Source organism: Chrysemys picta, chromosome 10, assembly GCF_011386835.1.
Source record: "Chrysemys picta bellii isolate R12L10 chromosome 10, ASM1138683v2, whole genome shotgun sequence".
Taxonomy (NCBI): domain Eukaryota; kingdom Metazoa; phylum Chordata; order Testudines; family Emydidae; genus Chrysemys; species Chrysemys picta.
This window is the reverse complement of record NC_088800.1, coordinates 71,527,193-71,599,281: the sequence shown is the minus strand read 5'-3', so window position 1 is coordinate 71,599,281 and position 72,089 is coordinate 71,527,193. Positions and strand designations below refer to the sequence as shown.

Genomic DNA, 72,089 nt, shown 5'->3' with positions numbered 1-72,089 from the left:
GAGATCAGTGGATAATCTCATGTTGGAGTGGTCTCAATATAACCAAGAGGGTGTGAGGACTCTTCATCTTTGGAAAGCACTTCCTTCCTTGGACTGCCAGAGCCTAGATTTGTTAACTTTCTGGGCATATTCCAACACCTACCTTTTCTCTCAGGTATTTTGAATAATAGGTGACATGGCTGTGATTTGGGAAGGTTCTTAAGCATGTGCTTCTCTTGAAGTACGAGAGTAGATTTTCTAAAGTGCTCCCTGAGAGGCAATTTGCTTTTTTAAAGGGACACATACAGGCAATACATAAATATTATTTATTAATTATAATTAATTATATTATATTATAAACACTATATTGCTAGTTTCCTTGCCTGTGTTATTTTAGAAGAACAGCTTCTGGTACCATGCTTAAGGTTGAGCTGAGTTTTGCATTTAAAGTGGGATTCAACCACTTTGGTACATATGAAGCGTACAGCATATCATCCTACACATTCCAGTACTTGCTCTTTGAATACAGAATGAATTTTCTGAGAATATACAAGTAAATCCATTAATTACTTTGGGTTTAAATTAATTTTAAAACGGGCCCTTTAAGAAATTTGGCAGCTTGTAACACACCCCTTTTGTCCCAAAGTATCTCAGTCATGGAGTAATGCACACTTTTAAAACTTCCTATTCAGTTAAACCTCACTGAAATCTCATGCTCTGACTATATTTGAAGGATTATTTTTGGATAAATGGTAATTTTCCCCTTGTTATTCTCCATAACTGAAAGTTCCTTCTTCAGCAGGGACTGATGAATAATGTTCTTCTGCAGACAATAAGTCCATGAAGAACTGCCTTCTTTCAAAATGGCTGCCATCTCCTGTTGTTGTCAATGAGAGTGAGGTTAATGCAGCCCTTAAGCAAAGATGCCCTCTTTCAAAACTGCTCCCAGCAATCATTTTATTATTTCTCTGTGTGACAGGGTGCGGGCCATGAAGTGCTTAATCAGCCCCCTGCCGCGCCAGTCCCAATCAAGGAGAATGGATTGGGGCTGGCTGAATAGCCATGCTTGCTTGGCAACTAGAAACACTTGCCACCCTAATTAGCCAGGGGCTATAAAGGCAGGGACGAAGGAAGCCGGGGAGGGATGGAGAGAAAGGTCAGAGGCTGAGAGGGATTGGTGGTGCTGGTCTGTTCCTGGTGAAGTCTGGCTGTAAAACCCTGTACATAGATAATAAGCTGGTGGTGGGAAAGAACTATAAATAAAATACACGGGTGATTGCATCGATCTGAGGTGTCCTTGATTGGTTTTGTGACGGCAGCAGGGGCAGAAGCAAGAGGGGTCCAGCTGTGCCTCTCTACATTCCACCTATAGTGACACCATGAGGGGAAAAACCTAATATGTCTTCAAAAATCAGTTTAAATTAATATAGGTTTATAAATGTATCTATATCTGAGGTACTTCAGTGTTCTCCATCATCATCGTATCTGAGCACCTCACATTCTTCCATGTATTTTTCCTCCCAACATCCCTGTGAGGTAGGGAAAGTGAGATTATCTCCCTTTTACAGATAGGCACCAGAGGATAACTAACTCACCCAAGACCACACAGAAGGGAATTGAACCCAGGTCTTGCCTAAATCCTAGGCTACTTCCTCAAGCACTGCGCCAGCCTTCCTATCAACATAGTGCTAGGTGCCTTAGATGCATTAACTTTAACCTTAACATGGTTTAATTTCTTTTAAGTTTAACCTTAACTCTGAATTTCCTGAGTTTCAAATGTTTGTTTTGGGGGTAATTACAACATTGCTGTAAAGTTTTTCCTCTTAAGTTGCTGATACGTACTTAATCTTAACTTTAGTTTAATGTAGTTTTTATCTGGGTAAACAAGATCTTGAATTATTAAAATGGAACGAATGTTAAAAAAAAATCTTTTAGTATTTGATGTGTATGCTGTTTGTTTACTTTTTACATTTCCCTCATCCTGAACAATGAAAATTCACTGATCGTTTTCACTTTTGTTTCTAATCTCTTATACTTCATGAGTCTTGCACACAAGCACAAGGCTATCATGCTGGTTGCAAACACTACTGATTAATGATGTTATTTAAAAAAAAAGTTTTCACATTACTTTTTTTTTTTTTTCTTAGAAACTCATAAATTTCTACTGCTGTTAGGTGTGTAAAAGCTTATTTTTACAAAATCTAGATTGGATTTTACCTGATGGCATTCCTTTATTTCCCCATATAATTTAGATCAGCTATTTTGCCTTTAATATCTTCTTTTATAAGTAGCCTGGAAATATGTTTTATGCTCATGAAAAGAGTTATAAAATCTTTTCACTTTTTCCATTCTGGATAAAGAAAAATCGCTCCTATCAGTAACAGTCACAATAGCATAGCTGTTAACTTGGATTCACCTCCTGTATTTCTACTCCAAGAGCACTAGCATTTGTATAAAGATTGGGCAAGGAAAATATGCCACCACCAGTTGGGTATCACATCTAAATGCAAACAAAATAATTTGATTTGCATGTACAATACACCTATACCTCTTCTTCCCCTTTTTGTTTACTGCTTTGCAAATGGGGAACTACTGAAAATCCCAAACCTAATAGAAACTGGCAGCCTGCCAAAATCATAGACTCTTTTGTCCTACAGCATTTCCCACTATTCCACATCTTCCTCTCCAGGGCAACCTGGTGTAAAGGGGACAGTGACATCACTATGACCCTCTACAGAGATAGGAAAAGATGAATAATCAGACATGTCATTCCAAACAAAGTTGTCATAACATGGCTTAATTTTCCTCCCCACTGCATTTCATGCAGACCAGACTAGAAAGTTTCACATAGTTTAAAAAAATGTTTCTTGATGTCACCACTACAACCCTAATGAACTCAAATTTGTTGCACTGGGTACAGGTCAGGGAAGAATTTGGCACACATTTTTTATCACTGATGTACAAGTAGAGTCGCACCCCAACCGTTTTTACAATAAGCCAAATTCCTGTCAGGTGTAACACTATTGAAACCTTTGGGCTTGAAGTAGAAATGTAAAACTGACAGCTCTTCTCCAAAATTTTCCAGGGATGCAGGTTTGGGGTTTAAACTCCTGGATTCAAATCTATTCCTACAACTCTGGATCTGATCCAAGACCATGGGGACCTGTTCTTCAGGTCTGATTCACATAAGGCCGCAGATAACAAAAATTTCATGGGAGGTTGGCACTGTCAAAACTGAACCTTTTGACTTAGTTTGCATCAGGACTATCCCCAGGACCCTAGCCTAAACCTAATACAGATTTTTAAATTTACCCTCGTCTATCCATGTCTAGTTTATTTTCATTTAGTTTTACCCTATTATTTCACACAGACACATGGTATAATTGGCTGCTCTATAATTTATACTGTTATTCATAGAAGCATTAATAGTTTACTTTAATTCTTCAGAAGCACAGCATGTCTGAATTACATTAATGTTTTATTTATTTCTGTTTACCTATGTATCTGGTTATCTAGTTGGATTTGAGTATTACAATGACATGAACGACAAAGATGAAAAAAATTAGGCCTTTTCAGCCCTGCAACAGGAGCCTACTTGAAACATGAACCTCACTCTCTATCTCCATGGATGAGCCCACTGCGGAGGTACAAAGGAGAGGGCTTTTTTCCAGACAGTTTCCAAAGAGCACCAACCAATCCTCCTAACCAGAATATCAATATGTGACCTGTTGCATGGGGGAGGAAAGGGGTTTAGAACATAATAGCTCTTTCCTGAAGGCACACTAGCATTTTTCAGGCCTCTTGTTGCCTAGGCTATTAATTTCAGTCTCCCAACGGGTTTACACCTACCTAACAAGGACTCTGTTGTATGCACATTTAAGTTGGCAATAAATCCAAATACTAGTTGTGCAGGGCCATGAAGAGCTTACACTGATTAATGGTGCCTGTAATATTTCCAGAAGTCATAACAACTTTATCTTCATCACCAAATCTAAACAAAGCCTCTTATATTTTTGGAGTTCTTGAAAGCAAACGAGATCCTGGGTTTGTTTGTTCTTTTAATCATCACTTTAAATTCCATCATCTTTATGGTGATGAAAAATGACATCGAAAACTTAAACAAGAAAGATAGTTTGATGGGTTGAAAAGGAGTGTAATGCAAATTAACATATTTAAAAAATCAAAACAGCTTCCTCATTTATTACAAAGTGACTTGGATAATTAAGCAAAACTTTGGAAATTTCTGGGTTGATTCAATTTTATCCTGACACAGCAAAAGCATTAAGGAAATCCAGGCTTCTGACACATTATATAGTGCAGGTAGCTCACAAAGAATATATAGACTTTCAAGCACTGAATCAAAGTTAATTGGACTAAATATATAAGAAACATGAAAAACAGCAGTGTTTCGGAAGGCTTCTGGACCTGATCCTGAATTCCTTGCATGCCCAATAGACTCAAGTGAATGTGTGATTATCCTATAAGTGATTTTCAAACTTCTGTACTGGTGAACCTTTTCACATAGAAAGCCTCTCAGTGTAACCCCTTCTTATAAATTAAAAACACTTTTTATACATTTAATAAATGCTGGAGGCAAAGCGGGGTTTGGGGTGGAGGCTGACAGCTCGCGACCCCCCATGTAAGAACCTTGTGACCCCCTGAGGTGTCCTGACCCCCAGTTTGAGAACCCCTGTCCTATATCCTCTTCTCACCAAATCATATTCAAATTGACTATGTGGACCAAATTCATCTTGGATGTAACTCTACTGACTTAAACGTAGTCACACCAACAATGACTTCGGGTCCTGCTACATACAGCACTATGGATAGAGATCTCTGAGATGAGCACAAGGAAGAAAGTATAATCAATGTTGATAGATATCCATCCAAAAACATCATTTATATCAGCATTGATACATATTTATTAAAGAACCTGAGGAATTTTCCTTACCAGGCCATAGTTGCTAAGCTTACAGTTAATGTTGCTCAAATTAATATTGTATCAATACAAAAGAATAAAAACAATGGGAATCACAGTACAGATATGGCACACATGACACTTATACACCTCATCTCCCAACAACCACTCAGACTTCCTCCCTTCCATTCAAAACCAAACATGCTATCTTCATCCCAACCACTGGACACTTTCAACAAATATTCTATCAGGGCCAGTCAAATTTTCCTATATCTTGATGACATTTTTCATTGGAAACTTGATTTTTGATGGGTAAGAAAAAACATAAAAACCTTTTCAATGACAATTTTCATTGAACATTTTGGGGTTATTGCCCAGCCACAGAGCTGGTTGAAAATTTTCAGCAGTCGAAACATTTTGATGAAATTTTGAAGAGCAAGTAAAGAAATGTAAAAACAAATCCTGTTTTTTTTAACTAGCTTTTCAGCTGGTTCTGTTCTCGCCCATGGCATTTGTACATGCATTATAAAACCAAGTCCCCTTTCCTTGCTCTCCAACTATTACAACACATTTTCACAATCTCCTGTAATAGAATATCATCTGTTATTCCCACATATATCACCATCATAAACTTATAGTAATCCTTACAGGTACTCCTGGGCACTACTAAATCAATAAATACGTTAATTAAGTAATTAAATAAATAAAAGAAATGGGTGAGAAAGAAAATCCCAAGACTCAGACAGCATCACACTTTCTTCATGAAAATAATTGTATTTTTAAAATCTAAAATACTACAGCACCACATTGTGATTAACATGCAGGTATATTGTGCCTTTCAATAGATTTATTTGTGAACCTTCTCCTTTGTTTTCCTAATATACTGTGATATTTCTTGTTACAGAAGTCCTCACAGTATAAGGTATATAGTGAACAAATGAATACCAAAGAGAGCTGTTTACCAAGAAATATACAGCACCTTGTACAAGGACTCCATAATTATTGCAGTTAATATTACACATTCCCTTTCCCAGTGGAATATTCAAGTACAAAGAACTGTGGGTAGCAAGATAATTACACTGCCAGCAAGTGAGTAGTTATCTCTTGTTTGACACTACATAAATTATTTTGGTCTCTATTTCAAGAATAATGATAAAAAGGTTTGTCATAAGAATAAGCCTAAAATGGTACATCACCAGTAACAGCAAGAAATTTGAAAATACTTTAGTTAGCCTGGCATACCAGATTAACCCCCACTCCAAATACTAGTTGTGCAGGGCCATGGAGAGCTTACACTGATTAGTGGTACCTATGACATTTCCAGAAGTCATAACCACTTTATACCAAATAAACCTCTACCTTGATATAACGCTGTCCTTGGGAGCCAAAAAATCTTACCGTGTTATAGGTGAAACTGCATTATATTGAACTTGCTTTGATCCACTGGAGTGCGCAGCCCTCCCCCCACCCCGCCCCCAAGTGCACTGTTTTACCGTGTTATATCCGAATTTGTGTTATATCGGGTAGCATTATATCGAGGTAGAGGTGTACCAATATCAAAATCTGAGGTAGAGCCACGTGATTTATGGAAAGGATGAAATCTTCAATATCCCTGCCATTAAAAGACCTCAGAGTGTGGTGAGCCAGCTAGGACCAATTTCTGATACCCTTCATCACACTGAGTTGCACCTTACTCCATGAGTGATCCCACTGAAATCAATACACTGCTGATGTAGTAAGGCACTACTCAAAGAAAGGGTATCACACTCTGATCTTTACCATTTGTATTGCAGTAGCCTAGGATAGCCAGTCATGGACCAGGGCCCCATTGTGCTAGGTGCTGTACAAACACATAGGATGCACAGGGAGCATGTTTCACTACTGAGTTATTCCCTTGTTGCAACTCCATTGATTTCAACATAAAACCGGAGTGATGCAGGGCACTCTGTGTGTGTGTGTCTGTGTCTGTGTGCGCGCGCGCGCAAACTCTGATAGGGTGCATTAACACACACATGTTGAAAATCAAAAATTAAAATAGTTGAGGTTGAAAGTGTGGGGGGGATTAAAACTTCATGAAATCATTAATTGCAGAAAAATGCTCTTCTATAGAAAACTAATAGTGTCTAGAAAAACAAAATCTGAGCATCACACTTAAAGGACCTTCCCTTTTGCAAAAATATAGCTCACTCTGTATGCAAAGCAATGGAGTGTTATCTATAGCAGCAACTCCTAAACAATTTATGGGTTAGAGAATAACAGGCTGCCAAGTGCCAAGAGCAGGCGCCCAGTGATTTATGGTGTTGGAAGGGGGCTCATTTTTTTTCTTTACCACTAGAGTCCCATAGGGGATTTATATATGATGACCTAAATTGCAAATGAACAAAGGCATCTTTGTACGGAACATATATGCTTAAGGACTGGGGTGGCACCTTGCAATCCAGTCTAAATAAGGGGTGGTCAATAGCTGAGCTATCTCAGGAGCAGAGATCAGACAGAATCTGAGAGTCACAATCCAGTCCCTGTATCTATCTTCTCCAATAGTAAGCAAGCTACACAAGGCCTTTTGCTGAAGCAAGTTACTTCTTCCTCTGCCCAGATCTAGCTGTGCAGCTAGCCCACTCCTTCCCATCGATGCAGGAGGGGGACGAGTGGCCCAGCAACAGTTTCTCTCCCTCTGATGCACGATCTGGCAATGTGGGTAATCTGTGTAGGGAAGCAAGATGACTCCTTATACCCTATTGCTACCTTGCATGGATACACAGCTGGGCTCTCAGTTGAGCCCTAAGGGATGTTCCAGGCTGTATGCCAGCTGTCCCCAAGGAGTCCATCAACTCTTCTTTTACAGCTCAGCCACATGGCCATTAAATACACCCAGCCCCCACTTCTTGTGACACTCCTCAATATAATTTTCTTCTTCTTCTTTCAACTCTGTAACAGAAGAGAAAGTTTCCCCTTTTAATTCTCTCTAAAGGGAATTTTGATTTAAGAAAAGAAAAGAAGAAAGCTTTTCCCTCTCCTTTAGAAGAGAATAACACTGTTACCCATTTCCACCCAGGAAACTAGCCAAAAATTCAAGGTCTTGTAGGTTGTCTCAGTTAGGAGGAGAAATTGGTGAGTCAGGTGGTTCTATGATGCAGTCTTGTTTATTTACAATGAATGTACAAAGCCCTGTTTTCCTGAACACAGGACGAACCAAACAACAGGAGACACTGTCCTTGCTCACAGGTCCAATCCTCTTTCAGCCAGCAGCACAAACCAAAACCTATCTTCAGGCTTCTCCAAGGGCCACATGACATGTTTCCAGGCTGCATCTGCTCGGCTTGCTTTCTGCTTCTCTCCGGGCTTGGCTACATGGTGGGGTAAAGCGCCCTATGGGCGTGTGATTTCTAAAGCACACCAACATGTTGCTCATTAATTGGTCCGTGTAGACCCCAGTGGCATACTTGAATGCAGTGCTGGTTCAAACAGCACCACATTAGAGTGCCCAAAGAAACCTTTAGTGCGCACCAGCAGGGTCTACGTGGATGAACTAATGCGCAGCATGTCAATGTGTTTTAAAAATCACACCCCTGTGGTGTTCACTGCAGCTCTGGGTAGACAAGTCCTCAGTCCCTCTCTCTGGGCCATGTCTCCTGCTTCTCTTACACTCACACCCCCTCTGATCAAACAATACCCAGCAAAGCCCTCCACCCACACGGTACTAATTTGGGGGTGGGTTGGTGGGAGCTACTGTAAAGGAGCCTGTCTCCCAGGCAACGGCGCTCACCCACCAGCCTCAACAATGCTTCATCCAACCACAGAGCTTGTGACATAGCCTGGTTTCCTTCTAGTCATCTGAGCCATGTCCATGTGCATTATAGGAGGGCAGCAATTGCAATATCTAATACTGTATGATGTATTTCAGTGCAGGATAAAGTAGCTACCGCAGGCAGACCAGCCAATTGGTCTGTCAACAATACTAATAGCCTCCTGGTGTCAACATTACAGTTGCCAATGCACAGTTGTAGAGCACTTGCAATTCTCATTGATTCCTATGAGAGTTTTCAGCAGATACTCAGCACCTGTCAGGGGTCAGCTGGCTATTACTTTGTACTGAAATTCACCACAGAGCTAATGATGTTGGTTTCTATTTTTTTTTTTTTAAACCCAGTTACTATTGATCATTTTTTACCTATACACCTGTGCTGGGCTACAGCTGCGCTTGTGGTTTTATATACAGCCTAAGGTAGTGCTGTGACTGTGCCAGCACTGAACTTTGAATTGCTATGTCATTCATTGGTTTCAATGGCTCTTCTTTATCGTTTCTATCCGTCCCCCCCTACACTATAGTACTGCTGCTCGGACACCGTGCATCTCGAAGCTCAGCTGCAGGGTTAGTCTTTTGGGTCATTTGCTAAATCTACAACTACAGAGTGCTATAAACAAGACCATAAAACAGAACACTTTATACTTTGAGAGTCAGAATAAATAACAAGTAAACGATTATCTTTTTGCTGCATTCAACTGGCGGGAGTTGGCCTTGTTTGATTGTACCTTGAACACCACTGGTTTGATCGGGAACGTGGAATCTCCTGCGACAAAAGAAAGTTTCAGGCTTAGACAAATGTTTTCTGAAAGGTTCTGAATTGCATGATGCACTGTACATTTTGATTTAATCCTATTCTGAGTTACAGAACAGGCTTCTCCCTAGAGGCATGAGCAATGACCAACAACCGGGAGGCTTTGAGTTCTATTCTCAATATTTTCACTGACTTATTTTAATAATACTCTGAGGGTAGGGTTTTCCAAAGTACACAGCACTGACCTAATTCTGCTCCCATTGAAGCAATTGAAATTTTAGCCTTCAGGGGGAGCCAGGTTAGGCCAGCCCTGGGCATTTCTGAAAATCCCATCCTGCATTTGAAGGTCGTGATTCAGGATAGCCCCCAAACACATGCCTAACTCTAAGTCAGTGGGACTCAAGCATGTGCTTACATGCTTCCTTCAATAACAATGTTTTCCTCCACACTACCCTATTGTGAGGCAATGATTGGTAAAACCACTCAGGGAAAGGAATTCAAAGGAGCTGAAAATCTTGTCAATCCTCCCTCAGATCTTGTGGGGTTTTTGTTGTACCCATTAACTTTTTCATGTTTAATAAATAAGACTGATTTTTTAAAAATGTATTTTCTCAGCCCTGGAAATTGGATTTTCCCTCTAGCTCAGACATGGCAGCTTTTTTTAACTCCTCTGCAAGAGCATGTAATTTTGGGGGATAATTTCAAGCATGTTTCATTATTTCACTATGGGGGATACCTTTGGAGGATGACCACTAAATTAATTGTGTTTATTTGTGCATAAAATAAAAATAAAATTAGAGTCAAAGCAGCATTATCTACATGATGGTTTCTGAAAACCTTTATTTATTATTTGTATTACTGTAGGATCTAGGAGCCCTACTCATAGACCACTGTGCAAGGCACTGTACAAACACCAATTTAAAACATGGTCCCTGTCCCATATATAGGTCCCTGTCCCATCATGGGCTGCATTCTCTGGAACATTAAGCCTGTTTTGTGATGTTTCCCCTGGTGCAAGGCAGACTTAAAAATGGCAGGGTGGATCTTACCATTCAAGGCTTCTCTCTTCTCGGGTATAAGATCATTGGGTAGTATGTGATGCCCATACCATCAGTGCAATGCTCTTGATTGCCAACATGGGGGAGTGTCCAAGGAAAGGGGTTATGGCCAAGTTGCCCTTATAGGATGAATCTAGAGCTCACAAGCACTAGAACTAGGGGAGCTTAATGGTAGTTCAAAACCACCTCTGCTAAACCTGCGGGGCTTCAACAAATGTTCTTTCTGCAGTGCAGCCAGGATCTGGGCCAATATCTGGCTAAACTAAGGTTCAGAAAACCTGAAAGGTGGAATTCCAAATTCCCATAAAGAACACAGGTCTCGAAGGGTTTCATCTGATTATACTTTAGAAAAAACAAAACCCTGATAGCTTAAAGATTTCTGATCTCACTGAGATATGAGCAGTAATCCAAATGTGAGCAGAGTTCTAGGGGAAGAGGTCCAATGTTGGGTGTTTCATAGTTACTCACAGTGGCCAAATGCAGACAGGGTGTAAGTGAGTGCAACTGCACTGACTTAAAATATTTCCAGTATCTGAATTGGTGATGACTAAATCTAATTCATCCCCCTGAAAAAAAAATTCTCTTGAAAATACAATATATATTTCAATGTCTCTTTCATATAACCCCCAAAGTATCATTTTAATAACTCCTAGGTGTTTAATTCCTATTGTCTCTCTTTTTATTTTATCAAGCCCGGACCAACACAAAACCAATCCATTCACAGCCACTGGCAGCCCTAAGAAAAACAACAGCAAAATCTTTGTTAAAGATTGAGCTATCATCCATATAATCCCCATGCTGTTCCACTGGACTAGGTCTAATGAGACACGCACAGTAAGATGAGGGCTTTTCAAATTATTTGGAAGAACATTCTCAAGCAAAAACATATTTATTTGTTCCAGCCCTGAGGCAAAATGCCATTTTGGTGTTTAAATAATGACAACCAATTTACAAGATACTTGTAATCTCAAACCAGTTGCCCCCAAGCTATTTAAAAAAAATTGCACACTATTCAGCAGAATGTGCGTGGCATGCAGAAGCAGTAAGACAACTGCAGCGCAGAGAGAAAATGGAGAATTGGACCAACAGACTTTATGATATTAATTGACAAGCAGATGTAAATCAAGACAAAGGGGATTGAAAAGTACATTTCAAATTAAAACATTTCTCTTCAGTCCTGCCTGTCTTCAGACCTGTAAACTTTATTCCATGGCTTCCTGATACTATCTTCTTGATCCAATTTTTTCCTTTGGAGCTGAAACTTGCAGATTGCAGCTGTTTGAGCAAACTCGTCTCTTTTGAAATGCATTTCTTCTTCCTAGGCTTGGTCTACACTACAGACTTATGTCGGTATAACTGTCTCACTCAGGGGTGTGAAAAATCCATACCCTGAGCAACGCTGTTATACTCACCTAGCCCCAGGTGTAGACAGCGCTATGTTGACAGGAGGGCTTCTTGCATCAACATAGCTACTGCCTCTCAGGGGGGTGGAGTACCTACACTGATGGGAGAAACTCTTCATCGGCATAGGTAGCGTCTTCACTAAGTGCTACAGTGGTGCTGCTGCTGCACTGTATGTGTAGACAAGCCCTGAGTAATATGGGGTGTATGTTTAAGAAAGAGATGGGCCTGAAATGGAACAAGACATCTAAATCATCTTTGTATTTTGGAGCAGCTTGCATCTGAATTGTGCAGCTCAGCTCCACTCTGATTTATATTTATTATTACTAATTATATTCATTACAGCAGTGCCTAGGTGCCAACCATTAATGAGGCCCCATTGTGCTAGCTGTTGTACAAACACAAACCAGTAGACAGTCTCTGACCTAAAGAGTTTACAATCTAAACAGAGAAGGCAGATATAGGGTATCCTTTACATTGCCATAGAGGATGCTTAGGCCTCTAATCTTCTACACACACACACCCGCCACATGCCTAGGTATGCTAATCCTGTTTCAGTGTGCAACGGCTGGACTAGATGACCTCTTGAAATGCCTTCCAGCCCTACATTTCTGTGATTGTATGAAACTCACCTTGGCACCAGGGGAGTTATGCACTTGTTCTGTCTCTTATGAAAAGTTCAAGAGGATTTAATGAAGAGTGATCACCTCTCTATAGAATTTTAAAACCAACTAATAGAATTCTATAGCTGGGATATAATTCTCTATTAAATTCTATAGGTTTCTGAGTAATTTCTGTAGAACCTCATTGCTTTCATGCCAACTACATTGTATAGGACTTTTACATAAAGGATGAGAAAGAGAGAATAAATGTTTTGTGTTGCCTCTTGTGACAATTTTGGAGAATCTGCTTATGTACAACTTATGAGTTCTGTCTGATGTTATGAAGTTGTTATGAAATTGTTGTACTATGGAATGCCTCCATATGGATGTGGAATTACTGCCAAATGAGGGACAACAGTCAGTTGTTAAACCTCTAGCTGTTGTAGAGAGGCTCCATGATTCTGAAAAGATGTCATGAGCAGCAGGGGAAGGACCCTGGACACCCAAGGGGACTCTTCTCATGCCCAAAGAACTCTCCAGCGTGGTGAGGAAACTGAGGCAGGAAAATACATAGAGGTGTGTTTACTATTTTGTCTAGAGCTGCGTATCTCTCATGCTAAGTAAAACGCTATTGAGTTTAGAACCCTGCACAAAGTCTATTGGTGGGTCTGTTTGCTTTCACCGTCACGTGCCCCTGAAGAGCTGAACTATAAACCCAGAGTGCCCACATGGCTGGAGTTCTGCTTGAGCTTGAGCTACAGGGGAGCTTGAGGGTTCAGCACTTGTTCCAGAGGCTAGGCAGTTTGACTGTGGGTCCCAGCTCTCAGGAGGAGATGCCAGACAGAGGCTCTGCACCCTGAGTGTGTTCCTAAAGATCCCAGGCAGCAACAGTGCCTGGACTGTGCTCAGACTCCGGAGGCTTAAAGAATAGCCTGGTGAGTGTCCAGGCAGAGGGGACCTCTAACAGGGCTGTGTGCGTGACATCTCTAAAAACAAGATCTAGTGAAAAGAATACTTAGGGATCAGGTGAATTGTAACTTTACTGTACATAAAATCTTATTTTTTACTAACTTCCGTTTCTCATCGATGCTTAAATCAATTCTGTCCCTTACTCTTGCTGTACATTTAATCTTTAACCAGTTTGCAATTTCTTAATTTCTTTGAAACCGGATACTTTGTTTTCTTCTTTTCTGGTTGCAATTGGTCAGTGTGAGGTTTTCAATTTCAAAATACCCTGGTACTGTGTATATCAATCCATTTCCCCAATATGTCATACAACAGTGACATGGTACATCTGACATTTTATCTACCTACCTATCCACCTGGCAACAACAATAAATAACTATTTATTTATTTATACAGATTTATTTATTTATGTATGTATTTATACATAATGGACCTGATTCTGACCTCACTTATCCTGCTGAAAATCAGGAGTAACAACTGAATTCAGGGGAGTTATCTCATATACTCAGTGAAAACAAGGGGAGAATCAAGACTACTGATTCCTTTGGGTTTCACAGCTTCCAAATAGCACTAGCTAATAGTGCATTGAACAAATCAAGTTAGTTAGTCCAAGGTAGTTTGTTCTATCTACTCCAGAGGTAACATGCAAAATATTACCCTCAACTTTCACTCTTGGTATTTAAAACAAAACCAAAAGACGCAACTGTAGGGTCCCTTTTGGTGATAAATTAGCACAGCTGGATACAATCAGTTTAATGCAATTTTAATGTGATAAATTGCTAAAGTGATTGGATTCAATGAGATGTAAACTATTAGACTCAATAAGTACACAGAGATCATTTCACCTTGCACTTGTGCTCACCGGAATTAAACATAATGTCTCTTTGTTACTCCGGTTAACTAGAGAAGACATATAATTAATCATAGAGATAGCGGAGAGAAAGATTTGGAATCTTGCTCTGATCTAACTGAACAAGCCACTAGAATATTTTCTCCTTCTTTGGTAGCTCATATTCTTAGCTTTCTTTTAAGAAATCTCTTTCCAGTCAACTGGCAGCATCTAGGGACCTTTAGTACTGGTATGTCCATCACTTTCAAATGAATATTGATTTTCCTTATTTTAACAAACAGAGACATAGGGTCAAGGGAAGTCTGTGTTAATGTAACATGGGCTATCTGACTCTTCTGCCTGTGACAACACTAATTTAGACTCCCTTTTACCCAGTTACTGATAGGAAAATTACCCCAGCCCTTTACACAGCGCTTCTGAATTTGACCTTTAGAATATGTCCATTGTCCTGGCATCCATGCTTTTGCAGGTGCTTCGAAAGCTGAGGATGTGGAATGTCTAAGGCACCACAAGTGGCAATATGCAGACTAGACCGTGTTCTTTCTAAGTTTGTATAATAGCATGGTATCTAACTTGTCATGCCACAGAAGCGTTGAGGCATTTCTTTTGCAGTAAGCCATTTAAAACTCTTGAGCGTGATCCTCAGCCAGTGCAAATTGCTCTAGCTCCACTGACTGAAGCTCCACTGACTTCGGTTTACACCAGCTGAACATCTAGTCCCTTGGGCTTGATTCTGCTACCACAGAAATCAATGGAAAAACTCCCATTGACTTAAGCAGGATACGCCCTTTTAACGTTGACCCCCTTTTTAGCGGTGGAAATTGCTTCTGTGCTGCTGCAAGAATAAGCTTCTAACCATTCCTTCATTTTTAAAGGATTTTGTAGGATTTATTCTATGTTGAACATGGAAATTAGAACTAAAATTCCCATAAGTGGAATGTTAGTATGATTCACCACCAAAATAAGCCATTTAAAGGCACACTTTCCAATCCAATGCCCCTGTGCTTGGAAGCCTAGACTTGGCTTTAAGTCCACCCTGTGGTCTATAATCATTTGATGATAATTCAGCTTTTACCCTCTTCAAAGTCTACTCTCTCATCATCTGATCATTTCTTATGGTTATTTAACTAGAGTGTATGTACTTGTGAAACAATGTTGGCTTACATTTTGTGCACTCTGGGATGCTCACTTTATTTGCCTTAACTTTTCATCATCTGTCATTTGACAAATATTCCTTTAAAGCATACCTTGTAAAAGCTTCCTATTTATCTTTGATACAGTTCATGACATCTTCTCTTACTTACTGGTTCCTGGTTTGTTGTTATTGTTTCTACAGTTAAGCTTTGTTTGTATGAAGGCAAAGTAAATTGCCACCTCTCTTATTGTATCTTAAATGCTTTGCTCATTTTTCCCAGTACATTTTCTTCAAAATAAATTCAGCAAATCTTCTTCAACTTAATATACAGCTCTTCAAATTTGAAAACCCTAGAGAAAATACCTTGAACTATATTTTGTAAAAGCTTTTACTACCCTATACAATTGGAGGCACTGATATATAACCTCTTAATCCTGTCAGGTTTGCAAAATTTGAATCAGATTGTACCATTTAGTTGCGATTATGATGCTACAGGTTGCTCAGACAGAACCTACTCCTAGAAGCATCCCTACTAGAGCTTGTCAAAAACTTTTCAACAGAATTGGTTTCCACTGAAAAATGCTGTTTGGTCAAAATAAATATGTTTCACAAGAACATGTTGATTTTGAGAAAATTATCAATGGAAAAATTTTGGAACAATTTTAAATTGAAATGGGGTATTTCATTTCAACTTTCTCATTGAGTTTTCACTTTTTTATATGTTATATTATGTTTTTACATTATCTGAATAAAACATTTCATTCAGGGTGCATTAATGTTTCTGAATCAAGGTTTTGTTCACAATTTCCATTCCATTCAAAATTTCAACTTTTTGTCCCAGTTGAGGACTAAAACAAATTTTTAAATGTCAGAATTTCCCCTGGGATAGAAATTCCATTGTCTGGTCCTCAGTAAATCTGTAACGTGATAAGCATTCTCTATTCCCACTGACTTCACTTTATCATAGAATATCAGGATTGGAAGGGACCTCAAGAGATCATCTAGTCCAACCCCCTGCTCAAAGCAGCACTAATCCCCAGACAGATTTTTACCCCAGTTCCCTAAATGGCCCCCTCAAAGATTGAACTCACAATTCGGGGTTTAGCAGGCCAATGCTCAAACCACTGAGCTATCCCTCCTCCTTAGAGCAGATGCCCAGCTCCTTGGAGGATCAGGCCCTAGCTGGTATAAAGAATTATTTCCATGGGATTCCTCAAACATACATCCTCAGGGCTCCATTCAATATAGATTTACTTGGTCTCTTCTGCAGTGGCTTTATTATTTTTAAAAGCTGTTTGTATGAGAAGGGTTAACAAAAGAATTATCTGTGTGCACAGGTCTCCTGGGAGTGTAGTCTAGTGGTTATAGCAGGGGACTGGGCATCAGAACTAAGTTCCTTACTCAGCCACCATGCTAGGCTTTGGCTTAATTTATCTGTGTGTATAATTACCGATCTTACAGGAGTTTTGTGAGGGTTAATTAATCTTTGCAGAATAAATTGAGGATGACATTCTCCTTTGTACAAAATTAACACTAGGCCTATGCACTACTTCAGTCCTACATAAGCCCATGGACCCTGATATTCTCCTGTGCTGAGATCTGGTTATGGCTCCCTGATTCTCTGGGCTGATTTGCACCACCCCTGTCGTAGCTTAGAAAGGCCCTGGGGCTGCTGTAACCTAAGCCATCTGGTAACAGTCCCCAAGGGAACATATACCAGTTAGGAATTACCAAAGTGCTACAGCCCCCATGGACTAGCTCTGCAGTTGTTCCATAGCCTAAGGAGTGAGAGGACTCCCCTCTTCCATCTTCATGCAGCTGCCAAGCACCCATCTTAGCTCCTAGAGCTGGCTGCCTGGCTAATGGTTTGGCCCTTGATGACTAGAGTACTGCACATGAGCCTCGCTGTAGGATTTTGGAGTTGGCACTGGTGTTTCTTGTTGCAAACTCTCCTCTCTGACTGCTTCTCCTCTTCCTAACCAACACTGAGTTTTTGAACATTGTAATGTGCACTTGCTAAGCAGTGCCACGGCTACAGAAGTCAGTTAAATCAGCAGCAGTTTTAAAAATGACACTTTGGGGAATGCAAGAGCTTCTCAAGCTGCTCTTTTTTTGATTGCTACACATTTGCTCTGACTAGAGCTCAGCTCAATCTGCCAAAAAGTATTCACTGGTATTCTCACAAAACTAAGCAGCTGATTGGCATTGCTAATATTCACAACCTCTTTTGTTCACTTATACTTGGACAGACTGGTGAGTTATCAGTAGTGTTATCATTGCTGAATAATGAACAACTGTTTCCCAGTTCATAGCATCCCTTTACATCCTTAGATAAGTGGTGGGTTCTGAATCCACAAACCCTGTCCCTTAGAACCAAAGCAGTGTAGTCACTTAGGCTATGTCTACACTACCGCTAGATCGACGCTTTGGCGATCAATGCAGCAGGAGTCGATTTAGTAGGTCTAGTGAAGACCCGTTAAATCAATGGCAGAGCATTCTCCCATCCACCCTGGTACTCCACCCAGAATAAGAAGAGTAAGGTAAGTCAACGGGAGAGTGTCTCCCGTTGGCCCAGTGCGATGTAGACACCACAGTAAACCAACTTAAGCTACGTCGACTCCAGCTATGTGAATAACGTAGCTGGAGTTGCATAACTTAGGTCGACTTACCACGGTAGTGTAGACATAGCCTCATAGATAGTTAAAGACTTGGCTGGTTTTCACTACGGGGAGATCAACGCTGCTGCAATCGATGCAGCAGGGATCAGTTTAGTGGGTCTAGTGAAGACCTGCTAAATCGATGGCACAGTGCTTTCTGATCGACCCCGGTACTCCAGCTCCCCAAGAGGATTAAAGTAAGTCGACCAGAGAACGTCTCCCATCGATGCAGTGCAGTGAAGACACCGGGGTAAGTCGACCTAAGCTACGTCGACTCTAGCTATGTTATTCATGTAGCTAGAGTAGCATAATCTAGGTCAACTTACCCCCATAGTGAAGACAAGCCCTTGGTCAAAGACTGGTATAGGTAGGTGCAACTGCACTCAAACCTATGGAGTCATTCACCTTTCAAGGGTGAATTTGGCCCTTTATCATATGTCTGCAACCTGACAAACCCTCTCTATATAGATTCAGACCCAAATACATTTTGTCTCACTCTAATCTCTAGCTCCTCACTACCTGTCCCTCTTGTTTTATTTCACACCAGGTCACCAGTGTGTAGACATTTAGTCAGAGCTGAGACACAAACCTGTTGCACTTGCTGTTCTCTGCCTAGAATCTTTTAGATCTTTTGTGGTCAAGACAACAAAATCTTGCATTTGATACTCTTCCTTTTCCCCCATATATAGCACCTTGGGCACAAGGTAAAAATAAGGACTGGGCTGCAACATGAACTGTATCTGCGTAGACAACAGCAATAAAGTAGAGTGTAAATGCTGGAGGCCACTTGTGTACCAATCCCTTCTGCATGAAAGTGCCTCCCTTTTATACCTTCCTTCCCATCTCTTTCACATTTGCTTAGATATTGAGGGCAGAAAGGGAAAAACTAGGGCAAAGATGCAGAGGAGAAAGACATAAGCAAGGTGTAATGCAGGAAGTTTCTTCCTAGAACACAGCTATATCTTGAGCGGGGAATTCGTTGAAGCATCACTGTGAGTGTACTGGGCCTGGGGAAAGAAAGTGTGGTGAGAAAGAGGAGATTTTGGATTCTCTTCTGTCCTCAATATGCACCTGTACAGTAACTCTCTTCCATGCTAATGAGAATCGAGTATGCAATAATCAAGGAGAGAACAGGGCCCTAGAAATAACTTAGTTCAGCGAAAAAGTCCAGCCTATTTTTAGTGGGATAGCATAAAACAGAAGCAAAGACAGAATTTCTCTTCTGTAGGCAATCGGTTCACAGATTATGTCACTAGAAGACTAAAGGCTTGTCCAGAATTGTGTGTCTCCTTCCTAACTTCACACCACCGTGCACTAGCATTAAAGTTCAGGTCCAATAGAAAAACATTTTCCAATAAATGGTTAATATACATCCACTACTGGAAACCTGAGGTAGAGTATAAATCTCACACTGTTACATTTATTAGAAATGGGCCTGGTATTTCCTATTGATTTACGTGTACTTAATGGTCTTATTACTAGGTATCAATGTGCAGCTCTAAGGATGAGATTTGAGTACAGCTTTAATTAGTTTACTTTAATGAGGTAAACTATTCTTCACCTTTCCAGGGGAGCCATTAGTTGCACTCTGCTGGCTTTCCAGCAACCATAACTGCTACTTCAATTTGTGAATCTTCAATCTACTATTGCATGGTGTATTCATAACTACAGGAGATATAATACAATGTGCACCAAAAGAAAAATAATGTAACTCTGGTCAAAATGACACCTTAGCTGTGAACTGAATAGGCTAGCAGCAAACTGAGGGTAACATTTGTTACCCTCAGTTTACTTCTCAGAAATGTTGCCCTATTTTTATCTAGCTTTGGCTCTATCATGAGGCCTACTGGATGCTCTCTGATCCCTGGGATTTTATGTTCAATACGTTTTGGGGTTCTTTATGCTTTGAACTCGACATGAATACCTTAGGCAGCCTGCATGAGGTGAGGTGTGGAAAGCATTTTCCTAGGTAGAATAGGTTGATGTCCGAAGTTTTTAAGGCCAGACCATACTGGGGTGGTACAGAGCTGCACTAACCCAGAGAAACTCAGGAAAGCAGGCACAATTAATCCCAGAGCTCTATAGCCCAGAGGAGATGTAGCAGGTACTTCCCTCTGCAGCTGGACTGCTCTGCTGATCATTATGGAAGTTAGTGTGGGTCTCTAGTAAAGAGGATTAAAAATGGGGGGAGGGATTAAAAATCATAAAAAAGTCCAGACTTTGAAGTTGGTTCCACTTCACAAGGTTCAAAAGGGAACAATTTTTCATGATATAGATTCTTTTTTCAAAACATGTTTTTGAAAATGTTTGAATTTTCAAAATTTCAATTTTTTTTTGTTTTCCTCTCACTTCCCTCCCCTCTGCAACCAAGAACAATAAAATGAACTACGTCCAGGCTTGTTTTGTTTCTCCATTTTTCTTTTAGCTACTCTTTAATTTTTCCAAGGAGAAGGACTTGGAAAAGTTACAGTGTTGATAAATGGAAAAAGAAAAAAGAAAAATGAAAGAGTAAAATAACCCTAGGCAGCATTTATTCTACTGTGGTCAGTGGCAAAAAGGAAAAAAGGGGAAAAAAATTGTGAAAAAAAAGTGAAATTTCTGGTTTCTGGTTCCAGAAAATTAAAAAAACAAAACAAAACAGGGAAAGGGCCATTTGTTGTCAAAAAAAGGTTTTGAATAAAATATATGAGCCATGCTACTCCCTAGGGGTCCCTCAAAACAGTCCAGGGAGTGCAATTGTTGAGTGAATGGGAGTTTTTCCTGTACATGGACTAAGGGCCAGATCAGTAAAGGTATTTAGTGGAGTTAGCCACGTAGGCACTTTTGAAAAACCTACCAGGTGCCTAGCTGCATCTTTAGGTGCCTAAATACATGTAAAAATCTGGCCCTTACTAAAAACTGTGAAAGAACCTCAGTATTTGGCCCAATTTATTATGAATAAATAATAATCAGTTTCTGAAGGGTTCCCTTTTTTGGAAAATGTCTCACTACTGCAAAAATTTATATCTTTAAAAAAAACAACCCTCAGCAATAAAAATGATATTACTGACAGAGAGTCATGAAATAAAGAATGATCAAATAATTCCAAGCCTCATCATCAATTAAACTGTAAAGTTAGCCACAGTGGTTCATTTCAGAGCACCTGCATGCATTTAATTGAGTGACTGTTTTAATTTTTTATTGTTTAAAACCACTTAGCCACTTATTAAAAGCCTATGCTTGCTTTGTAGCTTGTGTATAAATCTCCTCACTGACCTGCACTGTAAGTTGCATATTTCTTCAAGATACACAGACTCTGTAAGAGTAAAAATCCCAAGTATTAAGCTACGAAGTTGCCCTTATGTTTTCAACAGAATTTCACTCAAGGACTGAGGATTCAGCTCTATAGCTATTCACCTTCAGGAGAAAAGCTCTGTTTCAACTGTACAATCCTGACTAGAATGTCTTTCAGAAAACCAATAGAGGGCCCTGATCCTGCATTCTCTGCACATCCATGGAAGTCAAAGGGTGCTTTGGATGTACAAAGAATGCAGAATTAGGCCCTAAATCTTGCAGTAAAGAATTTTTAATTGTGTATGCCCAAAGAAAGTGAACCGCTCTGTTTCACACTACTTTAATGAGCTTGTTTTTCTTTAAGGCATTTCTATGCTTTAATGCATCTCATAAATACAGCTTCACATGAAATAATGCAGTTAGAGATCAGGATCATTTTCAAAATCAGCTGAGCATGGGTAGAGCTTCCTCTTGCATCAAACTTCCTGAAAGCCTGGACTACTGGGTAAAACAATACATACCGGTACTGCTAGCTTACCTATTTATTTATCATTATTGATAATAAGCAAGTTTATTACAGTAATGCCAGGGATCCACCAAGATCAGGGCCTGCCCCAAATAGTTTACAATCAAATTAGGCAAGCCAGACAAAGGATAGGGAAACGGGTTATATGGAATTGTTTGTATGTTGTACCATTAACGGTCTATCTTTGGTTATTATTGCTATTATCCGAAAAGAGCTATAGTTATATTTCAGTTTGAGACAATTGAAAACCGGGCAGTCCAGAGAAGAAACACTTGGAAGAGAAGTTCTCAGTGAGACCCAGATTCAGCAACGCACTTAAATACATGCTTACGTGCTTTGCTGAACTGGCGCTTATGTCTAGAGTCCTATGTAATGCTGACCACACATAACAGAGTGAAATGCATGGTCAGAAGAAGTTACTGCTTGTGTCAGGACATGATACGGGAAAGCTAAAGCAAAGGGAGATGTATGCAAAGCTCATTTGCCCACTTATATCACGAATACTCTTCTACCTCATCGCAACCTCATCAATTTTAAGTAGGGAGCGGGGGGCCAGATTCTGACATCATTTACACTAGGGTGAATCTGGAATAACTTTACTGGCTTCAGCAGAGAAACTTCAGCTTTATACAAGTGGAAATGAGGTCAAAATTTAGCTCTGTGTTTTTAAGGTCCGGTCTGATTTAACTCCCTCGGAGGTAGTACTGCCAAGCCCATCTATTCAAAAATCATGAGCCAGACTCCAAAATGTCATGAGATTGCCTTAAAAATCATGAGATTTTTAAAAATAATAAATGTTGGGATCTTTTCCTTTGCCTTCTGGTTTCTGAGCTTTTAGGGTGAACTCGGGTCACGTTTTCTAACTAATCGCAGCAGCCATAAGAGCGAGAAACCGTTTTTTAAAGCCAAAGCTGAGAATCTCCTGTAATTTTAGGACTCCAGCTCTGGGGTTTTAAGAAAAACACCAAATATTGTGAGACTGACGATAAAATCACAAGCGTTAGCCACCCTGCAACTGCAAATCCCGTAGGGCTAAACCCCCAAATCTAACTCAATTCCATATCCTTTCCAACAGCTGACTCTCCTGGGAAGCAGATGTCGCCCTTTGTTGGCCACGGGATCCCTGTAATGTTTTGCCACTCCAACAAGCAGCAAAGGTGTGGAACGTTCCTTTACTCACCTCTATCCTGACTCCCGCAACAAAACAGCATACCACCAATTAAATGGCTGCTGGGATCTGTTCCTTAAAGGGACGGGCGAAAAAAGCATTAGTTCACAAACAACCAAGGGCCTAGATTTCTAGTCTTTCTGCTGGCAAAAATCCCACTGGATTTCAATGGCTATTTTGCCAGTGTAAGGGCTATATTCAGACCTAATTATGGGGCTTTCCTTGGCGCACAGGAGGGCGGGGTGTGCCAGGGAGCCAATTCCATCTGCCTGATCCTCAGTCCTAATGATGCTCAGAGCTGTCAACTGGTGTCCTTAATGGATCGTTATAGTGGAACAGATCTCTGTTACACCCCATATTTTATCTGATATGTGCTGTATACTTGGGAAGGAGGCAGACACAGTTGCAGGGGCTAAACCCAGCTCAGATTCACCAGCAGGGAGTTCCCTTATGCGAGGGAAATTCTCTGCTGCCAATTTGCAGTCCTTTTATACCACTTGAGCGGTGCAATTGGGCTGGATCTCAGAAAAGAATCTGGACCCACAGCTGATGACTATGGCGAAAGAGAAACAACCTAGTGGGGATTTCATAACTTTAGGGATTAGCATTTCAACCTACTTTTGCCATCATTTTATTATAAAAGTAGGTTGAAATGAAATCCCCACTAGAGTCAAAGCAAATCCCTGGTGTTCGATACAAGGCTAATTGTCCACATTAGATCTTTTAATGCAATTACCAGCGTTAATGTTTACTGAGACAGATTTCAGAAGGATGCTATGTAACATTTTCTGAACTGAAGAGTTTGGGTGCAATACTAAGGCTAAGCAGAAAATCTCTAGCACAGAAGAAAATACAATTTCAACTACAACTGAGGCATGCTCATTGGATATTTTAAAGTCTATTCACGCTATATACAAGAAACCAGACCTTAGGAAAGAACAATCTGGATTTTGCAGGTGCAGGTGGTGGTTGATTTCCAACTGCTATTCATTAGATCTTGTTTTATTAGAGCCATAAAAGAAATGAGTCAACAGCTTAGTCACATCAGACAGGATATGCTTCAAACACAGCTTGACTTAAAGAATGAAGTTAAACACGGAAAAATGAAAAGTAACTGAGAAAAAACTTAATAATTTATTCTCTTAAAATTCTGAGGGACAACAATGGGCCAGTCTAACAATAGCACTACATGCTGCTATTCTGCGGGGGAGGGGAGGATAGAGTCTGAGATTAAATTAATAAAATTGGGCACATTTATTATAAAGCAGAGATATCAAACTACCCTGATGTGAAGGACAGATACAAATAAAAGTAAAAGGCCAATATGGCTCTACCAAGAGTTCTTTAATGATCTGAAAAATCAAAAGGGAATCCTACAAAAAGTGGAAACATGAACAAATTGCTAAGGAGGAGTACAAACGAATAGCACAAGCATGTAGGGACAAAATCAGATAGGCTAAGGCACAAAATGAGTTAAACCTAGCAAAGGCCATAAAATGGAATAAGAAGAGGTTTTATAAATACATTAGAAGCAAGAGAAAGATGAAGGAAAATGTAGCTCTTCTACTTATCAGGTAAGGAGAGCTAGTAATGGACAACATCAACAAGGCTGGAATGTTTAATGCCTCTTTTACTTCAGTTTTCACTAAAGAGGTAAATTGTGATTAGATACTCAACATCATTAATATTAACAACAAGGGGGAAGGAACACAAGCCAAAATAGGGAAAGAACAGGTTAAAGACTATTTTGATGTTAGATGTATTCAAGTCAGCAGGGCCTGATGAAATTCATCCTAAGGTATTTAGCTGATGCAGTCTTGGAACCATTAATAATTATCTTTGAAAACTCCAGGAGGAAGGGTAAAATCCCAGTGGACTGGAAAAGAGCAAACATAGTACCCATCTTTACAAAAGGGACTAAGAGGACTTGGGGATTTATAAACCAGGCAGCCTAACTTCAATACCTGGAAAGATAATGGAACAAATTATTAAAGAATTAATTTGTAAGCATCTGGATAACGAGGTTATAAGTAAAAATCAGCATTAATTTGTCAAGAACAAATCATGCCAAACCAACTAATTTCCTTCTTTGACAGGGTTACTGGCCTAATGGATAGCGGGAAGCTGTAGACATGATGTGCCTTGATTTTGCTGAGGCTTTTGACACAATCCTATGTGACATTCTCATAAGAAAAACTAGGGAAATGTGGTCTAGATGAATTTACTATAAGGTGGGTGCACAACATGTTGAAAGACTGAACTCAAAGATAGTTATCAATGGGTCAGTATCAAACTGGGGGAACCGTATCTAGTGGGCTCCTGCAAGGGTCTGTCCTGGGTCTGGTACTATTCAATATCTTCATCAGTGACTTGGATAATGGAGTGGAAAATGTGCTTATAAGATTTGTGGATGACTCCAAGCTAGGAGGGCTCGCTACTAACACTTGGGAGGACAGGATTAGAATTCAAAACCACCTTGACAAATTGGATAATTGGTCTAAAATGAACAAGATGAAATTCAGTACAAACAAGTCCAAAGTACTATCCTTATGAATTAAAAATCAAATGCTCAACTACAAAATGAATAACTGTCTAGGCAGTAGTACCGCTGAAAACGATCTGGAGGTTATAGTGCATCAGAAACTGAATATGAGGCAATAATGTGATGCAGTTGCAAAAAAGGCTAATATCATTCAAGCACATATTAACAGAACTGTCATCTGTAAGTCATAGGAAGTAACTGTCCCTCTCTACTAGCACTGGTGAGGCCTCAACTGAGTACTGTGTCCAGTTCTGGGCAGCACACATTAAGGATGTGGGGAAATTGGATAAAGTCGAGAAGAGAGAAACAAAAATGACATAACATTTAGAAAAAATGGCCTATGAAGAAAGGCTAAAAAACCTGGGCACATTTACTTTGGAGAAAAGGCGGCTGAGTGGTGACCTGATAACAGTCTTCAAATATGTTAAGGGTTGTTACAAAGAGGGTGATGATTGATTATTCTCCATGTCCACTGAAGGACAAGAAGTAATTGGGTCACTCTGCAACAAGGGAGATTTAGGTTGGATATTAGGAAAAACTTTCTGAACTGTAAAGATTGTTGAGCACTGGATTAGGCTTCCTATGGAGATTGTGGAATCCCCATCACTGGATGCTTTTAAGAACAGGTGAGACAAACACATGTCTGGGATGGTCTAAGTATACTTGCCCTGATTCAGTGCAGGAGACTGAATTAGAGACCTACTGAGGTCTGTTCCAGCCCTACGTTTCTATGATTCTATATTATTCTGGGCATTTATAGAGTATCACCATCAACATGTATTTTAGATTCAAAAAATACTAACTGTCATCTTCCTGCAAAAGAGGGACAAATCACAGACTCACAAATCACAGATTCTTCTCTTACACCAGTGTAAAAGCTGGTATAAGTAAATCCATTGGACCTTCAGCTGTTGTAAATAGGCATTGCTTTATTGATGACACTGGAGGGATGCCAATTTATAGCAGCTGAGTATCTGGCCAATTGATTTCAATGGAGCTACTCCTGATTTACTCCAGTGTAAAACGAGAGAGAATCAGGCCCATAAATTCCCTGTGATTAACATTCCAAGATGTATGTGGACGGACCATTAAAACTCAGAGTGGTCTGTGGAAGAGATTATTGGGCAATCAAGAATAGACCCTTTTTTTTTTTTTGTTGAGATCAACCCAATAAGTATAAATTATCTCCTCAGCAAAAAAATTTTTTTTAAATGAAGCACTATGATGGGAAGACAGCAAGGCAGAAAATCCTTGTGAATCAGGAGTCATGGGAAGTTAAGAAACTACCAGGCTAGATATAAGGCTTTTACAAAGAAAACTTCAGATTTACCCAACTCCAGCTCTGGCTCTTTAGAGAGTTATAGAGTGAGCTTTTAGAACTGGTAATTTCATTTCCATGTGTGCATGTTTAAGCTGAATACCAAAGAAGTTAAACAACATGACATTCTCTAGTGAAATATTAACTACACAGACATGATCACAAGTGCCCTTATATTTGATGACATTTTGTATTGTGAAAAAAATGGGAACTGGGTCACCTGCATTATCTCAAAAATAAAATATTGAAAAGCATCTTTAAATTGTAGAATAATGAATTTTCAACCTCATGGCACCCGTGATCTATCAGCCTGGCTTCCATTAGGCTGGTGATTAATATGCCAAGACTGTCCATTTTGTGTGAGACAGTGACCTGATTATCACGACTGTAAAGAGTTGCAACATTCCAGGTTGCAATTTTGATGGATTGGCAGAGATCCCAGCTAGGATTGAATACATTGTCACGATATACTGCAGACGCACGACATGAGAGGACGCCTGTCCCCAGGGGGGCTTTGGTATGAACCCATCACATTTGTGCCAGGGAAGACGGCACTGGCAGGACATCGGCAGCTGAGAGTAGGGCAAGGGCTTTAACTCCTGGTGCTGAGCACTGTTATTCATGTTGATCAAAAGCAAGAGCGAATGGTTGTCCCAAAGAATACCTTGTCCCACTGGGATGAGATAGAGGTGCAGTAATGCGAACCTTTTCCTGGTCTACCAGTGCTGTGCGACCCAAGCTGTTGAGTCTTTCTTAGCAACTTCCTTCACCTCCAGTAGCTAGGCACAGCTGCTGCCCTGTGTCTTTGTCATTTGTGTTAGCCATCATTTTCAGATTCTTGGACCTGTCCACCTCGCATAATGACCAATGCACTATTTCAGACCAGCCTTCATCGCTGACGGCAAGCTCCAACAAGCAATCCCCTACTTCAGATGTAACACCACTCCATCACAATGAGGTACAGGTCAGACTCTGGAGGGACAGTTCTTCTAGTACAGAGCCCCGACAGGTTTTGCGAGGCACTCCAGCAAATGGAGTCATGGGCCGAGGTCGGCCTCCATGTTTCGTGGTCAAAGACAAAGCTGCAAAACCTAGGATCAGGTCCACCCGCGACTCCAATCTTTTTGAATAATGAAACCGTTGAAGCAGTCTCCAGCTTTTGCTATTTGGGTTCTATACTCACCAGTTCCTCCAACTTTCATATGGAGGTTCTTCGCCAGATTGGTATTGGAGTGTCTGCCAGGGGTCGTTTACAATGAATATGGAATCAACATCTTCTCAGCATGGCCACCAAGTTCAACTCTATTCGAGCAGTATCCTCTCTGTACTTCTGTATGGTTGCAAAATGTGGACACTATTCTGCTCAGATTGAGCAAAGCTGGAGGCTTTCCACACAAAATGCCAATGTCCTATATTAGGCATAAAGCAGAACGATTTCATTCATAATGCAGATGTTTATGATTGCTCCAGTCTACAGACTACTAGGGCCATTGTCCACAGCCAGCGTCTCACGCTTTTTGGACGTCACCAAAATGCCACAAGACGTTCCAGTGAATGCCGTTCTCCAGGTGGCTTGTAACATCCAGAATAAAATCCCACCAACCAAGGGCTGGAGGCGGCCCAGAGGCAGACCCCCTATTACATGGTGCAATAAGTCTGTTCTGAGGTTGGACTTTCAGCCCATCAAGCCTTTGCAGCTACACAGGAACAGGCCCAATGGCAAACGATCGCTACGGCCGACCATTCAGCCAAACGTGGTAGAAGAACTTTAAAGTGTAGAAAGAGCGACTGCTTTCCTGTTAACTGGGGTGGGAGCAGGGAACCTGTGTTTTACTCTTGACTCAGACACGGAGGCTATGTCTACATTGCAATCAGGGGGTGTGACTGCAGCTAGCTAGATTAAAGCAAGCTTGGGTACCAGAGCAGCGAAGCTTCACTGGCATGGGCTTCAGCGCAGGCTGCACAAGGCCACCTAGAACCCTGAGTAATTGCTCAGGTGGCTAGCCCACACTGGAGCCAATGCTGCCAGTGCTTCACTGCTCCAGTACTCGAGCTAGCTAGATTAAAGCCAGCTCAGTACATCTACATGAGCTGTAATGACACTCCAGCATTGCAGTATAGACATACCCTGACTCACTAGGGGAAATTCACTTCTCTGCAGAGGGCCAGCACCAGACCTATACGTCACTTGATAGACTTGGGGCAAATAATAGGTCTCTATCTCCCCAAATAATGATACTTATTTTTCCTTTGAGATCTATGGATGAAATGCACTAGGTACAGTGCATGCAAACTATTATTATCTGTAAAAGTGAATCTGCCACCAGAAGGCAGTATGAAACAGTGTTTTTTTTAAAGAAATGAGTTAAATGGATGACACAACAAAACAATTTGAATTAAAAAACAAATATTCACCATGGGCCTGGGTCAAACACTGCCAGTTTGACACCAGTGAGAGTCCATGGAAGTCCATGAAGTTGCACTGGTGTCAAACCGGAATAATTCAGTGCTGAGTCAGCCCCTTACTCTGGGAATCCACCACTGAATATATTTATCAAGCAGATAAACAAGGATTTAGGAGGGAAATCATAGTTTTAATATAAGTACAATAAAACAACAACAAAAAAGAGGAGGTTCAACCAAGATGGCTGGGAACATGAGACCTCACCATCCCTCCAACAGAAAAAATACCCTCCTGAGATACCCATCACGTGTATCTAACTGCTGTGTCCATCACATCATCTATCTCTTTTGTGGGATGGCAGCCTCCCTGGAAAAAGCCAGAGATCCACAAGAAGCATACTTTAAAGGTGTGGGGGAGTCAGGGCCCTGCACCCCTCTTCCTGGGATTCACCGTGACTCTCAGCCAGCCAGTAAAACGGAAGGTTTATTGAACAATAGGAACGCAGTCTAAAACAGAGCTTGTAGGTGAAACCAGGACCTCTCACTCAAGTCCTTCTGGGGGGCAGGGAGCTTAGACCCCAGCCTTGAGGTTCCCTGCGTTCCACCACCCAGCACAAAACTGAAAACCAAAACCCCTCCAGCAGCTCTCTTACCCCTCCCCCCAGCTCCTCCTCTTCTTTGTCCAGTCTCCTGGCCAGAAGCTATCACTTCTCCCAAACCCCTTCCCCCCTCCTCCTCCCCCCCCTCCCCCCCGCGGCTCAGGTTACAGTTCAGGTATCTTCCTTCAAGGGAAGTCCCCCATCCCCAATTTAACTTCCCTGCAACATTCCCAGGTCAAATCTGCCCCGCTTCCTGTTGCATCACAAAAGGCTCACTCCAGTCATAAAGGCCAGAGGGAATGACCCTCCCGACCCAACAAAATGACTTTGGGGCAGCCAAGTTACCACTGACCCTCCTATTGTGGCTGTTCATTTCAGACTCCTCCATGAGGAACACCACAATCAACCTGAATCCCTTTTTGCATTTGAATATTGCTCTATGTCTGTGTTGCTTAACTTTTCTAGTCCCTCCCTGCCACCAGTGTGGCCCCTCCGAACATACAGCCCCATCACCCCCTGGAGAAGGTCTTCAGTGGGCTCAGAGGAGATGGGGGATCATGCAGCAGAGCAACATAGTAGAGCTGCATTGTCATCCTTACAGTACAGTTACAGGAAGAGCAGAGACATAAGATTCATTTTAGAACATCCGCAGCTTTTAGCATGCCCTGGTTTATATGTTCACAGCTCAAATTTGTAGTAGAATATGGCTGACAGACAGAACACACTAATTACAGATTTACATGAAGAGGAAGATTTAAAAGCTAATAGGACATTATTAGAATAATGATTCTTAAGACGTTCTTCCAGCTGAACATCTGCCATTGCTAATTAAAAACAAGTTAGAGTCAACCTCTTTAAAGAGAAATCAATATTTACAGAAACTGGACACTGGTATGGTGCCGACCCACATGCACCGTTCCACAGGCCCTCCTGAATCAAATAAAGAGTTTTCAAAAAGCAAGTATAATACACACTATTAAACTGATGCTAATCAATGCAAAAATTGCATTTGTAAAACAGGATAGGTGACTTGACTCATGTACAGCTCATTTCATTAGTCAGATGCCTAGCAGTTTCAAATGATCAGCTAGATAAAATGATACATTCTACCAGCTTTTTTGAGATTGGGGTGTGATTTTTCCAACGCAGGTTTAAAGCTACATTTTAAGTGGAACATGCTGATGAAAATAACCTTCCCCTAGTCTCTGTCTTTTCCGACTGCTTCCCTGAAGACTTGATTGCAATTTACCAGAAAGTCACTCTCAGAGTGCACAGAATCTGCAGTGACCTAACTGCCAGTGAATGCCCAAGTTAGATTAAATCCTGAAAACTGACAATACACAATTACAGCGATAAAACAATTAGGCACAAAATTACAAAAGCAAATGGCTTTGAAATGCATCAACTAGCAGCTCCCTCAAACCTAAAAGAAAACAAGTGCTCAATTCCATCTATCATGACATATACCCCATTGTCACAAACAAAACAGAATCCTGCAGATGGTGACATATTTCAGCAGCTAATACAAGGCTCACTTTCATATTCACCATCAATATCATACAAGAGAAGAAGAGCCCCCAAAATATTTTCATTCACTCTTTTAAAGGTTAGAAGATGCTATAGCTTAACAGATCCTTCTCTCCTCAGAGAACTCAGTTTTTGCCCATATTCCCCGAGCCCCTGATGCAATACCCATGGAAGTCAATGTAAAGCCTCCCAATAACTTTAAGCTTTAGATCTGGCCTTTCGTAATTTTCAGATTTCTATAGTGTCACCCTTGTTATTCAATATTTATGTGAGGCAGCTGGGGGAGACAGGGAGATATTGTCTGGTCTGCAGCATCATCAATAGGTAGAAGCCACTCATTACTAGGATTTCTTTTCCTCACACCTGAACCATGTTGTACCTCTGCTTTCCCATTGCCACGCCAAGATGGTGACTTGGATGAGGAAAATTTGCAGAAGCTCAATCTGAGTAAAATGGAGGATATGCTGGCAACTTCAGGGAAACACCTAGGGGAAATACCTTCTTCCCCCTGTTTGAAAAAGGTACATTGCCATAAAAACATTAGAACCCGGGGGAACTTTTGTATTCCTGGCTGCCTTAGGAACCCACCCACCCCCACCTCAAATTGTCATCAGCTGGTACTTTCCCAACAAGAGTCCCTTAATTAGATAGCTGAGGGTGCTTGGACACCATAGCCTCTGGAATTTAGTTCCACCGTTGGTCCAAAAAAGCCCGTGCTTGTTAACCTTCAGGACTCAGAGCAAGGCTCTCTATTAACTTCAGGCCTGATGTTAGACACACTGATCACCTGCAGCAGCTACTGATTTCCACTGCATTTGTGGGTGCTCATTACTTATGAAAATCAGGTACAACATGCTGACATTGAGGCACCCAAAACCAGTGGACACTCTTGAAAATGTTGGCCTCTTTGTCAGGTATCTGGAAGAAAAACTGTGTATCAGTGGAAGCGTTCTAGTATTCCTAGGCCAGAAACAGCTAAATGTGAGTTAAGGTTAAGAATATAGATCAGTAACTTGAGTGCTAAATCCTATTATTATTTGTCAGGTAGTGAAGAGCAGTAGTGGAGGAGAGAAGAGTCAGTAGCAGTCCCCGGCTTTTAAAGCAGTGCTGAAGGTCTGCAGGGACCACTACTGAACACGGTATGACCTTGCATCTGGAAAATCCACAGACTGTATTACTGAAGGCTGCAGTTTAGTGTATGTTTTTACCATGGTGTTGTGGGAGCAATAAAGAGCAAAAGCAAGAAATAAAGAGCCTCCGGGTGATGACGTAAAATTAAATCATGACTTTTTCTTTCAAGTTCAAGGTAGGAAAATCACTGCCATACATCCTTGTCTACACTGTGCCCAATGCACCAATATTATCAAGAGCAACCACTTTTGTCATGTAATCTTACCACACTCCATATATCATCAAGTGCCCTTGTGGACTTATACAAGTCAGACAAACCATGAGACCCTTTTTAAAAGAATGTTGGCATCAAAATCTACCTTAGATATATGCATCCCTAGACAATCACAGTATGACCAACAGGGAAACCGATTCTTTCCTGCAAGGCAATAGCTGACTGTAGGAGGAACAGTTGTCAGCCTCTAGGAAAGAGTAAATAATTCTTCATTCAAAACTGCAGGGATTTTACAGACTTGACTGAAGTAATTGGGTGAAAATAAAATGTGAGATGCCTGCAACAAAATTATCTGCAGTTGCTTAAGTGGCAAATCCTGCTCTCCTCACTCATCCATTGAAGCCAATGAGATTTCTACTATGAGTAAGACAGGCAGAATGCAGCTCTACTATTTTCTGGAGACAGGGCCGACTCCAGCTTTATTGCCACCCCAAGTGGTGAAGCGGGAAAAAAAAAATAAAGCCAATTGGCAGCACTTCAGCGGCAGCTAGATCGCATCGCTTCTTTCTTCTGCGGCAATTCGGCGACGGGTCCTTCGCTCCCTCTCTTCCTCTTCGGCGGCACTTCGGCGGCAGCTCAAAGAGGAAGAGAGGGACTGAGGGACCCACCGCCGAATTGCCGCCGAAGACCCGAACATGCCTTCCTCCGCTGGTGCCTGGAGCCGGCCCTGTCTGGAGACATGGGTCGTTGTTTGGCTGTCGTATATGGTCAGCTACTCTGACATCGCACCATTTTCCTGGCGATATTGACAAATTCAATTTTAACTTTTTTTTACCCTCTCCTTCTGATTTCCAACTTGGTTTATCCTTTCCTCCTGCTGAAGACAGAGATAGATGACCTCTGGAATAAACATAAGGCAATCAGACCATAGCTGTGTATAAAGTGACCTGAATTCAATCAAAAATATTTCTGGTCTCATGGCTTATATACATTACTGGTCTTGCTGCACTTCCCCTAGGCAACTGCTTGTTCTGCCTGCAATGGATACTTAGACAGGTGTTTAGTACTACCTGAAAATGACTAGCTGGGGATACACAGAGTCTGCATTATTTGGTTTCTGATTGCACCAAATTCCCCTGTTGTTGGTTTCCTGTTGCAATCCTTGTATAATACAGAGAAATTCTGGCTAAATTGGGCCTGAGTCTGTTCTCACGTGTAAATCAGGAGTAATATCAGCAAACTCAGTGGAACTGCACCAATGTGAAACGGTTTCAAATGAAATCAGAATCACCCCCATTGTGTTTCGAGCAAGCACCACTTTTTCTGTCAACAGCTACCAAAAAAGAAACGGTGGATCCATATTGGGAATGTGCTTAAGTATCAAGAGTCAGACTTTTCTTCCATAAAACTGTAGAAAATACTTTTTTACAACCGGGGGTGGGGAGGGGGAGAGCCAGATGGACTCTGTATTTTTATTAGGTTAAAGTACCCATCCTCTAAAAGATTTCTTGATTGTGAATGCTGAGAAGTGAGGAGAGAGAGAAGGAATTTATAGGTGTTTTGCTCCAGATTTTTGTTGTATTATGGTAACCATTTAATTCTAGCTAAGTGTATTAAAGACCACAAAAGGTAACTGGGCAGTCAGGGCCTTTTATTAAGTTAATTAACATGGAGCGTAACACCTTATTTTAAATGGAAAAAGGATCTTATTCTCTCCAGGCCAGATCCTCAGCTGGTATAAGGGTCTTATTCTGTGCCCATTTAAGTCAATCGGGGCTTTAGTATTGATTTAAATGTGTGCAACATCAGACCCAAAATCAGCATAGTCCATTGATTTCAATAGAGCTATACCATTTTACACCAGCGGAGAATCTGGCCCTGCATACTGAAAATTAAGCTATTACTGGGATACATACTTTCAATTCCAGTATGCCCCCAGAACTAAATGATTCACACGCTTGGTGGAGAAGCTGCCTACAGCACTCAAGCTTTTGCAGCTTCTAAGGTCATATCTGCGCATGTTAGTGACAAACACCCAAATGGCAGAGTCACAGCTGCTGACAAGACCCTCTCTGTAGAAGTGTCATTGCCAGTAGATGACCACTACCTTCAAACAGAAACCATTCATGGGGCACATTGATTTCACTTACTTCTTTACTGACCACCTCGCAGTAATGCAAAGAAATCAACAAGTAGAGAAAGGGCAGGATTTTACATCATCCTAAAGTGAAGAGGAGAGCTAACCCCCCTCCCACACACACACACACAATTATTTACATTCATCATATTTTCTGACACACAAACAGGACTTTAAATAAAAAGACTGATCATTTTGTTAGCATGAAAAACCCTACATCAAAAATAAAATATGTAACTTTGTAAATTGGTGCTGAGGTGGGGATTGAAATGGTTGGTTAGCATGAAGTTACATGTACACTTTGCTATGTTGTTAATTGCTAGCTTTTGATTTTAAGCTTCTTTTACATTAAAGTATAGACAAGAGATTGAAGGTTTTAACTTATCAGATTGCATTCCACTGCCTTCTCTGGAGAAAGTTAGCCTATGAAACTACTTCATTTAAAAGGCAGGTTATTGAAAATAACTTACTAACCTGTGAGCAATATCGAGGTTTTGCACTGTAGTCCTCAAAGGATATTGTCAAATTAAAAATCAAATATTTCTTAAGAACAAATATCCTTATTGATATTTATAATAAATTACTAAATTTATTAGAAGAGAAAAAATCTTGATGTTCACTAGTTGAATTTCACGTATCTCAGACAATGAAATTAAACTTGTCACAGTTTCATTTTTATTTATAGAAGTAGAGTTGGTCATGAATTTTGTCAGTGGAAAATGCTGATTCATCAAAACCAAAACTTTTCGTGGAAACATATTTGTTTCAACAAACCTCTCTCTCTGGCCTAAATAATATTTAATTAGTCCTACAAAGTGGAACAGCTCCAGTAGGAGAATTGAGTAAGAGAAAGACTGATTATATAGCCTGCTAGTTAAGGCACTCACCTGGGATGTAGGTTCAAGTCCGCACTCTCAATTAGGCAGAGCAGGGACTTGCATTTGGGTCTCCCACATTGCAGGTGAGTGTCCTAACCACTAGACATGCTCTTCCTCTCCCCATGAAAACTAATTTTGCAACCTCAAAATTGTTTGCAAAACAGAACTCTTGTTTTCCAGCCAATCGTAGTTTCTAGGTGGTTTCACTTTTTGGCTGTATTGTACAACACATATCCTCTTTAAAAAAAATTTTAAATCAGACAAATATTTTATTATTAGACAAAAAATCCTGAGAGAAGAATTACAAAATATCTCTGTGAATGGAAACTGATGGTGTTTCCATTCATTTTGGTGTGAATGAAACATACACAGGGAAGAATTTAATCCAGATCATTTGAAATATTTGGTGTACAGTTTCATTTTAACCCTAATAATTTACGTAGGCCGAAGTCCAGCAAGGCAATTAAATCTGCTTAGTTTTAAGCATGTGGGCAGTCTCATTTACTTCAGTAGGGCAATTCACGTGCTTAAAGTTAAGCATTATGCTTAAGTGTTTTGCTGGATCAGGACCTTACACTACAGTATTCCCTTCATAATTGCATCTCTTCCCCTCCCTCCCCCAGAAATCTCTCACTTCTGTTGTAAACTATAATCCCCTTACACAGAGTACCCGGATGTGCTAACATGTTACAAGAACCTCACAAACCTACTCCCAGTGGTAATTGGCAGGGTCAGGTTTGTTTATCCCAGCACGCATTTTTACTGCACATTTTCAGTGTCTCCTGAAAAATAATATTCAGAAAGTCAGGTGTGTCACCTTTCAGATAACACAAACAAAACAGGATTACACTCCCACACACACTCACACACTTGTTTTGTAACATTTCATTAAACAACAGATGTTAGGCTAAATCTCATGTTTGGAGGTTTATCACATCTGTTTTCGGTTCCCATGGAAAGTGTTCTTGAAATGCTTCTCAAATGAAGTACAAGCCATTTTTTCAATTGGAACCAAGAGGATAGGTCAGAAATAAGGAATCAGAAAAGAATCAACCATTAAATTTTAACCAAAAAAATGCATTTAAAAGCTTTGAGCTAGATCTTCAGTTAGTGTAAGTTGCAACGTTATAATCTTCATAATGTTTCCAAAGAGAAGGCAACAAGAACAACAACAACATAACCCCCAATACCTAGTCTGAGCCACATGAACCATTCTTGGTCCAATTGTGAACATGCACTGCACAAGCTGGGAGAGCCATGACAAACAGGCCTCCGTGTCAGCAGCCTTCCCTCACAGCCAGCCAGTAGCATGGTCCCAGTTCCACACATTAAAAAGAACTAAATCTTGCCTCTGCTCTCTTTAAACATGGAACTTGACCATTCAGAGGCCTTAACAGGAGCTTCAGTTAAGAACTTTTAAAACCCTGTCTTCTTGTGAATGATTTTTACAAGAACACAAGGAAAGCCCCTTTTTCCTAGCTGGTAAAACCTGCCTTAAAGGACCAAGAAAAATCTGCGTGACATAGGTGGCCTTTTCATACAGGTGAAGTAGAAATGCACTCCGTGGTTTGGGGGTAACTGAGGGGGAAGACCTCTTCAGATGAGAGACTGCCTAACAAGAGTGTACAGGTTTCACTGCAGAGAGATGATATCCAACAGTCTGATAAAAGGAAGGAAAATATAATCTAAGAAAGGTCAGATTTGCAGCTGTCATCTTCTGTGCAGCTCATCTGAGCTGGATCCCTCTGGCTGCCCTTTTATGTTGGTAGGCAGTTGTTTTTCCATCAGACTGTATTCCTGTTCTCCTACCTCCAGGCCACCTGCCTCTCACAATTGCTAGCCTCCTTTTCTCTTTGCCACAAGATCTGTCTTCATCTGTCAGATTCTTCCTCCTGCTCTCAATATTCTCTCTGCCTCTCACATTTATCCAGAGGATTAGTCTTCCAGTCACACCCCCTCCCTTACAATCTCCTTACTCATGCCACTGCCTGTTTAGCTCTTGCTAGCTTCAAAGACTCAGTTGCTCTTTCCTCTTGATGCCGTCATTGTTTTCACTCTACATCCTGATTGGCTGAAGGAACGTGTGACTAAATTGTTATTGAAATCTTCACTCCCACCCAGGACTGGTGGTTGTCAACTGAAGGGTAAGGCTCAGTTCTTTTGAAAAACTGAAACCTCACAAATCTCCAGTGGCTTTGGAATTTTAAAAGCTAAGTCCATCCATCTCTTATTTAACATGTCATATAAAGAACAAACCGTCCTTTGGGAAAGATCAATAAATGTCATTCAATATCTGAGCACGTGGCTGTTTATAAGCAATAATTGTATGATTCTAGATGCAGCAAGCACCATGAGATCAACTCCAAAGGCATTGGAATATAGCCTGAAGTGAAGGGATGCAATACTGATAAAGGCTCCTCTGATCGTAGGCTTTCTGATCCACTCAGATGCTGTCCCTTTGGAAACAAAGACTGTGAACTTGTAAGGGAATAAATAAACATCCTCCATCACAGTGAGACACATGGTTGTTTTCGAGTATTGCCAATGTGTATCATGAGGACATATGTTCATCTCCAGATTGTGCTATGAGGCATCTGTAAGACTAAGACAAATAAAGCAGAGTCAAGGTGAGGTAACAACCCTCCTTTAGTTTGTGCCAAAAAGTAGGTTTGAAAACAAAAATCTCAGATTGCTCTTGTACACAGTGAAGGTAAGAATAAACTTTACACTTAGGCAGGGCCTTTCATCCTGATATATCCCAAAGCATTTAATGTTCTGTACTTGACTTCAGTGGAGTGGTCTCAATTTACACCAGTTGAGAGCCTGTCCCATTATATCTAGGGTGCTCTTTGCCCACCATAAAACGCAGCTGCCTCTGTGGTGGAATGAGGCAATGAACAGAGCACAGCAACAGTGGCCAAGCACTGAGTCAGAGGGAACAATTCTGTGCGCAAATTCAGGCTGTTGATGGACCTGATGGCTGCTGCATTGCTATGAGCTAGTGAGGAATTCCATATAGATTTTTATACCACACTCAACACTGTAGTATCAGGGCACCTCACTGAGGAAGGGGCAGGATTCTGGGAACCCATAGAGGGAGCCATGTGAACAGTTCAGGGACTTCCTGTCCCATAGCATTTGGAGCACATTTGTAGATGGGGAAGGGTAGGCCGGCGAAAGGCCAGTGGAACTGACGTGATGCAGATATTCTGATTACTCCGCCCATACAGACTCTATTACAGCTTTAAGGCTGTAGCAGCAGCCATGGGAGAGGTGTAGGGATAGCAGATGATTATTTCCTCTTCTGTCCTCCCACAGCTCTCCCTAGAACACAGCCATCTATTAGGCTTGTGCACTGGGACTGCATTAGTTCCAAAGAAACTAATGCAAGCATCAGTATAGTCTCTCAAGGGAATCCCCATTATTTAGAACATTTAAAAGTAGGCTAGACAAAACAATGGAAATGAGCAATAGGAAACAGAAGGACACACAAGTTTTCTCAGCTTCTTGATTCTATGGATCTCACACTTGTAAATTAAAAGTCAATGGAGTCAGATAAGTGTCAACACAGTGTGTCAGGCTCTATGACTCTATCACTGCAGCATTGCCAAGACACTGCGCCTTTGTCATCTCCTTTTGTATGTTTCTTTGCAGATAAACCTAGATTATATTTGAAATGGTGAGTCATACTTTTCAGTCCCTTTTGATGTATTATTCCTACAGGGAAGATTCCAGGAACCACCTCTTCTCTTTCTGCACCTAATGAGAGATATCTCTCCTCATTAGTCCTATTGCTGTAGCGCAAGAAGAAAATTAGACTATAAAAAAATTCAAATGCAAGATGTGGAAAAACAAGGCAGAGATGTATCAACAAGGCTGTGGATTTTATGTCCTCATACATTACACTATTTTTTGTGTGTACTTTTGATGGCATTTGGGCGAGCCATTTCCAAAGGTCCCTTTTTAAAGGGACACAATTTAAAAATCGTACTGGAAAATGTTACCCTACTTTCATTTAAAATTACATTTAGGATGACACTAGCTGAAAGAGTATATTGGGGGAAAGAGTCCCTCTGTTTTTTCCAGTTTGTTTAATTTGTGACACTTGACAGAACTGTGTGGGTGTGTAGTCAGAGGGGTCCCAGTCCATTAAAGACTTAAGCACATGAGTATATATACACACATGAGCAATCCCATTGAAATTACTAAAACTAGTCACAGCTGTAAAGTAACTCACATGCGTAAGTGAGTTAAGACCAGGGCAATTGCCCCTTGCTGTTTGTGCTATCAAGCAGAAGTAAATTAAAGCACATTCTAAAAAAACGGATGGAACCATCATGATATGCATGTCTTTATTAAATAGCCACAAGATCTTACTATTGCCCTACCCCTCCTCTCCCCAACTATAGTTTATTTCCTTCACTATCTTATATCTAAATCTACATTATCGGGTCTTTTGGGCAGACTGTATCTTTGGTTCTGTAAACCACCAGGCATACTTCTGTGCACCTACTAATAACAATACTATTTCATTCATTTAGCCGTGGTATAAGCCTACATTAGGTACGCTTTAGAATTCAGTGTGAAAATGTTAGCTGCCACACTGGGGCAATCACCAAAACACAGCTTTTGTTTATACAGTTACAATCTGATTCTGTAAGATGCTCAGCATGTAGGACAAGCAATGCTTCTGAATGGTCTTTCAGGCCCAGAACCCTCAAAGCACAGGCTTAATTTTATCCATCGGAGTAGTCCTATCGACTTCAACAGGAATATTCACATGCTTAATACTGAGCATGTTCTTAGGCCTGATCCAATGCCCGTTGAAATCTATGGAATTCTTTCCATTGACTTTGATGGGCAGTAGATTGAACCCTAAATGCTTTGGTGGATCAAGGCCTCATTCTTTGCATGAAGAAAGAATGCCTTACAATCAGGTAACCATCTTACTTAACCTCTATCTCCATAAATGCCCCAGTATACCATCATCTGACCTACTCACATATAGCCATACCTAGCTTTTCCACAACGCATTGAACTCCACCTAGCTTATCTATTAAAAATATGGCTAAATGCTTTCCTAATTAAACATACCATGTACTATTCATTGTCGTGTATATAGAGAAAGCCAAGTGCGGTATCAACTGAGCACACAACATAAGGGGATTGGTAGAGTTAATTTTTCAAGTGCTTGGGATGAGCTCCACTTTGCTCTTCCACATGTGTATTGTGGCACATCCCTAACTCATAGGAGTAAATTATTTATTCCATCCCTACCGACCTATGTAGCCCATATTCCAGCAGTGTGGGGACAGTGCCGACACTATAATTAATATTGAGTTGGTGTTTCCATTTTACAGGAGTAAACCCTGATTTTTTGCATTTATCACCTCATCCAGGGCCTGTTTCAATTCATAACTCAGGGTTGCGACTTAACAGACAGGCAGAGCAGTAGTAAATCCTGTTTGCTCCCCCCCCCCCCCCTTCTTTAAATGTAATTGACTTGTTTGGCAAGTTTGAAAACAAAAGCCTCCCCCTTTCATGCCCCCTCCTAGGGCAATCTGTTCCCCTTTCACTAGGAAGGCCAAGCTGGGGTCTCTTTCACATGCTGTTGGCTTTTGGAGAAGAGCTCTCCAGGATGAGTGGCAGAATATTCTCCCTCTAGGACCCTGCTTCTGGGCCCAACAACTGACCCAATCTGGTGGCCTTCAAACCATAGTGCAAATAATCGCACCAGTTTAATCGAGTTTGTAGAGGTCCAATGACTTCAATGGCTGCTGGATCAGCTCCTCCAAGTATTCAGGCGCCTAACTCCCGTAAGAGAGCTGGTCCTTGGTCACTAGCGCTGGGTCCCGGGGAGGCTCCGCTACACTGGGATGATACAACGCCTTTGTGCGGGTTTAATGTAAACCCACCAGGACGCTGCCTGATGACAAAAAAACCCATTAACCCGCAGCAGGGCCAGTGTCTGGAGCGGGTCTCCCCGGCAATGGAGGGGGGGGGCTCCCTGAGGGAAAGCGGCGCTGTTTCACCAGCCTGCCCTGACCGGGAAAGCAGCGGTCGGACTCGGGCACTCCAGCGACACCCTCCTGCAGGCTGAACCATGCCTCCCACTACACGCCCAGGACCCGCCGCCAGCCCCCTGCCGGCCACCCGCTGCCGAGCTGCAGGCACGCGGCTCCCGGTGCGAGAGCAACGAGCGGGGGCTATTGTTCGCTTTTGTTTGAAGCGGGGGAGCCTGGTGCACGCCCAGTCCCGGGCCTAGGAGGGCGGGGACCCGGCCCGGGGCCGCACAGTCAGGGGAGGGGGAGGCAGGCGCCAAGCGGCACTTGCAATGCACCCCCGGCGCTGTGCACGTGAACCCCGCGGTGAGCCCGGGCTGGCGAGCAGCAGCCTTGCAGCAGCGCCGGCGCCCCCCCGCTCGCTGCATTGCTGGGAGCAGCCATGTGTGCGCACCATGTGCTGCAGGCGGCCGGGCGCGCTTGCTCCCGATGACAATCCCGGGCGCAGCAGGTGCGGGAGGGCGGGGGAGCCCGCGGGGGCGCGGAAGACACACAGTCGCTGATGCTGGGCGAGAGGAGGCTGAGCATCGCTGCCCCTCCATGTGCTGACGGAACAGCAGCAGGAGAAGGACAACTCAATGGAGTACAACCACATCCACGTCCACAACGGCTCCCTCCTGGCTCACCACAAGTATGGCTGTGGCTTGGGATATGTACCTGTCATCTACTACAGCTTGCTGCTCTGCCTCGGGCTGCCAGGTGAGTGCCACCCTCTGCCCGGCTCTCCAGCGGCACCCCCAAAGGCTCTGCCTGGCCCCAGAGGATCGCCCTTAAGAGATGAGGTTTGCCTCGGTATATTTTAAAAGCAGAGCCGTGACTGTTTGTTTAGGAGCAATCGACTTGTCCTGACATCTGAACTCAGCCAGCAAGTGGAGAAAGTTTTTAGTCTTTAAGGAAAGATTCCGAGGGATGGAGCGGAATTATTCTGACTCCAAATCATTTTAGAATAAAAAGCAAACAGTCTTGGAGCCACTTACGCTGGAGGACAGTTGTGGGAGAGGGGGGCGGGTGTTGCACGTGCATAGAGTTATAGGTCAACGGTTAGAAAAAGACTCATCCAAAATCAAGTCCTGTTTGCAGTGTATGTTCACTGAGATCCTTTTTTTTTAATGACATATCCAAGGTCCAGCTACTGCACAGAGCTCCAAGAAAATTCTGATGTTCAGAGACTTTGGTTGTTTGCAATACAGGAGTACTTTCTTATTGGCTTACTTTCATTGGTACAGTAAAACGGTACATAGTCTCACAGATAAATGTGTGTGTAGAGGAGCAAGGCATTGTTCTGCTGTGAATACATTTATATTAAGGACAGGAATCTCTACAGATCCAAATCTACAAGACAATAATTCTGCTTTTGGATGGTATTTCTGGTTAGTTGCTTGTTTTACATCATTAGGCAAACCTTCTCTCTGTCTAAACAAATAACAGTCTCTTCCTAACATTGTTGCTAAAACTTTAGAAAAACTCCAGGCATTATCTTTAAAAAAAGAGGTGGTGAATTTCTAATTAAAGTTAAATGTTGTAATATGTGATGAGTGTGGAACTTTTAATTTTTAAATACATGGGAAGCTTGTTTTATTAAACTATGTGGATTAACATGAGACATTTCTTATGATATACTTATTAGGACATGTATTTTACATGTATAGGTAATGTTTTTTCTCTTCTCTTTAATGAAGGGTCTGTCTTCTTCTCTTTAATGGGGGGGGGAGAAGGAGGGGTTAGCAAACAGTTCCAGTTGCTTATAATGCACCTGTCCAAGTGCTCTCTGGTTCAGAACCTGATGTACATCGTCTCAGTTCTTAATCAAGTTTCCAAAATAATTAATTTGGCCATTTCAAGTAAAATGGTATTGAGGACTGGAGGGTTCAGGGGATTGGCGTTGGGACATGAAGTCGTGTATCTGTATGTTGCCTGCCCATGTGAGGATTAATTAAAAATTGTTATTGTCAGATTGCTGCTGGCTTATCTCAGACCAGCTCCCAGTGGACAAGGGTAGCTTTAGGATCAAGGTATCTCAGATTCCGCACGTGAGCAAGGAACTGTGACTCCACAGAATTCCAGTGCAGAAAGTATCTGGGCAGCTAGAAAACCAGCATGCTCCAGGAGCCCATCCCTATAGCCTGGGCAGCTAGTTAAAGAATCTAGTCAGGCCCACATGACCCACTGCTCCAGGGGTTGATCCCTCACTCACTGAAGTCAATGGCAGTACTCCACTGATTTCCTATGAGTGCAGTTGTGAGCATCAAAAGCTCATCCCAAGAATATAGACCAGAGGCTGGCTAGCCAGAAAACAAGTTCTCCCACAGAAAAGGGGGAAAGATGAGAAGTGACAACAGGAGAAGGGAAAGAGAGGAGGGGCTACTTGGTTTAACCAGGAAAGGTAGAACAGTCTGCCTCTAGAGTGTCAGTATGCCTGGAGCTTGCACTGCCATTAGACAGCACAAAACCCACCTCTGCCACAATTGATTCAGATTGGTATGTTTGTCCCAGCACAGGACAAGCACTGAGTAAGCTGTGGAGACTGAACTTTCTCACTCCTAGAAGTGGTCACGTCAGGTCAACACTCAGACATCGTGGTAGGGAAGACAGTCCGTGCTATACCAGTTCTATGGCTAAACAAAGGGCTTCAGTATCCAGAACTGCCAACCCAGCACTACATCCAGAAAAAAACATGGTTTAAAAATTACTGTTTAAAAATATCTTTAATAATGATTCCTCTTGACAAGCAAGAATAGAGGGAAATGTTAGAACTTTTTTTTTTTGTCAAGATGAATCAATATTTTTGATAATGCAATATATAGTTATATACATACCCGGGTGTATTTAAAACATCTTGTAAATGGCAAGCAGCACTGATAAAATATTAACTGATTTCTAAATGCTTTTTTTCACCTTAGCTACTTTTGTTTAGAAAATTATTCTTCAAGCCATTAGTTCATACATTTTTTTGAATCAGACAGTGAGAGCCCTGGGTCTGAACAGTGGCTACAGTACATATGAAATTGGTACCCAGCACATGAATTGATATTCACTGTGCCTTTTTTTCTCATCTATAATTAAATTTTGATGCCTGGCAAATCATAGAGAACTGGAAAGTTAAGTCCTGTATTTAGCCACAAAGCACAGGCAAGCCTCTCCACTGTGCAGCCACGCTGTGCCTCAGCCCTGACTTGAAGGGACTCCACCAGGTGGGGAGAAAAGGTACAGTTTCCATGCTTGGCCTCTGGGCCATGGCAGTCAACAATGATGCCATCGTGGAGTCTGATACTGACACCTGCCCAATAGGACGTGACCAAGACCACCTTAAGAATATACGAGTAGTAGGTTATTAGGAAGCAATGAGGTGCTACATCTACCTGAATTGGGAAGATCCTTCATGCAGACACTAGGAAATCCATTAATGAATGTTCTGCCTATACTTACACAATTGCAGATGTACAATACATTCTAATTATGAACCTACCATGATCCACCCAGGAATATACAGTTAGAGTTGCTGCATGACACAAATTAGCAAGGGTGATGTGAATATTTCCTGGAACATACATCCATTTGATTAGGAAAAATGGCATTGATAATAGTTAAAAAAACCACACCAAAAAACTGCTTGATACTATGAGCCAAAATGATGCCTAATGTAACTCCAGTGAGTTCAGAGGAGTTGTATCAGAGATACATTTGGCTTACCTTATTCAATATATGTTATCTGTAGATAATACTGGCATTAACATCCAAGAGAACTGTACATATACAGCATGCTGAGTGCATAAGAAATTCATGGATTTCATTCTGGTATTGCACTGCTGCTTTTACAAAATATTGTAGGGGTATTTGAGTCTCCTTGTCTAAATGATAAAGACCCCGAGGTTCCCTGGTTTGAGCTAGTTTGTTTTTTTGTAATTCTGAGAACTTGAAAGAGAGGAAGATCTAGGTCCTGGCCTCACACACAGACATAGTGTCTGTGCAATACCTCGTTGAAATGCAAAAGGTTAATTCTTTGCCGCTGTTTTTAAAGGTGTGATAAAATCATTTTATTATTGTTTGGATTTTTTGTCCTACTGTAAAAAGGAAATTTCTTCAGCTCAACGGCTTTGCGTGGAAGCTGCATTGTGCAACGTGGATGCACGCAGCGTGCAGTAAAGGTGCAAGAAGCCCTATCCCCTCACTCGTATGGCCCAGGCATAATTGCTGTCCCTGCTGTCAGGACAGCACAGGGATTGCTCCCTCCCTATCCTTCTAGGGGCGCAGAGAGCTCCAAAGAGGGAGGGAGAACAGGGATATGACCTCACCATACTGCCACTCCCTCCGATAGGCCTGTGGAGAGTAACTGGCACACTAGGAGGAATGAGCTATGCTGCACCCCCATAAAGAGGTATGGCAACAGATGTGCTGCTCCTGTATGCCGGAGAGCCGCCCAATGCAGGGTGGTTCCACACCACCCAAATGCAGATTTGTGCCCTAGAGGCATAGATGAGCCCTGAGGGAAGAGGAAACCTGTCTAAACATGGATGGCCAAAGGCTAAGTTATGCTTCCTGCAATATACTTTTGCGGGATATTCACTTGGGGATAGATGCTACAGACCCTCATTCACACTAGGTAACATCTTCTCACGTGAGTAATTAGCCTGTGTGACAGGAGCAAGGCTACAGAATCAGGCCCTTGATCTGCAGAATCCAGCCTCTCAATGCAGAAACAAAGAAAATGTGTGTCTGGTAGGAGCAGAGTGCACAAAGGCTGCTGGAAATGTAGTTATTTCAGTAGTTCAATGGCTAGAAAGTGCAGTGGTTTAAAGGGACAATCCCCCTACAATGTTGTTGCCATGGTTAGTGTTTTCTGTGGGTAAGGGGACGGTTTCTAGAGTTTCTCTTTGGTGGGCTGGTGGGTTTAGTGAGGGCTGCAGGGGTGGGGCTGGGGGAAACGAGCCCATTTGGCTAACAGGGCTAATGGAATTTTTTCTCGATTTGGTGTGAGAGCCTAAGGGGGGGGTGGGGGAAGCTAGAAAACATCAGTAGAGAAGAGGCGTTAGGTGTATGGGGCAGAAAGGAGAGGGAAGAATTGCTTTGAATCAGTCAAAATTAGGGCTGATGGGTGAAGAAACAAAGAACAACCAAGCTACCAAACTAGTCTCTTCTCTAGTAAGAGAGCTAGACAAGACAGCTGCAACTAAAGCTAGACAAGACAGCTGCAACTAAAGACACTTGCCCTCAAATGCCCCCAAAACACTGCTAGGAGAGTCAGGCACAAATGCAGCACTATCTCTTGAGGATGTTTGGCGATTACTCCAATTTCTGCTTCATTGGAGAGTACAGCAGCAGCATGGTAGGGTTAGATGCAATCACCTAGTCCAATTGGTTGTATACAGTACCACAGCTAGAATGGAGAAGGCAGCAGCAACAGCTTTCCCCTTATCTATGTGTAAGCGTTCCCCTTATCCAGTGGTAGTGTGCGCTTTTGGAGCGCATGCTGCGATTGCTACTCTTGTTTACACTGAGAACGTGAGCAAAATTTGGCCCTGTTATGTGCAAGATATCCAATAACACCACTGAGCTCCAGAATGTACCATTGCTTACACTATAGCTACTAGGGATAGACTGTGCTAAGTTTCAGTTACCTCCTCTAACAAGTGCTTTAGTAGAGCACTTCTGTTAAAGGTACCTTCAAAGGACCTGTCCAGCAGTGTTACAGCTTCCTGGGACAAAGAGCAGGGTTATGCAGACTCCCATGGAAACTGCCATCCTGGACTGGCTGCTTTCAGAAACAAAGTCTGCACATTCATTTCTCCAGCTCTACATGCTTTTTGTGTTCACTTCTCAAACAATATACATGGATTAAACTGCAAAATGGGGCCTTTTTAACCCCAGGAAGCAGCTTTGGACATGCTTTGCAGATGGAGCAATTCCAAAATGGGGAACCTGTAGTGAGATGCTTTGACTTTGGTGCATAAGAGCCATGGGGAGCTAAGGATGTTCCACATTTTTAGAGTGACATACTGAAGTGGTATGGTATTATTATTCATCCTTCCGATACACACAATGCACTAAGCCCAATGTCCATGCACAGAGAGCAACCAGTATCCCTGTCTGGAAGCACCTATAATCTAATAAAACAAGCAACAGCTGAAGGATTGGGGAAAAGGTTACAATACATTAAAAAAATTAAATGCATGCAAATCAGCTGCGGCCACCACCCAATAGCCTATCCATTATTGGTTGGCTGATTTCTAGGAGGAATTTGAAGGAGGAGAGGGTAACAGCCTGACAGGTCAGTTCAATGAGGGTAATCTATGCAGATGGGGGGCTGCATGAAAGAGGGCATAGAGATGATTGTGGGAGGAGAGATCGGGTAGTCTGTCAAGGCTATTCATCATCATAGTCTCCTAAGGCCATTGCACCGGCCTCAGTGACCATAGTTGATGGCGTTACATGAGGGTTGTGTAGTGAAGTTCCCAGATAGGGCTCAATCCTGCAAATCCACGAATCTCTGGGGCAGCGCCAAGTATGGTCAGGGCGTGTACCCGTGTGTGTGTCGATGGAGAGTTTGAGAGCATGGTGTGCTGGGGTGTGTTGGCCCATCCTGGCAACCTGGCCAAAGAACATGCAACGCTGCTTTTGAATATAATGCCTGAGTGAAGGAAGGCCAGATCTTTGTGAGATTGTGACATTTTGCACAAAGTCAAACCACTTTATGCTCAGGATTTGGTGCTGACAGTGCCTATTGAATGCCTTGAGCCGCTGCAAGTTTGCCTGTAAGCCGGTCCGGGTTTCTGACCCGTATAGCAATACAAGTAGTACTCAGGTTTGATAGATTCTGACCTTTAGTCTCAGGATAAAGATGTTTTTGCGTCTGTAAGCGAAACATGGACTTCATGCAGGAGGCAGCAAGACCTATTTGTCAGAGAACGTCTGGGTTGCTGCAACCGTTTGAAGTCTGCTTGCAGTCAAGGCTACTGGCATTGGCCAAGTAGAGAAGGGAAGAGATGGTGTAGGAGGGGTGGACACATCACAAAGGGAAGAACTGTCCAGGGTCTTGAAGATGAGCACAAGAAATCTTATGATGTGTAAAAAAAAAAAAGAGGAAGGGAGGGATCTTAACTAGTATAATGAGAGGCAAATCAGGCCCAATTATTTCAATGGGAGTTGAGGCACCTAGCACCTGGAGGGATCAAGCTCAATGTCTTTAAAGTGTAGCCTTCCTTGCAATACACTTCTGGAATGGAAAGAGGAGACTTGGACAGGTGTAGTTTTTTTACCTACCTAAATGCTAAAGGGTGCAACACAGTTAGCATGATAGGCAGCATAGTGCCAATGGCGTGGGGTGGGGGGCATACAAGGAGGCTGTAGTTTTGTCAGTGTCATTCACAAGGAATACACAGCAAATACTGAAGTGGGCAGTGGTAGATGTATGTTTAGCATAGTCCTTAAAAAGTGCATTTGAACTATGAGGACAAATTTGCCCCATCCATTCTGGATTCTCTGCATCTGGTAAATTAAATCCTCTTCAGACACAGAAAATCTCAGAACAGCCAATGAGAACTGTTTGCTGGCCACTAGAAGTATGAGGGACATGCAAACTCCACTGCATGTTATTCAGCAATCAACACATAGTATTCCTGTTTCCAGGCAACTGAGTAAAGTGCATTGGATCCTTTTGTATCTTATAGACCAGGGGTGGGCAAACTTTTTGGCCTGAAGGCCACATCGGGATTCTGAAACTGCATGGAGGGCTGGGTAGGGAAGGCTGTGCCTCCCCAAACAGCCTGGTCCCCGCCCCCTATCCGCCCCCTTCCACTTCACGCCCCTTGACTGCCCCCCTCAGAACCTCCGACCCATCCAACCCCCCCTGCTCCTTGTCCCCTGACCGCCCCCTCCCGGGACCCCCTGCCCCTAACTACCTCCCGGGACCACACCCTCTATCCAACCCTGCCCTGCTCCCTGTCCCCTAACTGTCCCGACCCCTATCCACACCCCAGCCCCCTGACAGGCCTCCCGGGACTCTCACGCCTATCCAACCACCCCCTGCTCCCTGTCCCCTCACTGCCCCCCTGTCCCTTATCCAACCCCCCCGCTCCCCACCCCCTTACCATGCCGCTCAGAGCACCATGACTGGCAGCTGTGCGCCCGGCAGGAGCTTGCAGCCCCGCCGCTCAGAGCGCTGGCGGCACAGCGAGCTGAGGCTGTGGGGGAGGAAGAGCAGCGGGGGAGGGGCCAGGGGTTAGCTTCCCCAGCTGGGAGCTCAAAGGCTGGGCAGCATGGTCCCATGGGCCATAGTTTGCCCACCTCTGTTCTAGACTCATAGATTTTAAGGTGAGAAGGGACCATCGTGATCATCTAGTCCAGGGGTAGGCAACCTATGGCACGCGTGCCGAAGGCAGCACATGAGCTGATTTTCGGTGGCACTCACACTGCCAGGGTCCTGGCCACCGGTCCGGGGGGCTCTGCATTTTAATTTAATTTTAAATGAAGCTTCTTAAACATTTTAAAACCTTATTTACTTTACATACAACAATAGTTTAGTTATATATTATAGACTTATAGAAAGAGACCTTCTAAAAACATTAAAATGTATTACTGGCACGTGAAACCTTAAATTCGAGTGAATAAATGAAGACTCGGCACACCACTTCTGAAAGGTTGCTGACCCCTGATCTAGTCTAAGGGTTCTCAAACTTCACTGCACCATGACCCTCTTCTGACAACAAAAATCACTGCACAACCCCAGGAGGGGGAACCAAGGCCTGAGCCCCCCGAGCCCTGCTGCTCTGGGGGTGGGAGGCAAAACCAAAGCCTGAGCCCCACCACCTCAAGGAGGGGGGCCAAAGCCCCAGGGCGTCAACCCCGGGCAGGGAGCTATAACCAGGGGGTGGGGCTCAGGCTTCAGCTTTGGCCCCAGCTTCAAGCCAGTCTAACGCCAGCCCTGGTGGCTCCATTAAAACGGGGTCACGACCCACAGTTTGAGAACTGCTGATCTAGTCGGAACTCCTGCACATTGCAGGCCACAGAACCTCAGCAGTGTTTTTACAGTGTATTCTTCAAATAGGCCCCTAACCTCTGGCTGAGTTACTGAAGTCCTCAAATCCTGGTTTAAAGATCGCAGATCGCAGGTTTAAAGAGAATTCACCATTTACACTAGTTTAAATCTGCAAGTGACCCATGCCCCATACTGCAGAGGAAGGCAAAAAAACCCTAGGGTCTCTGCCAATCTGACCCTGTGGAAAATACCTTCCCAATCCCAAATATGGTGATCAGTTAGACCCTCAGTATGTGGGCAAGACAGGAATCATATCAACGTAACTGCAAGACAGTAATACTACAGGAAGATTTGCAAATGCGGGAATGGATCTATGCTGTGTTCCAAACTGGAAGAAAGAACTCAGTTCAACCATTGTTCATTAAATGGAGTTCACACAATAAATGGGCACTAAATTCTCCAGCACCCATTTTAGTCAACGGGAATCTTTCCATTGACTTTAATGAGCACTGGATGGGGCCCAAAGCGTGTGTATGGTACCCTGTTTAAGCAGGGGCAGAGAGTGGATTGGGCAGCACTTCTGACTGGTATGAGACTAAGACAGTAAGAATAAGTGACTGATCCAGTAGCTTAGCCAACAAAGAGATGCTGAGAGATGTTATACTCCATTAGGTAGGGCGAGTGCATAGAGACGGACAGAACTGCTGCATAAGCGCTTGAAATGAGTTACTTTCAATGGCAAAATGATTGTCTGTTTTTTAAAGAATGATGGATGCTGAGAAAAAAATAGATCCGTAGCAATCATCCTGCACAAAAAAGGGTGACAGGAAGGAGTGTGTATTAGAGACCTTTAGTCTGGTCAATATGTCTGGGGAAGTGTCTGCTAAACTGTCCCCAGTTGGACTACAAGGTCACTGGAATGAAAGGCAGCATCCATGTTATTTCAGAAGGGGACATCATTGTGAATCAGATGTACAGTACAGAACACAACTGCAAATTTCTGGACATATGAAAACAAGGGGTATTGTGTGTTTTTTTGCCAGGTCAAGGACTGAGTGGGAAGCAGTGGTGTTCGTGCTGAGACAAGGTGCAATACATGGAAAGCTTAGCAGGCTGCAAAATACAAAGACGTGTGGAGGGGAAATTACTAAAATTCGTTTATCTGGGAAGAAACATTCGAGCAGAGGTTTTTCCTGGAAATGACAGTGGTACAAAATGTAGAGCAGAGTCAATTTTCATGTTGAGCAGGCAAATATTTGCAGAGCCCCCAGGAGCTGTTCTAGGAGCGGAGGATCTTTGAAAAACATTAGGTATCCTTATCACACAGTCCTGCTATCCTCTCCTCCTTCCCCCACCCATCTACCGCTCTGCTTTTTAATGCTCCCTCTCCTCTTTTCTTTCTGCTCGCCTCCAGAAAATAGGGGGCGTGACTCAGCAGATCTAAGTCAGCAGGAGCATGTCCTTCACAACATAAATCAAAACAACTTACCCTATGCAAAAGAAACAGAACAGGAAGATTCCCCAACCTGGAGCTCACCCTGCATTCAGCACCTGGTACAAAGCCCCTCCCTACCCACAGTCATTTTCTCCCGCAAGAGAAGGGGAAAGTGAAGCTGGAGTTAACCCCTTGTCTACTGGGGACCCTGCAGTGCCCCTGCACTCTATCCCAGTCTCCTTCCCCTGAATTAGTACATGAATAAAACAGTCAGATGTCCAAATTCAGGGTGTGCTGTGTCTGCCTCTCTAATGGTGACCTGGATGGAAGGGACTGTAGATAGAGCATCTTTAGGACAGCACCATATCATTTTCATTAATCCCATCTGGCTACGTCCTACTCTGCTTATAGGGCAGGTGGGACTGTTCAGAGGAGACAGTAGAGAACAAAGCAGAAGCCATGCTGCAAGCCTGGGACTAGCAATATTTAGGGAGACCCAAAGGAGTCACACATCTATGTTAGCATCAAGCAGGGGCCTCTAAAATAAAGTGTTATTTATAGTTTGCTTCACCAGAATTGTTCAGTACTGCATGGGGCCCTCCTAACACACCCCAGGCCCTCAGATAACACCTGTTTAACTTCTTCTCCCTCCTTGGTAAAAGACAACTCAGTCTGGTAACTAAGGGTATGTTTCCTTTAGAGGGGTGGGGATTTGTTAAAAAACTTGAGTTCCACTCAAATTAATTAATTGATTGCCAATTAATTTGAGGGAGCTAACATGTTTGTACTTGCAAGTGGTGAGACTCCACAAACGTTTGTTTTAGTACAAATGATTGTGGAGTACCCAGACTAGCACATACAAATGTGTTAGCTATCGCAAGCCAAAAATCTCTAGTGTCAATATACCCTCCATTGCTAAAACACAGCCAAATCCTGAGGGCCTTACTAAGGGCTTGTCTACACTGTGGGGAAATGCACTGTATGGGGGTGTGATTTCTAAAGTGCACTGTTGTGTTGTGCAATAATTGGTCTGTGTGGACACTAAAGGTTCCCTCGTTCACTTTAACACAATGCTGCTTTAAAATGCACTAGAGAACCTTTAATGTGCAATAGGTTAGTGCACTGTAGAAATTATACCCCCATACAGCGCATTACCCCACCATGTAGACAAGTTTTTAACTCACTCCTTCAGGCAGAAGACCCATTATAGTGTGAGCAAAGCTGGCCCCGAGATCTGAAAGCGTGGACTCCCACTGAATTGGGTGACATGTTAGAAAGCCCAAAAGGCCTGTACTTGTGGATCTCTCTACAGGAACAGGACTTAAGTTAATACAGGGCTAAATCCTCTCTGTTATTACTTAGTAAGGACTAGGATATGGCCCTCAATGAAATTCTGCACCATCTCCGCCCTTAATTTCCATCTTGCACTGTTCATATTTGTATAAGCATTGTGGCGTAAATTTTCAAAAGAGTCTAATGATTTTGTGTCTCAATTTTGACTGCTCAGCTTGAGACACCTTAAGGGCAGCTTGATATTCAGACTAGCACCGAGAACCCACCTTTGAAAACCAGGCCCCTTTAAGTCACCTCAAATTGGGTAGCCAAAATTTGAGGCATCTAGAATCACTTTTGAAAATTTAGGTCTGCCTTTGCCCAAAGTGACTTGTCCAAATATTTTGAACCAAAAACTAAAACCCTTGCATATTCTTGGCACTATTCTGTTAAGCATTCTTTGTCTTCATTTAATACGGGTATCCATTAGGGAACCATACCACTCTGGTAGGAAGTCAGCAGCCCAGATCTTGAGAAGCTGAGTTTGGGAATTTTTTATTCCCCCCCCCACACACACACTTGTTTACATGCCTTAAAGTGCTCCCTGCCATTCTCCCCCAAAGCACTTCTGCATTGCAGTTATAATTGAAGAAGTGGTGTATCACCATCCATTCTATTTCAGTTTTGATCAGGAGACCATAAAAATGCTTGAGGACAGTACACCTATGAGGCTCATTTCCTTCCACTTTTGTGTGCTTGCTTTTAAGATACATTAAAACCCAGCTCATTAAAATAATGGACACAAATATAATTTGCGAGGTATTGGTGAGGTGCATAATGAGAAAGGTGCTTATTGTTACAGATTTAAAAATAAATATTCTTAACCTCTGCCCTCCCCAATACCCAAAAGTGTTTCTGCAACCTGCTTTGAGCTTTTTCAGTGTGGTCAACTGTAATAATGGGCCTGATCCTCTGAGGTGCTGAGCGCCTCCCTGAGTACTAATGTGCCCTCAATTGCTACTGAAGTCATTGGGCCTGATTCTCCTGTCACTTACTCCAGTGTAAATCAGGAGTAACTCCATTGAAGTCGATGGAGCTGCAGTAGCATAAAACCGATGTAAGTGAGAAGCGAATCAGCCTTCAGTGGGAGCAGAGGGCACATAGGATCTTGTAGGACCAGTACCTGTGTTGTTACAGTGCAGCCTTCTTCACAATACTACCAGTAGGTGGGGGAAAGAGATGGGAGACTTAGGTGTAGTGTTTTATCTCCCTGTCTATCGTGGGCAGTGGGTGAAACGTCCCCTGGAGGAGGCAAGCTCCTTGTCCTGCCTCTTCCACCCACAGCCCCACCCACACTCCACCCCTGCTCTGCCCCAGGCCCCACCCACCGCTGACTTGCCACTCACCTTTTCACACACACCCCCGAGATCCCTCCCTCTGCTCACCTCCTCCCCTGCCCACCTGCTGCTTGCCTCCTCACCCCGCCCCCACCAGACCCTTTCCTCTCCTGCCACAAGACCCCCTCCACCACCTGCTGTGCAGCAGGCTCACCCTGCTGCTGTTCCCCCTCCCCCCACCCCCCCCCGTGACACCCTCTCCGCTTTTCACCTTAAAGCACTAATAACATTCCCCAAGGGAACTGAACAGGCTCAATTGCCAGATAGATTCTTCTCTGCGTGGCAGGGAGTTCGGTGTATGCTGTATAGAGAGAGACGAAAAGCCAGGCTACCTGCGCTAACCTGAAGCCTAATCTCTCCGTTTGAAAAAGTGCTTGTCAGTGACAGCCTGCATTTAGGCGGTAGTTTAATCACCTTTTTTATACAGAATTCCCTGCCAGATTCATTTACTTAAACTGGATTTGAATAAAATGACTAGATGGAGAAATAGACTCACTGGCTATGTCAGCTCTTCCTTGAGCCAGGTTAGCAGTTACTTCTTCTGGGTACAGAGAATAACGGAAGAATCGTCATTTGGAAACTGTTTTTAACCCCAATAACACATTTTCCTACAATATAAAAGCCAGCTGAATGTGGCCAAAGGCTTCCTGGGCATTGGCAAATACCTGTTAAAGGGCTTCATTACCACTTCAATGGCTCTTTAACAGTTTCAGTGATCTCTGCAAAGCTTTTTCACTGTGTAAAAAGAAGAACAGGAGTACTTGTGGCACCTTAGAGACTAACAAATTTATTAGAGCATAAGCTTTCGTGGACTACAGCCCACTTCTTCGGATGCAGTCCACGAAAGCTTATGCTCTAATAAATTTGTTAGTCTCTAAGGTGCCACAAGTACTCCTGTTCTTCTTTTTGCGGATACAGACTAACACGGCTGCTACTCTGAAATCTGTCACTGTGTAAAGTTAGGCTATGTCTACACTACTGCAGTAAGTCGACCTACCCTACTATGCAACACCAGCTACATGAATAATGTAGCGGGAGTCGACGTACCTGAGGTCGAGTTACCACGGGTCTACACCATGGGGGGTCGACGGGAGAAACTCTCCTGTCGACTTACCTTACTCTTCTCGTCGGGGGTAGAGTACAGACCCGCTAAATCGACCGCCGGTGGATCGATCTCAGAGCGTCGATCCCGGCTGTAGTGTAGACCTGCCCTTACTCATGGATCACCTCCACTTGCCTCCTCATGTCTGCCACTGACTCCCCACTCGCATTCTCTCTCTCTCTCTCTCTCTCACACGCACACCGCGGGGAGTGGGGAATGAGGAGAGACGCGGCCGGCAGCTGTGGGGACCTCCAAGGGGGCAGGGGATGGGGTGGAGGAGAGGAGAGGAGAGGAGGAAGATTCACCCCAGGCAGCAGCAGCAAGTTCTGGGAGCCTCAGGTCAGGGTCAGAGCAGAGAGGGGAGGAGGCGGGAGTGGGGGAGGGGGGCACCACAGCCCAAGTGTTGCCTATTATATCCAGTGCCCATGCTGTCTATTATAACATACACATAAAAAGATGCACTCACACTGTATATATGTACACATCTATAGAGGTACGGACGTACACATACGGGCCTAGATTCTCAGTGGCTCCTATGCATTCCTTGCACTTCCTGTGCTCTGTGGATCCCATGGACAGGGAGGAGGCAAGGATGGAGCAGAACGTTCACCCTGCATGCACAAAGAGCAGCCTTGGAGAGATTGTGCCTGCCTGAGTACAGGCTTACGGTGCTGCTCCCCACTGCCCCCTTACAATCCATCCCACAATAGATCAGGTGCGTTAACACAGGGGCCTAAAACGCCTCACACTGATGAGAATTAGGATGTGGTAAGTGCGAGGAAAATGAGGCCTGTATTATATCACACACACTTTCCTTCAGTATAGTGCATTAGTCCTAGAGTTGTACCATTAGGTCTGCTCCATCAGTCAGGCTACAAAAATCCTAGTCCAGCAGCCTAGGAAAACCCAAAGGCCCATGCTGTGCAAGTGAAATGAATTACTCACTGTCTGCCAGACAAGTTACCGTATAGACCTGCACTTAAAAACCCTGGGTGCGCTGACTGGCTGACTAGGCTGAAAATGAATACTGGCCAGTGGCCTTCAACAGAGTTACCTTGTAAATGCCCTTGAAGAGCTGAAGAAATGGATCATTTGCTCACAAAACCATCTATTTTGTTAAAATCTCTCTCTGGTTCTGACCAGCCAGTAACACCCAGTACTACACTTTGGGAAGGGTACAGAATACACAGTGCTCTTCACCAGAGCAAGGCGCAATGGCTAATCAGTACCATGTACCAGGAAAAGGAGGTGGAAGGTCAGTTTTCATTGTCAGACTCAAGTCTGAGGCATTGATCAATCAGCGCACCCAGAATTTTTTAAGTGCATGTCTGCAGTCACTAATTCAGTTTCACCTACATATAGTGGAGTTTTGAGTGACCTGAACAGCTGAATAATAGGGTAGTATTTTTCCCAGGCAGCCTAGTAAGTCTTTTCTATTTCCAGTTTCATTTTCACCCTCCAGTTTGAGGGGATGGTCAGTCAACGAACCCAGGATTTTTAAGGATGAGTCACATTAGAGCTTTTTCTTGAGGAGCCCTACCACATACAATTATACCGTAGCCTTTGTGCTGCCCTGCTTTTCCTTCAGCATGGACCCTCTTCACACCCTCCCTGCAGTTCTGCTCTGGACTTTGCCATCTCCCACTACTGTTTGCACTGCAGAATGACATGCTTTGCCATTGTTCCTGGTGAGAGATGAGACACACAGAGAAATGGTTTCACTTGACTCGTCTTTCCCCGCAGGGATGCGTGGGTGAGCACGTCCCATTCTTTGGTTCCCAGACAATATGACAATAAATAAATCAGCCTTTTAAATCACTTCTCATGGGTATCCCCTGAGGCAATGGAAGGAAGATGCGCTGTATCAGTTGCAGCCTTAAAGTATCACATGAGTGAGTCACCTGGCAATCCCTGCACTGTTTAACAAAGCTCTTGACCACAAGCCACCATATGGTCACGGGCGAATTTTGCTCCCCTAAGCAGGCGTACGTTCACTGAATTTGGCCCATATTGCTTTAGGACAGATCATCATTTACACTGTAGCACTGAATTTGTAGAAAATATTGGGGCCACCTTATCTTCGTCTTTGATAAATGCGATCTAAGTTGTTCTTGGGCATATAAATTAAACAAAAATTCTAGCCTGCTACAGCAGGCACTATTAATAAATGAATGTTTACCACAATATTTATTTTTCAAAATGGCTTCTCCTTTATAGTCAGTAGCAAAAGTCACCCCTTGGCAATGGTTACAACACAGTCACCACCGAGATCTCCATACCAGTGGTTTTCAACCTTTTTTCATTTGCGGACCACAAAGAATTTTGAATGGAAGTGCAGATCCCTTTGGAAATCTTAGACATAGTCTGTAGACCCCCAGGGGGTCTGCAGACTACAGGTTGAAAACCACTGTCCTTACAAAGTAGAAGATAAAAACTATGGTAATCTCAGATGTGGTAAATGTTGCCATTTGATTCTGTACTGGCAATCACACTAACATTTAACTACTGAGAACAGTAAATGTCTAGTTTTTAATGTTGTCTACTGTTTTACAATACATCATCTAGCTCTATCAAGCATCATTGTTCCTCGTTGTATATTTTCTAGTACTTTGAATTTAAATATTCAGGATTTCTTTTCATATATAAAGGGCCTGTCAATATAGTGAAAGGAAATCATTGTTTGAAAAGTTATAAAAAATGAGATTACAATTAAAATTGTATAACAATTCATGTGAAATGCAGGAAGTTGTAATATTTGACCTACAGAATAATTTTACACACACGCACTCTCTCTCTCTCTCTCTCTCTCTCTTTAGCGACAATCTTATTCGGTAAAAGGCATCCCTTATATAGGGTTGCCAACTTTCTACTCACACAATACCGAACACCCTTGCTCCACTCCTTCTCCAAGGCCCCGCCCCTGCTCACTCCATCCCCCCTCCCTCTGTCGCTCACTCTCCCCATCGTCACTTGCTTGCTCATTTTCACCGGGGTGGCTCAGGGGGTTGGGATACAGGAAGGGGTGTGGGCTGCGGCTGGGGGTGTGGGCTCTGGGGTGGAGCCAGAAATGAGGAGTTCAGGGTGCGGGAGGAGGCTCCGGGCTGAAGCAGTAGGTTGGGATGCGAGAGGGGTGAGGGCTCTGGGCTGGGGGTGTGGGTTCCGGGGTGGGCCAGAAATTAGGGGTTCGGAGTGCGGGGGCGGGGCTCTGGGCTGAGGCAAGGGGTTGGGGTATGGGGGGTGTGAGGGCTCAGCTGGGGGTGCAGACTCTGGAGTGGGGCTGGGGATGAGGGGGTTGGGGTGTAGGAAGGTGCTCTGGGCTGGGACCAAGGGGTTGGGGCACAGGAGGGGGCACGGGTCTGGACGGCGCTTACCTCAGGCAGCTCCCGGAAGCAGCAGCATGTCCTCCCTCCGGCTCCTACATGGAGGTGTGGCCAGGCGGCTCTGCACACTGCCCCTTCCGCAGGCGCCGCCCCTGCAGCTCCCATTGGCCGCGGTTCCTAGCCAATAGGAGCTGTAGAGCCAGCACTTGGGGTCCCTTTTCGGCTGGGCATTCCAGTCAAAAACCGGACACCTGGCAACCCTACCTTTATATGACCTTATGGATTGTTTGTCACCCAATAAGCAACAGCCATAGTAACTTTATTTAGCTAGTTTATGATACTGAACTACCAAACCACACAGTGTCATAACCCTGCTATCCACTTAAAATATAAAGGACACTGCATGCAGAGTCTGTTTGTTATGTACAGAATATATTCCTCAAAAGTAACGAGTGTTTCTGTTTCCTGCTTAGAGACACTCAACTCCTATTCTTTAAGCTCACAAGCTGTGATAATAGGCAATTGAAGTATTTCTATAATTCCCCCATAAAGACAGATAATATTTGAGGTATGACTATAATCCAGAAAAGCAAGGAAACTAAAGGATATATTGTGCCTTTCAGGCATAGACAACACTTGAGGAAGGTACAGAAAGCGCTCCAGGAGGCCAGGTGCCTGACAAACACCCTCATCACCCAGAACCCTGGGGGAGTGGGAGAGAGGATGAGCACTGCACAATCTTCTCCGAGGGTACAGAATCTAACTGCTTGTGCACCTGACCAGATGGGCACCCCTCTACTCCCTCCATATCTGTCAAGGTCCCAGTGGTGCTCGCTTTGCATTGCACAATTCTTGTGCACTGAACTCCATGGGCCCAGACCCTACCCCCTTTTGCACCCCCACAGGGGCTGAACGCAATGTTTGTTGCTGAAATTCCTAAACCTGATGTGCTCAAGCTTTATAGGAAACACTGTAAGAAAGGATCATCTTTGACATGATAAGCAGAGCTTGGAGGAGTTTTTACTTGGAGCTTGTTGACACTAATATTTAGTTGACGGCAAGCTGGGGTGTGGAAAAGGAGTAGATTAAAATGCATCAGGGAACTGTTAGTGTGCAGCAGCAGGGTTCTCACAGACATTTAGTGATCAGCAGGCTAGTGTGGGGTAGATTTACACCCAGCTTGCAGCAAACTAAGTGTTCATGTAGACAATCCCTTGCTGTAAAGTCCACTGGGATTTAACACCAGAAGTAAAGGCAACCAATGACCATCTCTCACTTCAGGCGTTTCCCTGACAGACGATCTCTCTTAGATGCCTAGAACCCCAAACACATAGGGCTATAGAGGTCAATGCCAATGCTCTGAATTGCACACTGAAACACACAGCAGACTTTGGAGGACAGATGAAATTGTCTCCTTGCATAAAGCCCGGCTGAGTAAGCAGGCAGCCATGTACTGCCCTAGCTGAGGTTTCTGAATGATGTTTGGGTGTAGCTCCCTATTGAGTGCACTGCATTATTCCAGTTTGGATAACTGCGGTGGAAGGAACAGCCGTGCAAGAAGGAACAAAGCTCTCCTGGACACTGTTGCTACCTGGATATTAGAGACCCCCAGATAATATACTGTTAGGGCAAGAGGCAGATGTATCCCCTTCAATCGAGGGGATCTATTGAACAGTTGCTCTGCCCCAACCCACTAGTCTCATCTCTTGCAGCCTCCATCCTTGGGTCTCTGATAGATGTTAGGAAAGCCAAAGTCCTGCACTGCAGTGAGCAATGCCAGCCTAAACTCACATTTGTCACCCCCTAATCAGCTCCCACAGCAGTGACCAATCCATTCTGTTGTGGTCAAAGACACCCACGCAATGATTTTAGTTCAAAGACTCAAGCCTGAGGCCAGTTTACTGACATACATACCAGTGCACTGGGGTGCAGTCCGAAGACTGACACCCCGAGGCCCGCTCGCAGGCGGGTTTTTATTTCATTAAACCACAAGCAAAGTACAAACAATACGTCATGAGTTAAGAAATTAGGGTTGGGGTCAGTCCCTCCCCAAACCGCGAGTTAAGAAATTAGGGTCGGGGTCAGTTCCCCCCCTCCCCCCTAGGTACCTTCCTCATTTTTCCGAGAAGTGGGTGTTTATTTGGGTAGAGGGGTGCTTGGTGGTTTTCCCCAGGAGTGGTACTTGGCACCAGTTTGGGTACATTTCTCAAGACACATGTTATTTTCCGGGGTCTTTTGGTTAAAGATTGGGGGGGGTTCCATGGGACGCCTAAAGAGGATCTATGATTGGCTATTTTTGCAGATAGCTGGAATCACGGAGTGGGTCACAGATCACCCAAAGGAGAAGCTGCATGAGTTAAGAAACTGCATTTAGCTAAAGTTGCCTATTGCTTCACACACGTGGTTATTATATTTCATTAGTCATGAACATATTTCATTAGTGCTGCTGCTGGGGCTTTTCTTCTATTCTTTCCCTCCTTGCCCCCCCCTCCTCTGGTCATGACCCTTGACCGAGTTTGGCAGGGAATTGTGCAGTCTAGTCTAGTTCAGGCCCTGGCCTGTACTGCTTTGTGTAAGGGTAGTTAGCATAACAGATCTCTGTTGGAGGGTTTATTTTGGGGCCTTCAGATTCACAGCTCTGGCTATTAAAAAGAAGGCCCCCCTGCTCTATTTCCCCACAATTCCAAATCACTGGAAACACTATTTCACTAGGAGGGTGGTGAAGCACTGGAATGAGTTACCTAAGGAGGTGGTGGAATCGCCATCCTTAGAGGTTTTTAAGGCCTGGCTTGAGAAAGCCCTGGCTGGGATGATTTAGTTGGTGTTGGTCCTGCTTTGAGCAGGGGATTGGACTAGATGATCTCCTGAGGTCTCTTCCAATGCTAATATTCTATGAATGATCTTATCCACAAGTGGCCAAAAAATGTCCAGCAAGAAACATGCACCACAGTGTCCAAGTCAAGCCAACCTGAATTCACCCATGTGCTCACTACACCTAACAGACCCAGCAATCGGGTCTCTGCACATGCTATGGTGGAGGAGGACATTTTTTATCTTTACCACCACTAGAATGCATAAAAGTGACCTGTCAGGATACAGCAAAAAGAGCAGATATCTGGGAACCATCATGACAATTGCACAGGGCAATATATTATTGTCATTATGGTATGGTCCACTGGCTGAACAGCATTCTCCCCGGTTTCACTAAGCACTAGTCCTGGAGAGGGCTCAGGAATACCACAGAGAAGAATTCTACATTGCCAGGGAGATGGACAAAGTGACTACAAATGAATAAGTCTCATGAAGTCTCCGATGCCTCTCTCCATACTTTACAGAGCAATGAAGGCTATTCCTGAACTCTCTGCTGAGGCATTATCATGCTGGCAGTTTTCTGCTGAACCTCAGTAATGGTGTTTATATCTGTTCTCACTAAGTAAATGATATTATTGTATTTCATATCACCCAGCCAGCAAAACCACTAATGTGATTCCAAGGAAAGTTTTTCCAATACAAGATACTGTAACCCTTGCAGAAAAATTGGATAGCGCTTCTCTGTACTTTGTCAGATCAATTTTCTAATCCAGCTCAGAGGGCAAAGCTAGCTGGCACCTTGGTATACACTGTTACTGCTGGCCTTGGTGATGGAGGAGCAGAGAGGCAGAAGCTGCCCATAAATCCATTCAACTGTGGGGGCCTAGAACTAATCAACACCTCCCACAAAGCAGGCAGGAGGAACAGATGGGGAGGGAGCATGGCCAGGGAACCTGGAAGATGTGCATATCTAGCTTCATTGTTGAAGCTCTTATGAAATTCCAACCAGAACCTCTGACGGGGCAAATTGCCTCACAGACACAGCCTCCCTCACTGCAGCAGGGTACGGGTGACTCAAGTTTACAGTAATCTCAAAGGAGCAGTGGCGTAGCTAGGTTTTAAGTGCAGGGGGAGCAAACATAAAAAAGGCGCCCCCCCTTGGCTCCTCCTCCGGCTGCTCCGCACCGCCTTCCCTTGGCTGGCTCCTCCAGCCGCGCCGCGCTGCGCTCCCCCCCACACTTGGTTCCTCCGGCCACGCTGCGGCCATGCTGCGCCCCCCCCCCCCTCGGAGGGGCTCGGTCCGGGGGGGGCCGGACGCGGGGAAGAGGTGGCGGGCAGGCGCTGCTCGCTTCTCCCGGGGGCTGAGGGGAGCGGAGCAGTGGGGCGGGCAGCAGCTGGCGAGATCCCCTCGCAGCTTCCTGCTTCCCTCGGCCCAGGCAGCCCAGCATTTTTTTTCAAAAGCGGTGCCTGCCGGGCTGGCGCTGGACTCCTGCAGGCAGGGGGGGGCGGGCAGCACGGCCGGACTCAGGAAGAGCCATTGGGGAGGGCGGCGGGCGCGGCCGGAGGAGCTAACGGGCTGGCTCCTCGGCCATTGTGCCCCATGCTTAGTGCGGCCCCAACATCGCTGCGGCCGCCTCCTGCGGCGGCTCAGGGCTCGGCGGCCGAGCGCTCCGCAGCTGGCGGGCAGATCCCCTCTCCCCGGCAGCTTCCTGTTTCCCTCGGCCCGGGCAGCCCAGCATTAGCAATACCCCATCCCTTGCTAATGCTGGGCTGCCCGGGCCGAGGGAAGCAGGAAGCTGCCGGGGAGAGGGGATCTCGCCAGCTGCGGAGTGCTCGGCCGCTGAGCCCTGAACCGCCGCAGAGGCGGCCGCGGCGATGTTGGGGCCGTGCTGAGCGTGGGGCGCGATGGCCGAGGAGCCGGCCCCTTCGCTCCTCTGGCCGCGCCTGCCGCCCCCCCCAATGGCTCCTCCGGAGTCTGGCCGTGCTGCCCGCCCCACCCCTTGCCTGCAGGGGCCCAGCGCCAGCCTGGCAGGCGCCGCTTTTGAAAAATGTGCTGAGGTGAAGCGGCTGCTTCCCTTGAACCCCCCAGTTATGCTCCTGCAAAGGAGATGGATACACTGGGTATATTCAAGTTACAAGATGTCAGGCCATGAAACAGTAATTTCTCAGTCACATTAAGTTTTCTGAGTCCAGGATTTATGTTACTGTATGTTGTTCATTCTATATCTGATTGCCATATAGCAGATCCTATTGAGAGACCAAGGTTTTCTTGAAAAACAAGGAAATGGAGCACTCTGCCTACCACAGCCCCCTGATGCTGCTCTAAATTGAAATCAATGGAGTTACACCCATGTAAGATTAGTGTAACAGAGAAGGAGAGTCAGGCCTGGTATAGTCCTTAATGACAGAAAAACTAATTTGAAAGAGAGTCTTAAAATAATATTCTGGGCAAGATTCTACTTTACGTTTCATATATATGGTTCTGGCACCTTGATCACGTACTGTTTGGTTTAGCCATTCTACAAGAGTTTGCTTTGTTCCAGGATGTGATTTTAATCATTCTCTTGAATTTTGGTTAATTCCAGAATTGAGATGTTGATGGTGGTTACTCCTGTCATTCATTTGTGTGACCCTTTTCTCCACTAGCTAAAAACCTGCTTTGAGAAAGCAGGCTTGGGAGGCCTTCTAAAGTCAAGAGTTGTCGTAATTGCCAAGTGATAGTTAAATAATATGCATTCTCATTTCAGTTTTAGGACACACGTACAAGGGCATCATTACTTTTACTTACATAATTTCTGCTCTTTCTGATTTCAAGAAATCCTCATAATTTCTCTTGATTTGCCTTGGGAGAGCAATCTGTAGAAGAGGGAGAGGTAATTACAGCATTTATGAAAATGTCAAACACAAATATTTGGCAAGCCATACTGTCAGTAAACCAAATCTCCATCTTTGTTTAAAGCATTACTGTGGCCACTCTAGCCGATTTAATCAATCTTTGGATGGGACCAATCTAGCATACCTTACTCTGATGAAACTGCCAATAGGTAGCAATAGGAGTTTTGCCTGAGACAAGACTGCACGATTGGACCTAATGTAATGTAAGCTCTGTGATATGTTGGCAACTTATTGCTGTGCTATTTAAACAGCATGTAACCCTTCTTTTAGGCATAGGTTGTGTGATGGGCATACTGGACAGTGGCCATGGGGCTGCAGGCAAAATCCTGTCTGAGCCAAAGAGGAAGTGTACAGGATTTCTTCAGTGGTGTTGAGTAAAATCATACATAATTCAAAGAGTTTTACTCAAGTATAAAGGTTTAATTTGAACTGCATTTTTCCCCTTAATGGCTCAGGAATACTCCAGTAGCAGCAACAGATACAAGGCCTCACAGTCAGAGATGTATTCTTAAGGAGTATCTCTGGTTAAGCAAGGAACTGTTTGGGGAGCAGATGAATCTGGTGGCATTAAGGTTGATATGGATCCTGAATGAAGACCTAGCAAAACTGTCATGATAGAAAAGGCCTGTGAAGTGCTGAGAGCCTCAGGCATGGTTCTGAGTGCCTCATCCTGCTCAAGTGAGAATTGAAGGCACTCATTTCTCAGGAGACACTCAGCACTTCACAGGATTGAGCCCCCCAAATGGTCAAATTAAGATGACCTATCAAGGGCAGTTTGATTTCCAATCCTTTTCCCTAGGTTTCAAACACTCTCTCTCTCTCCCTCTCTCAGGGGAATCAAGTGAGCTGTAACAGAGTCCTTTTTATACCTTCTTTTTTTCCTTTCTGTCACTAAAAAGGGAAAGGAAAAGGCTGGGGAAAAGAAAATGAAAAACAAAAGTGGGGAGGGGAACAAACTGGAAACCAAACCAAAAAAGGGTTTTTTTAGTAGAAAGAAAAACACACAACACATTTTTTGGGGGAAAAAATGAATATTTTTCACACCAAAATATATATTTTTGAAGAAAAAAAAAACGGGGGGGGGGGAAGCAGGGGGGACGGGACGGATACATTTTTCATCAAAAAAATTTTGAACAGAATATTTTGACCAACTCCAAACAACAGTCACTGCCTCTTCTAAACAGAACAGCTAAACCTGGCTAAACACAGTGGTACAGGGCTGGACTGAATTGAGAGACTGACTAGATTGAATTAGGCACAGCCAACATAGGAGTTCACTCTTTGATTTCTTGAACTTTAATGAAGATAGTTCTGCTACAGCATGCCTGAAATGTAGCTCCAGCTCAATCAAACATTGAAATAAGGTTAACTCTACCTCCCATGAAACTAACTGAACTTTTCTGTCTCCACAGCAAACATCCTGACAGTCATTATCCTATCGCAGCTGGTGGTTCGCAGGCAGAAGTCCTCGTACAACTATCTTTTAGCACTAGCTGCTGCTGACATACTGGTACTTTTTTTCATTGTCTTTGTTGACTTTTTGCTGGAGGACTTCATCTTGAATAAGCAGATGCCTCAGATACTTGACAAAATAATTGAGGTATTGGAATTTTCTTCCATACATACGTCCATTTGGATTACCGTGCCATTAACAATTGATAGGTACATAGCAGTATGTCATCCACTTAAATATCACACAGTTTCCTACCCAGCTCGTACTCGAAAAGTCATTGTGTGTGTTTATATCACCTGCTTTTTGACCAGCATCCCCTATTACTGGTGGCCCAATATTTGGATTGAAGACTACATAAGCACATCTATACATCATGTCCTTATCTGGATCCACTGTTTTACTGTTTACTTGGTACCATGTTCCATTTTCTTCATTCTGAATTCAATCATTGTGTACAAGCTCAGACGAAAATGCAATTTCCGACTGAGAGGATATTCCACAGGAAAAACGACAGCCATTTTGTTTACTATAACTTCTATTTTTGCCATACTTTGGGCACCAAGAATAATCATGATACTGTATCACCTCTATGTATCACCTTTAAACAACACTTGGTTGGTACATATCGTGTCGGATATTGCCAATATGCTAGCACTGTTGAACACTGCAATTAATTTCTTCCTCTACTGTTTCATTAGCAAGAGATTTCGCACAATGGCAGCTGCGACACTAAAGGCTTTCTTTAGGTGCCAGAAACAACCAGTTCAGTTCTATACAAACCATAACTTTTCAATAACGAGCAGCCCTTGGATTTCCCCTGCCAATTCTCACTGCATCAAAATGCTTGTTTACCAGTATGATAAAAATGGAAAACCTATAAAAATATCACCATGAAAGGAGGATTGTTAGTGTCTCTGGATGCATCTTCTTTTCAAGCGGTTACATCTCCAGAATGTAAACTGCTGACGTGGCTATTTTTAAAAGTGGTCAGCTGATTTCATTTCCCTGACAGACTAAAGGTAGATCAGACTGTTAGCAGAGAATGGGAGTACTTCATTTTGGGAGTCGGAATGAGAAGGCAAAATGCCTCTTTCCTGTTACATAGCATTTTGAATATGCTTTGGAGTACAAATCTTTATGTTCAATTGCTATCATGTGTCCACGTGCAAGCATTGGTGCAGTACAGTTGTTGGGGGAAAAGCCACGCCGAAGGTGTTTAATTGCAACCATAAAAGAACTTCTGTGACCATCTAGTTGTCTTCACTATTGACAAAGTGAATGCTTTATGTACTGTGGAAGGTATCATTTGCACTGCGTGCGCTTGCCTAAAACAATGTGTCATTTCTAACATGAAATATCGCTACACGCAGTCCCTGCTATTGAGGACTTTCTGCAGTGAGCAATCTGTAAGACATTTGAACTGTGACAAGCCCTTCCAGGCTCACTTGAACTCCAGGCTTCAACTCAAGGCTCAAGGATGGATATTTCACCTGTTATAGCCTTGGCATGAAAAGCAATCCTGCTATCTGCCAATATTTATATGCTTTAAGTTGTTTTATCTAAGACAGAGGCCAGAGGGGAGGGGTTGGAAGGGAGGGGGAAAGAGGTATCTTCAGCCAAGAACAAAAGTAGAATATTTCTCCAGTGACTTTAATTAGACTCTCCAAAGGCTCATAAGTTTGGGGCCCAATCCTGCAAGGTACAGCGATCCCATGGGGCCCAATTCTGTGAGGTGCTGCATGTGCACTGACCAACGTTTTGAAATTAATTTCAGAGAGATTTGGGTTGGGAGGCCCTCAGGTGTGTGAGCCTGCTCTGCAGTTACCCCAGAGTGTCAACTCCTGTCTCCTGGGGCTGACCTGGCTCCTGGAGTCCCAGCTCCTACCCGTTGGCTCTCTATCCTTAACATGTAGATTGGGTCCTCCTTTTGTGATGTTGCACACACACACACACACGGCCCTTGCACTGCTGGATTGCCAGCCCCAACGTCCCGCTCCCACACTGCAGGAGATAACACCAGGAAATCAGGAGCTGGAATTTTTGGTTATAAATGGGAGTCTCCCTGGCATGCTAGGAGACTTAGTGAGTCTGGCTATGTGTTTAATGAGAAATATGGACGCCACAACTCCCTTTGGAGCCAATGAAACTACTCAGCACCCCACATGACTGGGTCTTTAGAAATTATACATACAAAAATTAAATATTAGAACCTGTTTGGGCTATGCTATCACAGATTTACCATTTAGTTGTTTCGTTTAATAGTCAAAAATCTGTGTGTGGATTCAACATATTAAAGACTCCACAACAGTAAAAACAAAGACTACCCAAAATACCTGGACAGTGAATTTTAAGGTACTTTAACTAGGATAAATATTTAAATTCTCTTCCTCCACACCCATAAGAAGCATATCAGCAACAGTGGTAGAAGACACAGGAAGAAGATAGCTACATCAGGCTACTGAGAGGCATTTCATTTGCTATTATCCCTCTTTGTTGTTGGTATGTGGTCTCACGAAGCATGCATCATAACACGTAAATTACTTGTGGAGCACTTAACACAGGCCTTAATAAAGAGTGTAAGATTATGTTTCCTTGCCTGGTAAACACGGGCACAGCTTTGTCAGTGAGCATAGGGGCTTCTCAACTGATAACTGCAAAAAAGAGAGAAGCTCAGGGTTTGCAAGGTGTCAGTGTATGTGCCTCATTGTGAGCAGGAAGCTCACAAAAGACCCAATGCTGTGACATCCTGAGATCCTCCTAGAGGGGGAATAGAGGGCACTCAGCACCTCCTAGAACTAGGCTCAATAAAAATCTGTAGATATTGAACAGTCTGCCATACTTTGAGGTCTTACTATGTTTTAAGAAATGCTGAGTACCCATGAGTCCCAAGGGCATGATTCCCCACTGCCTTGCTCCTCGTGTAGCCATTTACTCCTGTGTAAAGTGAGTGCAAAGTGAATGTATACAGCAACCAAATAAGAATGCACTGTGCACAGGCATAAATGACAGCACAAGGCACATGAGAGATCAGGTGGGAGAGGTCACATATTTTATTGGACCAACATCTATTGGTGAGAGAGACAAGTTTTTGAGCACACAAGGTACAAAGCAGTAAAGGATGAAGTCCAATCTATCTGGTCCGACAGATCTTTACTTACATGGGAGTAGGGCTTATTTGGGAAAGAATGAGACTACTCAAGCAAGTAAGGATTTGTAGAATTGGGTCCCTTATGGTCAGATCCTCAGCTCCACTGACTTCAGTGTGAGTCCAGGTTGCTCAGTACTAAAACCTACCTTGTGATCTTTTCACACTAATCTTGACAAAACATGATGTATGCAAAACAGTAATTGCAATAATAAAGCATAAGGAAACGCTAGGCCTCTAAATGTGTCATTATCGACAACTAAATAAGGGTAAAATTATTAGCTTCTTTACTACTGATTTACTTATTTATTTATTAGTCTTTGTCCTTTTCCCCTCCATTCCCCAAGCTCTCTCTTTATTCTCCTTCTGTGTAAATTGATATTAACCAAAGTTTACCTTTTTAAAAAAGGTACTAGCTATTTAATTTTGGGAAAGACACTGTATTGATCTCTTTATTTTAAATTTGTTATGAAGAATGCTAGTCTGAGTTACATGTGAATAAGTCAAAGTGCAATATACCTATATAGAGTAAGCTGTTCATTTTTGAGAACGTATCTAATATTGAAAACAAAATGTATTTATATGAACATTTCACTATTCTACTTAATATATTAATAACCTTACATAAGTAACTGAATGTTTAGGTTTTTTTAAAAAATGCATATATTTCAATTCAGTATATGGAATAATCTGCCATATACATTGTGTGATTTGTTAACTTTTCTTAACATGATGTTGGTCCTGCAAACTAGCAGTGTAATCTCTCTTTTTTTTTCCTACTTATATTTTTAATTTTAATAAATGGCCATATTTAAAATTTTAAAACTCTTAGTGTGAAGATGTCATTTCTGAACTAAAGATATTCCACCAGGTTACTGTAATCTTCTTTTAAAAAAAAACCTCACTACCTTTTTCATATCAGTCTTTGAAATAACATGGTATTATTTTCATAGGTATTTAATCAACCAGTTCATTTCCAATGATTTTGGGGCTTTAAGGGCTTGATTCAAAGCCCCATTGAAGTCAACAAAAAACCTCCCACTGGCTTCAATGGGGTTTTGATTAGGTCATAACTTATTAACAATAAACATTCTGAAGCCTTTTTTGTGGGGGGGGGGGGGGGGGGGACAGTTTGGGAAATAAAGCCTTGACTTTTTAGTCCACCATATGAGAGCTGCTGTTGATGATCCTTGCCTTTTTTGGTTTTGTGAAGCATCTTGCAATGACTGTTGTTAACTAGCCAATGTCTTGCTGTATTCTTTGTACCTCCTAATTTTCCTATAGTAAAAACTTAACCAAGCACTTGCTGTCTCACTGTTTAGGAAAATAAAATATTCTGGAGACAGAAGTATCTTGGTTGCAGAGAGGGGATTTCCTACTTGATTTAACTTATATTTCAAATACCTACAATTAGAAAAAAAAGAAAATAAAAAAGCTGTGAAGAGAGAGTCTGACAATTACTTGCAGGCGTCTGTCCTTGAAAAATCACAGCTACGAACAAAGTCATTTTTAAACACAACGCTGAGTATATACAATTATAATAATGAGACCTATCACCTATTTGAATTGTAAACATTGATATTTTCATAACTAGAGAATATATTGTGTTTGACAAACTTGTTTGTATTATAATAAATTCTGAGCTGGTGCATAAAAACTCTTTTATTGTAATGTTTGGAGTCATGATGTTTATTTTGTAGATATTTATGACAGTTAGTGTGTAGGGCCATCCTTGCAATCCATACTCAAGTGACTGCCCATTGAGTATAAGTGGTGGAATCAGCCCCATTCAGTAAATAATGAATCTTCAAAACATCCATCATGTACATATGTAATTATTGGGCCTGATTCTCCACTACCTTGTGGACCAAATTCTCAGCTGCTTTAAATGTGCAAAACTTCATTGAAGTCAATGGGTCTGTGCCCATTTATGCAGCACTATAAAGCCTCTGCTGGCCTAGGAGACCCAAAAACAGTTGTCCAATGACCCATTTATAGCTTGCTTCCACAAGTGTGTAGCATAGACAGGAATTGAGCTAGACTATGCAGCACTTTTTCCTAGTTACACAATATGGGTTAAGGTTCCATCTAGACCACACAGTGCAGGTCACAACTCAGCTATGCTAGGCGGGTTCCAATTTTGATCACCAGTCTTGGACTGGCATCAGGCAAGATACCACAAAGAGTTTATAAATCCATTAGCTGTTTATTGTGAAAATGATTCATGCATTCAGCATCTTCCACTATTAATTTGGAAACAATTATTTCAAATTGCAGACGGGGCTGGGGTGGAAGAGTGCACCTCTAATGCATTCCATGTTGAACTCACAATGACTTTTGTTTTAGGTGTTGAATTCTTAAAAACACTTTAAACCCACCAAGTGA

The 72,089-nt window shown here is 43.0% G+C and overlaps 1 protein-coding gene across 1 annotated transcript; it reads left to right on the top strand.

Moving 5' to 3' along the window:
- The first annotated feature begins 42,307 nt into the window (after positions 1 to 42,307).
- GPR139 (G protein-coupled receptor 139) lies at positions 42,308 to 70,691 on the top strand. The gene is made up of 2 exons (XM_005304758.4): positions 42,308 to 42,602; positions 66,519 to 70,691. The coding sequence occupies exons 1-2, from the start codon at positions 42,482 to 42,484 to the stop codon at positions 67,451 to 67,453; spliced, it is 1,056 nt and encodes a 351-aa protein (XP_005304815.1). The 5' UTR covers positions 42,308 to 42,481; the 3' UTR covers positions 67,454 to 70,691.
- Positions 70,692 to 72,089: the final 1,398 nt, after the last annotated feature.

Excerpts from the sequence above, each read along its gene's own strand:
- GPR139 (XM_005304758.4), top strand. The coding sequence starts at position 42,482 with ATGGAGTACAACCACATCCACGTCCACAACGGCTCCCTCCTGGCTCAC. Across the intron at positions 42,603-66,518 it reads GCTCTGCCTCGGGCTGCCAG|CAAACATCCTGACAGTCATT; the intron begins GTGAGTGCCACC and ends CTGTCTCCACAG.